The 72089-nt window shown below is 32.8% G+C and overlaps 2 protein-coding genes and 1 long non-coding RNA gene across 3 annotated transcripts in view; all 3 read right to left on the bottom strand.

The window, feature by feature from the left end:
* Positions 1 to 13313: 13313 nt before the first annotated feature.
* LOC134719203 (uncharacterized) lies at positions 13314 to 39813 on the bottom strand. The gene is made up of 10 exons (XM_063582212.1): positions 39341 to 39813; positions 33802 to 33908; positions 31953 to 32406; positions 30559 to 31331; positions 29843 to 29873; positions 27881 to 28152; positions 22824 to 22851; positions 18861 to 19187; positions 14633 to 14923; positions 13314 to 13785 (listed from the first exon to the last, which is right to left on the bottom strand). Exons 1-10 carry the CDS (start codon positions 39777 to 39779, stop codon positions 13451 to 13453), a joined length of 3057 nt encoding a protein of 1018 aa, XP_063438282.1. The 5' UTR covers positions 39780 to 39813; the 3' UTR covers positions 13314 to 13450.
* A 388-nt stretch (positions 39814 to 40201) lies between these two features.
* On the bottom strand, positions 40202 to 50665 carry LOC134718371 (uncharacterized). Its single transcript, XM_063580869.1, has 3 exons — positions 50654 to 50665; positions 48069 to 48144; positions 40202 to 40545 (listed from the first exon to the last, which is right to left on the bottom strand). The coding sequence occupies exons 1-3, from the start codon at positions 50663 to 50665 to the stop codon at positions 40202 to 40204; spliced, it is 432 nt and encodes a 143-aa protein (XP_063436939.1).
* A 19977-nt stretch (positions 50666 to 70642) lies between these two features.
* The window catches only part of LOC134717505 (uncharacterized), a 10983-nt gene continuing 9536 nt past the window's right edge, over positions 70643 to 72089 (bottom strand). Inside the window, exons 3-4 of the long non-coding RNA XR_010107353.1 lie at positions 71846 to 71869; positions 70643 to 70730 (exon numbers count right to left, since the gene is read on the bottom strand). This is a non-coding gene — a long non-coding RNA (uncharacterized LOC134717505). The remainder of the gene's footprint in view (positions 70731 to 71845; positions 71870 to 72089) is intronic.

A 72089-nucleotide genomic window follows, 5' to 3' on the forward strand; every position in this document is an offset into this window, starting at 1 on the left:
AAGTTTAACACTTCAAGAAAAAAACAAAACTTTTATTTTTTAAATAATTTTTTCTTGCTTAAAGAAAAATATTCTAAAAACTAAATTGTGACTTTTTGTCCTGTGACTTTTTGTCCGTGACTTTTTGTCTGTGACTTTTTGTCCTGTGACTTTCTGTCCTACATTCAAATTATCAGGGTCAGACGGGTTACCCTTGTTTTTAAAAACAGGTTTTATAATTCCACTGGTCCAGCTTTCTGGAATAATACCAGTATCTAACACTAAATTAAAAAGCTCACAGTATATAGAAATTAACAATGGAGTTGAATATTTCAAATATTCATTTAAAATTTTATCTGTACCTGGAGCTTTGTTATTTTTCAGCTCCTTTATTGCATCAGATATTTCTAATTCTGTTATTTTTCCATTTAATTTTCAGTGGCGGATCCAGGAATTTTCATAAGTGGGGGCCCACTGACTGACCTAAGACGGGGTCCGTTCCAGTCCGCTTCAGTGATTCCCTATATAAGCAACCAAAATTTTTCCCAAAAATCGACATCGTAAAACATACACTTTTCCTCGTCATTTCTCCGTTGAATGCTAAATTACCGATACCCATGTCTACTTTTACAAGAAATTCTGTAAAAAAAACACAAACGCAAATCGATCAAGTATATTCAAACATATAGCTGGCGAAAAATACTACTTAAAACAGTTTAATTTCAAGACAAATTCGGTCAAACCTCGATTTAAAAAAGGAAATTTTCCGAGATTTTTCAAAATGGCGGCTGATGTACATGTATCATATGGAAATGTTGCATCAAATCAATGATTTCTATAGTAAGACTTTCCTAGATTATATCTAATTTTTCATAAAGAATCTCTGATGTTTCTGTTATTTTCCTTTAGTGACATTTCGATATCATTGATTTCAAAATTTCTTAATAATTTATTTTTTTACATTAAAGTGTGACACAGGATAATTTATTTTGACAGATATTCGTCAAGGCGGTACTTTTACCAGAAAATAGTTTACAATATCTATAATAAAAAAAAATCTCTTCATTTTTTTAAATTTTTTTTTAAAGTTTTCTGTATGTTTAATTTTTCTTTAGAAATATATAAAACATTTCTTTTAGAACAAAAAAAAAAAATCATCCTAAGAGAAAATTAAACGATGTCCAATTATAATAGATAAATATTCTATACCTTTACATTCCTTGGCCGAACAGGTGAAATCTAACTTTGGTTAAATGTTATATCATAATATATTGTCAGGAAGACGTGCAAACCAAAAGCAACCAGGTGACATTCAACATCCTGTCAGTGTGTATACATGTATTGCCAGAGTTTAAATTTTGTGATATACAAAAGTTTTCATAAATGTACAAATAAATATATTCTCCTTCCCGTGTCAAATCAGAAGAAGTATGGTTCATAGTAAACTTTAGGAGAATATTAATATTATGAAAATTTCTTTAAAAAAATATTTTTTGCTTAAAAGGCATTCAAATATTTATATGTTTCCATAATTATTTCAAAGAAATATTCTGATTCAAATTGTAATCCAAATGAATTTCGATCATTGAATATGATTTTATTGTTATTTATTTTTTAATTCAATATTTAAAGCTAAATCTAGGCAATGATTCGATATGAAGTTTAAATTGTGCCGAAAAAAAAGATTTATTGTATGCATTCCAGCAGAGACGTATGATACGATTGATCTGGTTTTAACAATATTGTATACCCTATAATATCTATCGACAGAGTTATCGGTCCTGAATAGGACTGATATAGTTGGGTATGATTCGTTTGTGGTGTAGATTAAATAACATGAGCTCAAATCGGTTAAATGCAAAAGTTCACAAGTGGGCTGATAGTGTGAGTATTAAGCATAAGTGTGTGAAAAACTGGATTTTCTTAGAAAAAAACCTTCTAGCTAAATTCAATTCATTTATCGTGTCCTGAAAATATGGACACTAACTTTGTTGTAATTTTTTTTTATGTCAAAATTGTTCCTGTAACAAATACCATGTACATGTACATATATGAGGCTATGAAAGTAAATAAATGGAGTTTACACAAATAAAGATGATAATGGGATAAACACTTTAAATTACAGAATATAGAGATGAAATATAAAGAATAGATTAAATGATTCAATGGTTGCTTAACGACCAGTTACAAATATGACACTCTACCCCTCCATGATTTTGTCTATCTGATGAGTTAAGCCTATTTAAACTGATTCTTATAGTTCGTTTTTTTATGTTGTACATGTACTTTATACCACTGACCGAGACTAGGGGGAGGATAGAGAGCCCGCTAACAATTTTAACCCCGCCACATTATTTGTGTATGTGCCTGTCACAAGTCATGAGCCTGCAATTCAGTAGTTGTCGTTTGTTTATGTGTTACATATTTATTTTTCGTATATTTTTTTGTTGTTATATAAATAAGGCGGTTAGTTTTCTTGTTTGAATTGTTTTACATTGTCAAGTCGGGGCCTATTAAAGCTGACCATGCGGATTTGGCATTGCTCATTGTTGAAGGCCGTACGGTGACCTATATTTGTTAATGTCTCTGTCATTTTGGTCTCTTGTGGACTATTGTCTAATTGGAAATCATACCACATCTTCTTTTTTTATATTCCTGTGCTTTTAAAATGTCCATTATAGACATATCGTGATACATTAAGCTTAACATTTTGATTTATAAATATCAAATAGCGAACAATTTATATATTTATTCAATAACGACAATGTTGCTGCAACAGGTGCCATCAGCAATATTTTATTGAAAAGAAACGACATTTTATTTCACTTGTTCTTAAAAGAAAAAGATGTTTCATTTCATTTAGTATACGGACACTGTAAATTTTGAATGTAAATGAGTAAATTTTTTTTATATTTATATATTGTGTCTTATACGGCTCTCATTTATCTTTTTAAATAATTGTTTAGTTCTGGGACTAAGTTATGTTTGTATGTGGTGAGACTTTGAAATAATAATAATGATAAAATATTGAATCTAAAAATATTCAGAAACTATAAACTTTTTTAAAATTTATACTTGAGTCAGAAAATTAAAACCAGCAGTGTCAAACATATTTTTTTAAGCTGACAAATATTTTACACTCAGCGGCATTCAATATCATTGACATACTATATAGCACTAATCGCAATATACATGTACATATATTTTGGACATCTTATCAGTAATCTCTCTATTGAATATGTTGAAATCTATGTATTATAATTATTCGCTTAATAGGCAAATTCATATTCTACAAAGATATTTTCAATCATTTTAGTTTTGATAAATACCTTTACGAATAACATATTTGTCTCAGTCTCCTGTGTGAGGATATTCGATTGAGAAAAAAACAATAAACAATTTAAGGTCGTCAGGTAAATGTGGATTACGGATTAAGATGTTAGATGTCAAACTTGAATTAACAATATAGTCTTGTATTATTTTAATTTTGGTTACTTGTGTACAATTTGGAAATTAGTATGGCGTTTATTATCACTGGACTATATATATAGTATATATTTCTTTAGGGGCCAGTGGAAGGACGCCTCCGGGTGCGGAAATGTCACGGTACATTGAAGACCTGTTGGTGACCTTCTGCTCAGTGTTGGTTTTTTTTCTTTGGTCGGGTTGTTGTCTCTTTGACACATTCCCCATTTCCATTCTGAATTTTATAATGGTACGTAAATTAAGATTTTATCCGAAAAGGCGGATTTTTCTACATGTTCTACAAAAATTTTGTACAACTATTGAATATTGTAAATGTTTAATGCATAAATGTCCAGATCTAGATCGAACTTGCTTTGCTTCGTCGAAAGTACGAATATAGAAAAATCACAGATTTATATTACAACTAAAAATTCCTAGAACAGTGGCAGAAATCATCAAAATTTGCTTATTATTAGTTATTTGTACATGTATAACAGTAATACTATAATGCGAACCTGAAGTTGTGAAATAGCAACTAAGCGTGAAATCTTTGGAAAAGCGACGGTTCTATGAAAACATATTGTCAATTTCAAGTTCTGTTTCGACATCATTGTAATATATGTCACTGGACGTTAAAATCTAATCCTTTATTTCGTCTTCGTCTTCGTCAAATAGTGCTGTTGGTTTCTGCCGAAAAAAAACTTTCAAAAAGTTGTAACCTTTGGAACTTTTTCAGATAAATTGACCACATGACAAGAAATTATACAATAAACATTGGTCACGCACGATAGATTCTGATGTAAGACACGTACCGTTACAATACCAAGTTTACACGCATCAGCGCACACAGGTTTGTCGAATAGGCCAGTTGATTGGAGGAAAGTTACCAAAACCACGCCTACCTTTAACTATTATCCAATCAAACGCATTTGACATAAACATAAATTATACATGGGTAATATTACAGAGATTTTGAAAAAAGTTGAGACTCTAAATTCTAACTTAAAAGTTTAGATCAATGCTCGTAATGCATTTTCGCAATTTACATTAAATTGTATACATACTTTCACCTATCTAGTGAGGAAAAATACAAATTTAAAACAATTGCAAATTACAACTATTTTGAATTATAATGCACAGCAAGGACGTTTATTAGTTATCCGTCCTCAGTGTGCACAGTTTGTGATAAATGGGTGTCAAAATGTATTAAACAAAAACCCAAAGACCAGTTTCAAGAAGAATTCTTTGCTTTTATTGCAGAATCGCATAAAACATAATATCGTATTTTCAAAAAGAATTATCAATTTGAAAACTACTTTTCCTTTTTACCTTTCTAAATCCATATAATACGGCGCAGAGGCAAAATGCCGAGATATAGATGTGGTAGTTGCCGATTGAGTCTAGAAGGTGTCAGGATTTACACAGAGAAGACAGAATATGCCGTCTCTGTGACACAAACAACATTGATGACGAGTACCATTACATTATGAATTGTAAAATATTTAAACTATAGAAAAAGAAGGAAATGTTTAAGGAACTACTGTTAGTCAAACCCTTATATCTTTAAAGCTGTTCAACAGTTAAACTTATCAAATATTGTAATATTAGAAAGACTATGTCAAAGTTATAAATGTGAAAGTCAGTCCTCCAAGTTAATTTAATTGTATCGTTTACACATGCATGTAATAATTTTACCTTATAGTTATGTTTATGTATGTTCTTGATAACTAGCAATTGAAGTTTTATGAGAAATAAAGTATTTGTATTCCGTTAAACCATAAATTACAGTACACGAAGACAGCCTACGGGTAAAGTACAAGTGAATATATCACAAAGATCATCCGTACGCGTCCTTGTAAATGCAAAACTCTGGATTTTCTTTGATAATTACCCGAGATCTAGAAAAGACTTCCGAGGTGTTTGCCAAACATGAACTGAAATAAAAGATTTTCGTGTAGACGAGTTACAACATTGCATAAGCATGATACGAAAGTTGAACAAAAAATGTAAGTGCACATCTTTCTAGTGGCGAAAAACACGCATATCGAGTTACGTAGACGAAAAAGAATAAGTACATTCATAATGATTATTTCACGAAAATATAAGGTTATAACTAGAAAACAATCTAAAATACGATTCGTCATTCCCCATGTATATAGATTAAAACAGAATTATAATTTTAATTCTTAAATTAAATTCTGAAATTCAAAAGACATGTTTCTGATACTTGACAGTTCAGCGAACACTATTACATGAAATTCACGATGATATTGACCGAAAACCAAGGTGAAAGATTCAAATTGTAAAATCAGCCTCTGAACGGTAGAATTTCTATCAATCATTCAACGATAAAAAAAAAATGACTATTGAGTGTAAAAGTATGACAGAAATACTTTTAATTTATTGAAATGCGTGTTAAATTGTTCCAGTCATTGGTTACTAGTGATCGTCAGTCCATGTCGATATTTCATAGCACTTTTACAAATTCTGAAAAAATAAAAGAAAAAACTAATATTCCCATGGGAAAAATATATCTTCCCATGAGAAGAAATTTGTCACGCACAGTGTTCAACTCCCAAAAAAGGGAGTCTACCAACAAAGAAATGCTTTATCATCTATAGATTGATTTTTATATATGAAACGTTGTGTATTGATTTTACTTGGTTCAATGTTCAGTGGCAAGTATTTTATATATGCGCAGGTCCTGAGACAGAAAATCAAATTATTCATTATCAGATCCTTTCTTGCTATTGTCGTTTTGTTCTTCCCGTAAACAAGTGATTCTTTCATTGTTGAAGACCCTCTAGCGACTATAAAGATGAACAGGAATAAAACGCTGACCATTGATAATTTGTATTTTTGTTAAGCTCTGACTTTGTGTTCGATATTAAAGGTCCCGTGTACTTTTACTCCATATTCCTTTATTTTCTATAAAGGCGTCTGTCTTGACAGTTAGTCGACACGACTTAATACAAGTTAAATCCTTAAATGTAAGACACCAGATGAAAATTCTAAAAAAGGAGAGCCAGTTTGGTATTCTGTAATGTTAGAGTTCAATTCTTCATGAAGAAACGACAATATGTTTTCTGTATTCAGCATAGAACCATATCTTCTAAACTATATTTTTTCGCACAATGTCTGTATATTGGTGGACATTGCGAAACCAGACATTTACAAATGAAAATTAACACTTATACTATAGTCATTTTGTAGGAAAGTAAATGCACAAAAGACAAGTAATTCAGAGACATGCATGGATCACGCATGGAGACTATTATGATCCTTTTTTTCAATTTCAGTTAAACACAATTTCTGATTTGCTTTTAAATAAATTTTAACATGTTTAAATGTCTTTTTCTTTTTCTTCATCTTTTTGAAACCCTGGTTTTATATTACCACTGACCAGGTCAGTAAAGAAACCGCTGCTTCATGTTTGCATAAATGTGTTTGTAACCAATCTAACATGCTATTATTTCCTTATTTTTTATTCCGTGTCTATAGATAGTCTTCATCGAGGAGGCAAGATTTATCTTGTCTGTTGGTTGCTTGGCTAGCGTAAGCTAATCGATTTACCTCACATTTTGAAGTTGGATGGAGATTGTTTTTAAATAAATGCCGTACCTTTGTACTTTGGTTTCCTGTCGGATTTTTCTAAATTTTAAATTGGGAAGTTTTATCATTTGTTTTGCATAATTATTATTTTTGACTTGCAAATGAACGATTAATAACTATAGTCCCATGTGTGCTAGCGAAATGTCTTTAGTGTAATCTAGGAGTGTAATTTTTATTTCAACTTTTACGTTTGCATCAGGACGACCTAAAACACGAAAACTTTCTTTTTCTGTAAGAATGACATTCGTTACTTCAGGAAGATCAAGGATTATAACATATTTTTCGTAATTCTGAAAAATTCAATGGTCGAATTGAAGCTTAATACCTACAAAAAAATCTCAATGAAATTAAGACTTTCATTTTAGTAATCTCTGGTGTATTAATGATGGCTTGGTTTGAAGCGAAAACAGACGAACTATGCTTACTAGTGCTGCATAAAAAAACACGAGGATATGGTTTGTCCTTTATTACAAATTTGACTCCAAAAAGGATAATTTTTGTCTCATAGAAAAATCGGTATTTTTACCGATAATTTGTTTTTCGATTTTTATCGGATATAATAGTTATTTTGAAAAATACAAACCGGATAATTATTTATTAAAGTTTCGCATGCATCATAAATCAAGCTCCGGCAACTTTTGACTTGTTCTAATATAAAAAGTAATGATTTTTATCGGAGAAAAAGATAGATATTTTTGTCGTGATTGGAAGAATCGTAAAAATGTTATTTTTCTACATTCTGTTTGTTTAATCGGATTTCGTAGAGTCTTAATTTGATTTCTTTTTGCCGAACTGGACTTCTTATTGTGTATTGATTTGAAACATGAACACGGACCTCGTTGAGAACACCTGGATTGAAAGTTTGCAAACGTTCCGACCAATGGAATTCATTTTAATATGTAACGAGAGAACTTCAACGAGAGCACCTAGATGAAATATTTTATCTATACTACAATCAGTTTTAACTTAGAAATTTCCGCTCAAATATATAGGAAATGAAATTATATGAAAGCAACAATGCAGAATGTTTCTTTTCAATTTTTTTTTTAACAATGTTTATGTTCATTTCAATTTAGTAAGACTACTTATATTAAATGCCCAAAACGTAAATGTATGTTTTCTTTAAAACATTAAAAAACGTAAGAGTATGCCGCCAAATAGCCTGTCAATATGCAAGGTCGTTAAACTTAAATCAACTTACCCATCTTTATCGCAGACTAAAATTTATCTCATATATACAGAATACATGTTCATTTATTACAAGTACGCCAGGGTGCATGACAGCACAATAATCTTTTTACAGAATCGTAAGAACAATATTTTTGTTTGATATTTGTTTCTCTTCAACAATTAACGCCCGATTTGGCCAGTGACCGGTATTGCAATTTAACACAGTTTTAAAAGTTCAGTGGGCTGCTACTTCATTTAGAATTTTGAGCATGCCTTTCTGTTTATCATATTCAACGTCAAAATTATCTTCGTCAATTTTATTATTCAACAATAACTTGTTTTTCATTACAAGCTTTTCCAAATATCAATATACAGCAAGAGAATGAATATATCATGTTGCTTCCCGGAAATATAAGACACATCGATTTAAATTATGTACACAATAAATAATTTCTGTGTAGTTTTCCGTGTCTACATTTGATATACGAGTACAATATAGTAAACAGAAAAAAAGAGAAACGGTAAATAAACAGGAATACATAAAGTTTCGTAAATAGTTGCAAAGGATCACACGTTACTTACGATAGATACATCGAGGTCGTTTTGCTTGAGTGATTTACCTGTAAAAAGCCCGGGTCTCATCCATGTTTAAAACCAATTAATGCATGTTTGAAATAGCTTAACAGGGGCGTGGCCTATTAGTTTGACGCAACTAACCACTAACTTGATTTCAATTGATCGACTGCAGAGAAATCTATTTGACTGGCGTTAAAATGAATTGATATGAATTGAAATGAATTAAATATAATTTTTAATTTTTGTCAATCTTTATCAAATAACGATCAATCTCATTTAAATAGCGTTAACACGTTTTTGTCCGATCAAGTTAAATTCGGGTTACTAGTGATGAATGTTTCTACTGATAAACAGTATATTCCTTTCATTGTGCTGCTCAGTTATAGTTTTTTATGTTGCATTTTGTAAACTGTTGTTTGTCTTTTGGTTACATTTTTTTTTGACATGGCGTTGTCAGCTTATGAGTTTGAATATGACTTTGGTATCGTTTACCTCGGTTCTGATTTTGTGAATGGTTGGACTGTCAAACTCACCGTGTTGATGCTGCTTTGATTTATTGCACAATAAACTGCTTCGCCAAGCGCAGCTGCATACAACCGCAGAGGTCCAACCCTGAACAGTTCGGCCAAAAATGGACACAATATTCAAGCTTGATACACGTCTGAATTTGGATTGTCATTTCATATTTGACACAGAATAAATGTAGTCGAAGAACTTAAAAGTGGTTATATGATTTGAATTTATATTCAATTGAAGATTTCTTGCTATTTTGCAATACACTGTGCACTGTGATGTTGCCAATTACTTAGTAAATCTGTTTTCAGAATATATACAAGGAATTAGCAATTGTGACCCCCAAATTTTGCTTGGAAAATTGACAACTTCTTAAATCTTGCAGATTTTTTTTCTTTTTTGTAAAATGTGGGGCAGTTTAAGAAATGTCAATACACTTAAACACGAGTAATTGTCTGAAAACTAGAAAAATGCTTGTTTTAGACCCTTTTTGGCCCCAAATTCCTTCACGGTTTGGGCAATTACCCCCCAAAATGAATCCCAACCTTTAACTTGTGGTATTAAACCTTATGGTACAATTTCAGAGCAATCAAAATACTTATACACAAGTTATTGTCCTGAAACTAAAAACATGCTTGTTTTGGGCCCCTTTTTGGCCCCTTATTCCTAAATAGTTTAGACCATCACCCCAAAAACAATCCCAACCTTCATTTTGTGGTATTGAACCTTTTGCTTAAATTTCAAAGAGATCCATTCACTGAAACTTAAGATATTGTCCGGAAACCAAATGTCTTCGGACGACACCGACGCAGACATGATAGCATTTTACGATCCCCAAAATTTTATTGCGGTCGTATAATGAATAAGAACAAGAACGTGTATGTAGTATTGTTTTTACCTTCAAGGAAGGTAGACTGCATTAATAGTTTATACATATATACAAGTAGAAGATACAACTAAAACACAAATAATGCTACAATAATCACATCAACAACAAACACAACGGTTTCATAACATATTTAATTTGTAAATTACAAAGTCACTAGGTATTTACAATAAAACAGTTGTGCTAATGCAAACAGTTTGAAGGCAAAATGTATAAGCATTGAAAAAGGTTGAAAATTATGACAAATCAGGCTTAAGATTTTTTTATACACGTATGGAGTGATTACAAGGAGAAAATTATCAGGCATGAAATCGGACTATGATAGTTGCAAAATAATTTCTGACAAAATATAATCAATATTCAATATTATAGAATATATAAACATGTTCACATAAAATCAAAAGAAATAGTTAATAATGGAATAAAGGAATAAGTTGAAGACAATGAAATAACTATGAAACACTGTTCCAGGTTAGGGGAGGGTTGAGGGTTCATAAATATGTTTAACCCCGCTAGATTCTGTATGTGCCTGTCCCAAGTCAGGAGCCTGTAGTTCAGTGGTTGTCGTTGGTTTAAGTCTGTCAAATTTGTTTTTCATAAATTGTTTTTTCATAAATTAGGTCGTAAGTTTTCTCAATTGAGTTGTTTCATATTTGTCATGTTGGGGCCTTTTATAGCCGACTTTACGGTATGGCTTTTTCTCACTGTTGAAGCCTGTACAGTTGCATATACTTGCTCACCTCCACTTTATTTGAACTTTGGTGGATATAATTATATAGTTGTCTAATTTGCAATCATATCCTATCTCCTTATTTTTATATACACATTTTGATATTGGCGATGAAAGGAAAAAGGGGGTTAAATTTGGTAAAACTGACAATTAATATTGAAATTTAAATTTTATACACTCAACTCCTTCAAATTAAACAGATGTATAACATAAAAAAAACTCATAAAAGATTCCAGGCTTATCATTGTGAGCGTCATTGTATTTTTCGTTTACACAAAAGTAAAATATCAGAAATACAAGGAAAATCAAAACGAAAAATTCCCTATTCAAATGGCAAAATCAAAATCTCAAACACATCAAACAAATGGAAAAAAAGTAAAATCACAAAATACTAAACTCAATTCGGAAAGTCCATAATCACATGGCAAAATCAAATAACAAAACGCATCAAAAACGAATGGACAAAAACTGTCATATTCCTGACTTGGTACATGCATTCACCACTGTCATATTCCTGACTTGGTTCAGGCATTTCCTTATGTAGAAAATGGTGAAGTAAACCTGGTTTTATAGCTAGCTCAACCTCTCACTTGTATGACAGTCACATAATATTGACAGCAATGTGTGATTAAAACAAACAGACATAATAGATACAATATTTAAATGTCAAAAATAGGGGTACAGCAGTCAACATTGTGTTATAATCTTAATCTCTATAAAACAAAAAGACAAATATGTCAACAAGGAAAAATAAAATGACATATAGACCAAAGCATATACTAGGCAAAAATATACAAGAATACAAAAATGACCATAGCACAATAACACAATGGCGGGATGTTTAAGTACTGAGTCACACCAAAAGATCCCAAAAGGGTATTACCAAAAAGGGCTAAACAGTAAAAGTAATTTACAAAGAGATATATAAGAACACTACAACACGTAATTAGGATGACAAACAACGTCAGTGACTAAAATCTTTACTTCCAGACCATCATGTATTATTTATGCAGTGGAACATGTATCAACAAGGTCTTGGTATCTTCTGAAGAACTTGAGCAAAAGACTCATCAGTGACGATAAAAAAAAATGTTAAAAAGGCAAATCAAGCAGAAAGTTGTATAGCATTGCGCTAAAACACCACCAAACAACACATAGTGCAGAGATTCTTACTTGAAAGACGCCAAACATTTGCTTGGTAGTAGGTTTTCAAATGTTTTTTTAACATTTGATATGTTCTCAACTATTTGAAAATGTAATATAACCAAACAGTTATCACTGATCTGTTTAGATTTAAAATCCTTTTTTCTGATGGATGAAAGATAAGTTCATTTAACAGAACAGATGCTTTATGTCAAAAACATTCCTGTGAAATACCATGTTATTTTCTGTTCAAAACTATATATATGAATAGGCTTATTTATTTACAAATGTACATATAAAAGCAGCTGTTTGATAAACAAAATATACAACAAGTTAATGACAAAAAAATCAGAAACACCTTAAGGACAAGATTCGGTCACTGAATTAGTTATTTCATGTGTGCAAACTTTATTATTCATTAGACTTTAAATTTAGACCTAAATTGACTATTAAGGTAACATTGAACAGCTTTAAGAGATAAACATACACAATTATGACTGAAGAGAAATTGATAATAACCTAAATGCAGCTATGTAGGTTATTCAAAATTTATCAAAATAGTACATATAGTATATTGTATAAAGTTATGACATGTCCTTTAGGTTGCACTTTGTAAATACAGCTGTTTCACAAACCTCTTTTGGGATATATACTATTGATAGATGTTATGTTTACCTACTGGTTCCCAGATATGATATCTATGTTTCATCTCAAAGAGACACATCTTGGGAACTTTACCAGTATGAATTCACATGGATAGTGGCCAAATTAAATTCTGAGAAGGACCAAATGTTAAGTGAGAGGAAGTACATAATTTTAGTATACATGTAGGTTTAAATTCTTGGAAGTTTGAGGCATATAAATGTTGAAAATATGCCGCACAGCCATATGTTTTGACCTTTGAAAAAACAGTAGTGCATATGAACTTTCCAATTATTGGTTCCCAATAATTATATTAAGATACATTAAAATTATTTTATATGAATATAGAATATGTCATGACTGCTTCATAATTATCGTATCTGTTTTGGAACGAACACTCGTAGGGGATTTGTGTTTACAGGAATGAATACTCGTAAAAGGGGTACATATTTTATCTTTTTCCTTGCCAAGCATGACACTCACACATGACATATGTTCAATATAAAATATTGTTATCAATAATATATTGTTATTCATTCACTTTGATGGTTTAAGTGACTAAATCATTGATCATAGGATTGACAATACCTCCTTCTATTCATTGTTTACATGTGTTTGTCTTAGCGGTTTAAGTGACCAAATCATTGAACATTGGATTGACAATACCTCCTTCTATTCATTGTTTACATGTGTGTGTCTTAGCTGTCTTTAACTTGTTGTATAAAGTTTTTCTTTTATTTTGAGCATTTATGAAGGGTTGCCATATCTGTGCTAGTAACTTCTGTCTTCTCTATTTGATCTGCTAAATCTGCATAAATTGAGTCTTTTCGTAGGGCTTTGAGAAATTCATTAAATCCCTGTTCATTTTTACGCAACAGCATGTCCATTAAATTCCTGTTCTTTTCCTGTGGGGTTTTACCAGATTCTATCTTCTTCCCATCATCAACTGACAATACCTCTTTTGATATTAGATGATCTACTATGTTCTCGTGTTGTATATCAGTGATGACCTTGAGGTAGTTCTTTTGTAGACGAACTTTATAAAATGGAAAATTCCAAACTGATAAGCCTACAAAATACAAAAAAAAATTCTGAAGATAGTGCTATTGACCTTTTATGACTAAAGACGAGGTTAAATTCAGAAAAGCGATTTGGACCTTTGGCATTGGATGGATTTGGCCATTTTTTAGTACTTTTCAGGTGTGTGGCCCTTCTACTGTTTTGGTTTTATTCACCCTTTTTATTAAATGAAATGTCTCATGAATAAATTGAATACCCAAAGAGAATGTAGTATTGATAGATCTTACATTTCCTCAAACAAATTGAGATGTATGCTCTGAATTTATCGAACACATATGATAAGCGTTTGACATTTTAAACAAAGCTGGTAAACATACACATTCACAATTTATAGTTAATTGTCAATTCGTTTGTTATTCTATTTTATCTCACTTTGATTTTTTTCATAGTTGACCAAAACTAATGCCTTTGCATTAAATATGTTCACTATTCTTTTCTAAAGTTGGATCTGAGAAGCGAAATTCATCTGAGGTCATATTTGCCTGATTCGTAACAGGTACTTAATGAACTGTGACTTCATTATAACTGTAGAAAAGAATCTTGATCTCAATGCCTGAGATCATAATTACTCAATGGTACAATGTCTAAGATCATAGTTACTTAACACAAACTGAAATTCGTCCTGAAAGACTCATCATATATACCAGTGACCTACTTTGGTATGCAAGAAAAGTAGTATACTTATGATAAATTAAATACGACGCAAATGATCTGGTAAATAGTCTTTAGAATCAAATACATTATATCTATTTTGAATGAATATATAACAAGATTTAAAAATGTTTTCAGTAAAAATCCTTCTTTGTTTGTGTTTATAATAAACCCTTCAGACATACCTTCATTTTCCGCTGATGCTGATGTTGGACTTGGACTGAAATCACATTTCAAATCATTAGCGATATCTTCGTATCCATAAATACGTAATCCATCAACAAACACACTGTAAACAGGTTCTCTCATTTTGGTCACAATATCCAGCAATGCTTTGTTCTGATCATCTTGTCCAGCATGTTGTTCAATACGACGTCTGTCATCTACTGATATCACCAGATGTGTCATCATATGATCTAAAATTTGGCTGGTTTGTATGTCCTGTATGATTCTGTTTTCGTTTTCTCTGATTCTATCTGTAAATGAGCAGATCGGTTTATTAGCCAAAATGAAGTTTAGAGGATCATCAAATAAAACAATGCTTTCAATTATCTTACATTATTTTGGTTATAAAATGTTGTTGCCAAAAACATATTATTTTATATAAGAAAACTGCCATGAAATGTATACAAAGATTAAATCAATTTGAATTTCATTCGAAATTTAAAGTAATTAGGTATATATATGTTACAGTAAATAGGTGAAATTAGGAATTACTCGTCAATACTAAAATTTAGGAATTATATGTAATTACTGATGCACTTGTAAATACAAGTAATTCCTGAAAATGTCCAGTTATTACCAGAAATCACTAAATTTCAAATGAAATTTTACATCTATTTACTAACTGTTAAAATAATGTTGTAGTATGAAAAAGTGACCATTCTATAATATACCTTGATGTTAAGGCCAACTGAAATTAATAAGATTTTCATCCAAAGTTTTGAAAAAAAATGAGGCGGGTGGGAGGATTTTATTTTTTTAGTTTTATTTAATATGAAACCATCTTGTGACGTGAACTTAATATATATGCAAGTGTTATAATTAGCTTATATCATGTACATGTATATACATGTATAAAGAATGGTACATAATTTTTCAAATTCTTAAATATATATCTCTGATTGGCAACCACTGTTGTACATGTAATTTGCCTTTTCAGAATCTAAAGGACTCTTGGTAATCTTGTTGTTCGTACACCAAAATGAAAATAACTTTACGCCATTGGTTGAATTTCAATTGTTTAGGAGGTTTTTAACCAATCACAACGTTTTGGTGTACGCTTTTGAAAATAATACCCAGAATTCTTAAGATTCTGAAACGGTGAATTGCTACTTTAGAAACCTATTTTTAATAAACAGTAAAATGATGAAGAAATTCTCTCTTTGAATACCAAATCCAAATTTATTTTGCTGTCTAAGCAATGATTTGTAGTCCACATAAAATGATGCAAATGCCTTGGTATGCAACACAAGTATTATGCATGAAATGAAAACTAAACACTGTTGAAAATAGTAGGGTTGGTACTTTTCAGATTCTAATGCAAGAAGCCAATATAATTATTCATGTAAACCATGAAGTTGTTTAACAGGTTGGTGATTATACCTGTATAAATGGATAATCCATCTTTAGAGAGATAAAGATAAAAGTATCCCTCTATAGAGTTTTTTTTTGTTTACACTGGATTCATTTGGGCAAATTAGGGCAGAATGGTATTTTCTAGTTATATTAGCTATAATCTATAGCATTATATGCATCAACATATGCACTTTACTAAAAATTGAGATAACCAGTTTTCTGCTAAAGTAACAGAACTTGCAATCAATTGTATACCTATCTGAACACCTGATTTACAAAAAAAGGAATAGTTGACCTTTAAATTTTATGTTAAATCTAACAATAGAAATTCTGTACAGTGAGACATAAGTGAGTGGCATTTACCTGATCATCACAGCTTTCAATCATGGTGAACAATAGATTGTATATTTAGTCAGATAAGCAGCAAACTGGGCATTTGTATATTAAATTAAGTACATCAATTGGTGCATCAACTGTTACAGGTTACTGCCATAATAAGTAGAAAATGCCATTCTGCCCTATTTTTTTTATTTAAATCCAGTCTAAACAAAAATACCCCTATCTAAAGAAGGATTATCCCTCTTTACAGGTATAATAATCATATAGAGGGTTTGTTCTCAACCGGTTCTTTTATTGGTATTGGGACAGAGGGTGTTTGGTGTTTTTCAACAACTACAATAACCATGGGTAAATTTAAGGGCTTTCTATAACACAATGTGTATGTTTGCCGACTTTTTGAACTCAAATTACGGTCATAGATCTAACAAGTTCGTGCTTGTGTCAATTTCTTTAATCCAGTTTAGTTTTTGTACCAATGTGTTCCACGATTCTTTCGCTTTATAAATCATTCACAGCCCAAAATTGATGACACAAAGTCAATAAATTATAAAAAAAATCCACGGTTTTCTAATGACAGAAAATTCCTATTTGTGACATATCGCAATTTGCGTTCTTCGACACAGCGTATTACTCGTAACCCAAATATGTCATGCTCTTCTGGTAAATTATCTCTATTCTCAGTTGATGATATTGTCATCATTGAGCAGCAGAATATATCAACATAATCGTTTTAAAGTACTCGAAACAAGAAATATGAAAACCGAAATTTGAAACAGGAAGTTTTGAATTGAAAGAAATTATTGACGGTTACCGGTAACAGAAATTAACAAAATTCGGAAATCGTAAATTTTACAAAAAATAAAAAAAATCGGGGCGGGACGATTCCAGAGGGGCGGGCGGGGATGAAAATCTATCAATTAATTGTTGAAAATGGTAGATGAAAAAAACATATTTACAGAAGAGTTTTTGTAGAATGAAAAATGTGATCGAGTCTTAAACCAAAGGAGATGCTGAACAATATAATCAGCAGATTAAGCATTTTTGTTTGAAAATAAAAAAATAAATTAAAAAAAGACAACAGATGATTATAATCAAATCTCTGAAGTAGAAGCCTCATTACATGAGATCTTGATACCAAAAGCTCAAAGTTACTCCTTATAAGATCACTATCCATATGAGTTGCAAAGCTTACAATATGAACACGAATGCATTAAATGTTTTGTATATAATCAGACAAACTCAACATTACAGTCCTGTTGTGACATTTGTATCCGTTCAGAATGCATCAACGGGGATACCATGCAAGTGCCTCAAACTTATCAAAGAAAGCGGAAAAGATGCTTGTCCGGAGCATCTAAATTTTGCGCCCTGTTTATGTCAGGTATAACGTAACTTTTCCCATTCCTAGTATTGATAGAGGACGTGGGAATCCAAGAAGTCTTTTCTGTTTAGTTTTGGAACATGAACAGACAAATGAATAATTTAAGCTTTGCTCAAACGATGGAATTTTAAATGGATCTGTCTCTAGGAATTTATTCACGTTCTCAGCAATAGTTGGAGTTAAAAGTTAGGAAAGCAGGGTGTCTACAGTCAGTCGGAGATTGGCAGGGATTTGCAACGTGTGCACGCAAAACAGGTTGTGAACCAAAGACATGCAACTGTGTCAAGTCTAATGTAATTGATTAGTAATTACAGGTATTTACTGAATTGTTTAGTAATTACATTTAATTCTTAATTTCACCTATTTACTGTAATATATATAAAGTAGACATTGCATAATTGAAAGTCACATGGTAATTAACTGTTTACCTCTTAACCAATACTTTTGTATTGCAATGAACATGCATTTTGTATTGGTCATTCCGATATACCAAAAAACCAATACCTGAGAGATATATTATCAATTTTAACAATTATAACACCGCAAAGTAAAACCGAGTGGTTGCCTATCTGAAGTTTTCAGAGGATAAGAGGAAATACAAAACATGTCAGTATATTATATTGATGTCAATAAGTTCAGAAAGAATCATCATGTAAAATTATCAGTATGGAATGGACGGTTGACAACATATACCCTTCCAGTTTATGAATCTTTCTGTTTTTGTTTTTTTTTCTACTTTTTCCTGCAGCAAGTGTTTTCGAAGCTGTCATCACTTTACGTTATTGAGCAAAGTATTAGGCAATTAGTGACCAAGGTCTGGTTGGACAATAACTTAATAGGTCAGACAATGGCGGTAGAGAAGAGATTTTTGCTTAACCATATGGTGATGTACAAAAGACCAGCTGTGTTTTAGATATTTGCCTGATTGTATGTAATTTCATTGAACAAACATAACGACAGGGGCATTGTAAAATAAAAGGCAAACCTATTTTTGCACTGACTTTATATATTTCTGTTATAAACATGATCAACCTAGGAAATACATATTTCCTGTACTGAATAACTGATTTACACAGTAGTTTTTTTATTAACTCACACCCTTCATATAGTATTACCTGTAACAATTTCTACTGCTTTAAGTGTATTGGGATCAACGTCCTTTACAACCTCCTTTAAACACCTTGCTCCTTTACCAATATCTACAAAAACTTGCTCAAGTACCCGTATTGTAGGTTTCACTGTTCTGTCTTTCCTCCATGCAAACAAGACTTCCTTATTCTGTGCTGTCAAATCACGATCACGTTTCTCTTTAATACTCTCTATCTCTTCTACAGAAAGTCCAAGTTCTATTCCTAGTTGAAGAACTATATTGCCAACCAGCGGTGTTAATCTATCTAAAATTTCGTCTGATGGAATACAGTCTAGAACATCGTCAGGAATACCTAAATGGAATAAGAAATAAAATATATCTACAGAGAATTTGTCAAAACTAATTAAAAACTCAAATTGCAGTGTTCCCCTAAACATGCTAAATGCTTTTCAAAAATAATGGAATATTGTTTAACCTCGACAGTTAAATGTGTGTTAATCTTGTGAGAACTAAAGGTTAAAACTTTGCATTTATTTTCCAGCTGGTGCTACAAATCAAATATTTTTATTGTATTAACATGATTAAGCATTTGCATTCAATTCATGCTCTCTTGAAAGGAGACCATAGCTGAAACTGGAAAGAGGACCCTTTTATTCCATCTATAATTATTCAAGGGTATGTTCTTTATTCCCTATATTTGACCTCAAACTTATAATTATTTTCTCATCCCAATTCTCATTAGGGTCTACTGGGTAATTCTTGAAGGGTATTGTTCAGCATTTAAGAGAGCATTAAAAATCAATGGTTATTATTTTGTTTTTTGTCCATGGATTTATGATTTTTGAACAGCGGTATACTACTGTTGCCTTTATTACTGGCATTTCATTCACTTGCTAAGTTTATATGTTTGTGTTTAAATGACTAAGCTTCTAAGTTTCGGAAAATTGGTAAAAACCTTTCCCACATGTTACAGTTTTTTTTCTATCTACTATAATTTAATAATCTAATAGGGCTATAAGACAAAACAAATCATTGTAATCGTATGTTCTATGTCTACCCATAACAGCCATGTTTGTTGACAGAACAACATTTATGCTGCATTCTCAGAGGAATATTCACTCCTAAGTTTTGTTGAAATTGGTTCAATACTTTCTGACGAGCTGACGATCGTGATAAAAGTAGACGACTGGCAAAGTAATTAGTCAATGACACAGATAAAGTTCATCGTAGTTAATTTCCACAGGTAAAACAATATAAAACCTGATGCTCTGCAGGGAGCAGCTTTATATAGCCGCAGAGGTCGAACACTGAACAGTTGGGGCAAGTATGGACACAACATTCAAGCATGATACAGCTCTGAATTTGGATTGTGATCAAATAGTTGACACAGCAAAGGTTTCTGACACATAATGAATGTGGTCTGATGAACTTTGAGCAATACACTAAGCTGTTGAATATAAATCCCCTCAAAAATAAATATTTGAAGAACAATTCTTATTAATTTCGGAAATCTGAAATGAGAAAATTTTTACCACAACCCCTCCCCATTTTTTATCACCTCCCTAAATCCCTTATTCCAAAAAAAACTCTCAATTCCAATTTCTAATTATGTTTGCAACAATAACTACTCATTTAAATACATCATAAAGTATTAAAATATAAAATAACTTAGTCATGGTTAAAATTAATATTAATTAACAATAACTTCTAAAAATAAATTTACAGTTACGCATCTCAAGACAATTCTATTCAAAATCTATTCATTTAACATAATGTTCAAGCATCGAAGGGAGGTAATCAAGTAATCAAACATATATATAACAGTATTTGTTAAATTTCCTCCTTTACACTGCTTTAAGATTGTCTAAATTGTCCTTTAACAAGAAAAGACCCTTGCTTCACCCCTGTTTGTCCCTAATTGCTTAATGATTTGATACATTACCCTCTATAACCATCCCTTTGTAGTATGGAAACTTATGGTATAGTTTCAGAGAGATTTATACACTTAAACACTGGTTATTGACTTAAAACTACAAAATGCTTATTTAGGCCCCTTTTTGGCCCCTCACTAATTGAAACCCTACTTGGAGTAAGAACCCCAAAACTCAATTCCAGTCTTTCCTTTGTAGTAAGAAACTTTGTAGTATAATATGAGAGAGATGCATACACTTTACCACAAGTTATTGTCAGTAAACTAGAAAAAATGCTTCATGTCTGCTCTTTTTGGCCCCTTTTTCCTAAATGATCAGGGATATTAACTCCAAACTGACACCAAACCTGCCCTTCATTACAAGGAAACTTGTGGTACAATGTCAGAGAGATTCATACAGTAAAACATAAGTTATTGTCCCCGAATTCCTAGACTGTTTGCCTAATAACCCTTAAAAGAAATCCCAACCTTCTACTTTATGGTATGAACATTGTGGTACAATTTCAGAGTAATTGAAATACTTATACAAAACTTATTGTCCTGAAACTAGATAAATGTATGTGTTGGGCACTTTTTGGCCCCCAATTCCTAAACCGATATGACCATAACCCCTGAATCAATCCCAACCTTCCTTTTGTTGTTATAAACATTGTGTTAAAATTTTATGGATTTCTATATACTTATATAAAAGTTATTATCCGGAAACCATCCTTTTTCGGACGACGATGACGTGATACCAATATACGACCGTACATTTTTTGGCGGTCGAAATAAAAAAGTTTATGTTCACGTTGTTTGGTGTCAACTGTAAAAGTAGATTCTGAAGATGAGGTTAAAAAAAACCCCAGCAATATATATATTGCTGATTAGGATGACCGACTGGCAAATGGCACAAACTGTAACAATTGCTCACATCGGCTATATGAAAGTATAAGGATATGAAAGAGGGACTACAGAAAAAAGGCATTTAATCATTGCACTTAGTGCCCCTCTAAAAATTGCAATATACTAATTGGAATAAATTCAGGGAGGCAGTCATGACTTTTCATTTTGAAAACCAAATCCCGCATGAAAGATAAACATCTGTAAAGAGAGTGATTGAATTTTGAAAGAATGCTCTTATACTGCTTTGTTATTACACAAACAGGAAAACATCTCCAAAGGGATTAATTATAATTCGAAGGTATGTGCTTACTGCTTTGTAATAAAACAAGATACATAACAATATGATAAATGTCCTATACCAAGTCAGGAATATGGCAGTTCTGATCTCATAGTTCGTTTCTGTGTATGTTGCATTGTCTTTTGTTTTTTGTTGCACTTCAGTGTTTTGTTGTTTCGTTGTTTTCCTCTTATAGTTAATGCTTTTCCCTCGGTTTTAGTTTTTAATCCGGATTTGTTTTCCTCTTACAGTTGATGCTTTTCCCTCGGTTTTAGTTTTTAATCCGGATTTGTTTTCCTCTTATAGTAGATGCTTTTCCCTCGGTTTTAGTTTTTAATCCGGATTTGTTTTCCTCTTATAGTTGATGCGTTTCCCTCGGTTTTAGTTTTTAATCCGGATTTGTTTTCCTCTTATAGTTGATGCTTTTCCCTCGGTTTTAGTTTTTAATCCGGATTTGTTTTCTCTAAATTTATTAATGACTTTTGAACAGCGGTCTACTACTGTTACCTTTATTTATAAAGATAATAACATTATAATTACTGGTCAATCGCATGAAATGTGAAAAATCCAAGCTGCACAGTTATGTAAAAAGGAATCAAGATGACAAATTGTTAAATAATCTACCCTTAATTATAAGGTAAGCATAATATTTATGATTGATACGATACATATAAAACCAGGTTTAATCCACCATTTTCTACATTTGAAAATGCCTGTACCAAGTCAGGAATATGACAGTTCTTGTCCATTCGTTTTTGACGCGTTTTGTTATTTGATTTTGCCATGTGATTATTTTTTTTTCTTCTCTAAGTTCAGTATTTTTGTGATTTTACTTTTTAAGACAAAAGCCTTTTTTATTATGTCATATTAAGACCTTTAGATATCAAAATACTTACCAGATTTCACTTGTTTTCTTCGACGTACCTGAAAATATGATAATTGTTAACATCAATTTATTTCAGAGTGGTAAGTTAAATCTATCATTTATCCATGTTATCTGAAAACAAGCTCATACAGTTATTACAGAAGTAAAAGGGCTCAGACCAGATTCAAAATAAATGTTCAAATTATTCATTGTTAATTGCATTAGCTATGATCAATACCCACATTCAATACGTTAAACTAATTGCCAATTGGATGGTTACACATGTATTAAATGTGTTCAGCTTTAAAAAGTAAAAAAAGTGGAGAATGTGTCCCCATCGATACAGATGATGCCCCCGCTTGCATACAATATTATAAAGGGACATAACTAAAGAACAATAAAAGTGACACTACCTAAATTTGTACTTTATCTGAGTTTTTTGGTAAAAAGTATTGTGTGAGGGTTTCATAATGTTTAGTTGGGGCAAACTGAAGTTAAAAAGCATTTTGTATAAGTTTCAAAACATTTGGTTGAGGCAAACTTAAGTTAGAGAATGGAAACTTCAAATTTTGTATTTTTTTCCATTGATAATGGGGCATAACTCTAGAACGGTTAGAGTGACGCTATCAAAGTAAACTTGATCTGTATTTTGTGGTAATAAGCATTGTGTATAAGTTTCATAACATTTGGTTGAGGCAAACTCAAGTAAGAGAACTGAAACCAATTTTGGGACGTAAGGACGTACGTACATACGGACAAGGGTAAAAATTAATTCCCCCTTTGCGGGGGCATACAAATTGTAAACATTGGAAAAGAAACAAGGGTGAAACATTTGGTATATGGATTGGATCCATTACAAAATATTATTATACAGTTAACAAAAACTATATTTAACATTTTTTTTAAACCTATAATATGAAATCAAGCAGACCTACAAAAATCCAATAGCACATGGTCAATATCTATTTATATTTATACATAGATATAAAAAGATGTGGTATGAGGGCCAAAGAGACAATTCTCCATCCAAATTTGTAAAAGTAAATAAAGGCAACAGTAGTATACCGCTATTCAAAACTCATAAATCCATGGACAAAAAACAAAATCGGGGTAACAAACCAAAACCGAGCGAAACGCATTAAATATAAGAGGACAACAACGACACAACACCGAAACGCAACACATACAGAAACGGACCAAGCATCAGACAAAACACCACGAGACTAACCAATATAACATGAAAACCAAATACATGAATTTGGGATAGACAAGTACCGTGCCACGTCTTATCTCAATATCTCAAAAATAAGAGGAAACACAAACAACTCAACGTTAAAATGCAACACACAGAGAAACAAACAATAATATAACAATGACCATCTTCCTGACTTGGTACAGGACACTTTTAAAGGGGAATAAAAGTGGTGGGTTGAACCTGGTTTTATGGCATGCCAAACCTCGCACTTTAATGGCAAAGTTAAATATAACATTGAAATGACAACATAATATTACAGGACTACAATACAAATAAATAGGAGAACATATTAGACAAAGAAAAACATGATTAATAGATAACAAAAAGCATCATGTTTAAAATTCAATACGCCAAAAACACGCCTTGTCCACACAAGACTCACCAGTGACGCCCAGATATAAAAGATCGAAAGTGAAAAAAGTACAAAGTTGTACAGCACTGAAGATCAAAAGTTGAAAAGGTTTCGCCAAATACGGCATTGTTTTTATGCCCGGGATAAGAACATTCTTATTATATAGAACAATTCATGCTATTGCAAACAGTAAATTTTATCAAATGAATATGAAAGAGATATACACAAAGAAACTGAAGTATTAACTAATTACAGAAAACTAAACCTGAATACATAACGCCTAGATATAAAAGGAGGTCATCTCAATGGTTAATTAGACTAGAATATACACGAAAAGCTAATACATATTATCAAGTCTATGCATTGTTAATTGTTTATGTAAAGTTTTTGTAATTTGGATATACGTGTTTGTAAATTTAATTCAAATATGAGAATTTGAGTCAAATTGGTGAACATAAATTTGACAGCTAATGTCCGTTTAAAAACTTAACTATCTCATCCTTTCCAAGCATAACACAACAAGCTGAAATGTCTCGCCTGCTTTACTTATCTTGATTGCATTTATGTTGACCATGTTGTGAGTCTGTAATTTGAAGGTTTTACTCAAAGATTGATATCATATTATCTTAATCTTATCAAAGATCAATGTAGAAATCACAAAAGTACCGTACTCCAAAACAAATTTAATAAAAAGCTGCGCCACGAGCGCATGATACGCTCGTTGTCTTGTGTGTGAAGTATTATGCAATAATCATAATAGTTTCTGAGATACGGCGTGACACGTGAAAACCCCTTTTTTTTTTTACAAAACTCATTCACTCTAAATTTTGAATCATCACCAACATGTATACAGATCTTTAGATTAATATAACTAAGAAGTGTGTAAAGTTTTAAGCAATAATCATTAATGGTTTTTGAGATACGGTGCGACATGGATAACCCCCTATTTTTCACCAAAAAGTATACAGATCGTTTGACCATCATACGAAACAACTATGTTAAGTTTCATGAAATTTGGATAAGTGGTTCTCAAGTTACGGTGCTACATGTGGACGCCGAACATTTGTATAAAATTTTGACGGGCGTATAAAACGGGACGTTCATCAAAGTTGACAAATTTAAACGATATCAATCAACTGAAAAACTAGAGGCCACATTCATGACTCATGTACAGGCATTTTTCCAAAGACGAATTTTTTATATCCTGTGTATAGCCAGTTAAACCTCCCACTTGTATGACAGTAGTGTATAGTTCCGGTAAATTGAGTAACTCAAACAGAAGTAAAAAGGTCAATGTGACAATAATTAAGATCTAGCAGCCAAAACTATATAAATATTCATCACAGACATACAACACAACTAACTGAAATATTCAAATAAAAATACTAATTAATGTAGCAAAGACGCAAAAAAAAAGAAAAAATAGTAGATACTAAATTACAAATTCCACAATTACATAAATAAAAGTGTTTGGTTATATAACATGTATAGTATAATAACTTTCTCGATAAGTAAACACTTAAGAAATATAGTTACAAGGGTAAACAAAATAGAATGACACTGCAGGATAACAAATGTCTTAAGTTGATGAAAAGTAGGAAGTTAAATAGAAGTTTTTTTTGTCAAAGTAATATTCTGTAGCGTTGATTTTTAAATCTCAAACATGTCAAATAGGTCAAAACAGATAAGTAAACACTAGGGAAATATAGTTAAACAAGGGTAAACAAAATAGACACTGCAGGATAACAAATGTAATTATAATCATGGTACCTTTGATAACTATTTACACCACTGGGTCGATGCCACTGCTCTTCAACTTTGTACTTGTTTGGCTTTATAAATATTGTGATATGAGCGTCACTGATGAGTCTTATGTAGACGAACGCGCGTCTGGCGTACTTAATTATAATCCTTGTACAATTTTGTACCTTTGATAACTATTTACACAACTGGGTCGATGCCACTGCTGGTGGACCTTTCGTCCCCGAGGGTATCACCAGCCCAGTATTCAACATTTCGGTGTTGACATGAATATCAATAATATGGTAATTTTTATAAATTTCCTGTTTATAAAACTTTAAAATTTTGGAAAAACTAAGGATTTTCTCATGCCAGGCATAGATTACCTTAGCCGATTTGGCACAACTTTTGGGAAATCTGGATCCTCAATGCTCTTCAACTTTGTACTTGTTTGGCTTTATAAATATTAAGGATTTTGTCATGCCAGGCATAGATTACCGTAGCCGATTTGGCACAACTTTTGGGAATTTTGGATCCTCAATGCTCTTCAACTTTGTACTTGTTTGGCTTTATAAATATTTTGATATGCGCGTCACTGATGAGTCTTTTGTAGATGAAACGCGCGTCTGGCGTACTAAATTATAATCCTGGTACCTTTGATAACTATTTTCAGTTGATGAAAAGTAGGAAGTTAAATAGAAGTATTTTGTCAAAGTAGTATTCTGAAGCGTTAATTTTCAAATCTCAATTAGGCCAGAAACAGAGACTTTTGCAAAATTTGACAAAATCGTATTGATTTTAACCAAATTAATGCCTAGGAAACACAGAGTGCTGGCGTCGACAAACTAAATATGTGTGTCAGATATGTAAAATGCCGTGACAAAGATTAAGCTAAAATATTTTTTTTCGACGCCTAGGATCTTATAAAAAAGAAGATGTGGTATGATTGTCAATGAGACAACTGTCCTTAAGAGACCAAAATGACACAAACATTAACAACTATAGGTCACCGTAAGGCCTTCAACAATGAGCAAAGCCCATACTGCATAGTTAGCTATAAAAGCCTTATCCATTTTCAATGAGTTACCGTAGAAAATCAAAACGATTGCTATTTGTGACGTCATGAACAGAGCGCTAGTACGTAATTAAAAAAAAAAGTTATATTTTCGATATTGTCATTGTATAAGCTATGATTCATTTTTGTATTGGTCAATTAATCCTAATTATAAATTTTAGCCAGAAATAGGGGCCATTTAAGGACCTTATCAATTTGCTTTTGATACAATATTTTGGCTTCTGTCCAAATTCAATAAAATTCCAAGAAGATTTGAAAAAGTCTAATAAAACTACAGACTCAACCCAAATGCTGATGCCGCCGACGCCAACACCGGATTCTATGATCGCTATGTTTCGCTTTCGCAGGATCGACAAAATCCTGATGGCAGTATGTAATGATAGAGAATCATATCAAAATTCATAAGATCATAAGAAGCAAATAAAGTGAAAACTGAAGTTAAATTGAAAAATTCACAACTTCAAAACAAAATAGAATCTTTAACTTAATATGATATTGCATATATGTCTCTATTAAGTCTTGGTACTTTCCCATGATATTTTAGGTCCAGGTCAGAAGAACACTACAGAACAGACAAGTTCACAATAAAACCACACCATATGCCAGTTAAAGAAATATATGAAAAGATAAATACAATTGCATCAGTCCATTGCAGTAATTACTTACCACACATAGTTTATGTGTTGTTACTTCCATTTCTCTCAATCCGTTGTCCAATTCTGTGAAACTGATTTCATTATTATCTTTCAAATGAATAAGCGTCAAAAATTTAACCATCTGTGTATTTGTTGGGTAATTCTCTACCATATCACTCCATACCATCTCGTCCATTCCAAGATGGAGAGCCAATTCATGTAGCATATGTGCCTCACAATGATTAGACAGACGAAGCAACTCTGTGTTACTTGGGATCTGAGATAATGCATCTTCACTCAAACCTAAAACGAATTTCAAAACACATACATGTATGAATTGTAAACAAGAATGTGTCCAAAGTACACGAATGCCCCACTCCATGTTCAATGAACCATTTAATTGGATAAAAAATATAATAAGGCATTAAAATTAGAAAGATAATATCATAAGGATCATGTGTACTAAGTTTCAAGTTGATTGGACTTCAACTTCATCAAAAACTACCTTGACCAAAAACTTTAACCTGATCATACACTTTCATTTTCTATGTTCAGTGGACCATGAAATTGGAGTCAAAAGTTTAATTTCGTTTGAAAATTAGAAAGATCATATCATAAGGAACATGTGTACTTAGTTTCAAGTTGATTGGACTTCAACTTCATCAAAAACTACCGTGACCAAAAACTTTAACCTGAAGCGGGACAGATGGACGAACGGACAGACAGACAGACGGATGAACAGACAGACGGAAGAACAGACGCACAGACCAGAAAACATAATGCCCCTCTACTATCGTAGGTGGGGCATAAAAAAGTACGTTAATATACTGAGATAAGATGAGATAACTATTCAGCATTGGAAGTTAATGTGTACACAATATAATCAACATATGCAGTAATCTAATTCTAATTTCTTCGAACCTATGTTCACTAAATACACCTAAATGTATTATCTTAAATATAGCACATATTTTATCTGTTGACAGCAATCCTAGACAATTTACTCATAAGACATATAGGATACATTTTAGTAATTTACAGCAATTAATCTTAACCAAAATTGCAAATCATATATTTTTAAAAAATTAAAAGTTTCTAATACATGTATCTTTGGTAATTGTAAACTCAGATGGTAAAAATTTATTACTTTTCCACGGTTGTTCCAATCTGAAATATGTGAAAAATCATTATTTATTGTTTAAGCTTTATCACAATTATGGCATATCAGTAGCATGGTTTTATGTCATGAGATTGTAATTAAATTGGATATTTTAATAAGTTAAATGTTAACTCTGGTCTGGGAAGTGCAGAGAGAAAAACGATACATATACAGTCAGAGCTCAGACATAAATAAGTCTGAATCTGCTTTTGACTTATAGAGGTCTAAATTTGTAAGTTTTAGGATTTGTCTCCCTTTAATGCAAGACAAAATACGACTTAGATAAGTCGAATATTGTTAAGCAAGAAATGATTGACCAGAATAAAAAAATTGCAAATATCGACTCATACAAGTCGATAAGTTACCAAAATTGATTAACTTCAAGACCCATGCATACTTATAAAAAGGCCATGCATCTAAATCAAATAATGACAACATTGAAAGCCAATGCCTTGTCTTCTAAAGAAAAATATGAATGAGAGTCTAAAAAATCGGGGATCATGTTAATTAACCTTACAATGCAACCACCTGGATCCACACTTAATGAGGTAAAACATCTGTGTCTAGTAAGGATGTTCAATAAGATAATTAAATATAGATAGATCAAGTCCTTGTGAACTCTCAGACAGGTTTTTACTGTCATAGGTGGGGTAGTGTGGCCACCAAGTCAAGTTAAGATTTTTCATCAACATAAATAGACCTAAACAAGTCTGTCATTTTGTGACTTAGATAAGTCTAAAATTGAAAACACATTTTTATAAAAATACATGTTTTGACTTCTTTAAGTCAAAAACAGAAATAGACTTGTTTATGTCTGAGCTCTGACTGATATACCTGGACAATTAGCATCACACTGCTTTTGTTCCTGTAAAATAGAAAATAACTCTACAATCCAAGTATTTGTATAATTCCATGTAAACAACCTACTTGCTTGTCGGTCCACAAAAAACATTTCATTTTGTAAAATGTGTGAAACTAATGACAAAAAATTAATGACACATAATAAAAAAATACAATATTGACAAATACTGATAGTTACTACAACCAAAGTCAGGTAAATATTATAAATATTAATCCACTCCTCTACCTTACAAAAAAAAGGTTTAAACAAAGAGATGTCATAGCAACATTAGCATCCATTTGCTTCTCTGTCTAATACATTTGTCCTTTGCTGTTTAGTTTACTATCATACCAACATCAACAAGTTGGTACAGATATAAATTTGTCTCTGAATGTATGAACATTTTAACATAACAACATGAACAACTTTAAGAGCTTGATATGTGGCATATATTTTGTTCATTGTTGAAGGACTCACAGCGACCTATAGGTGCTGAATTTTACGTCATGTGGTTTATGGTGGAGAGTTGTTACATTGACAATCATATATCATATCTTTTTTTTTATATAGAGTTGCAAGATTGAATGTCTAACATATAATGCAAATATAGTACCTATCTTATGCAATAAGGGAACTTGGCGACATTTGTTCAGGCTTAGAAATCAATTTTAAATTTCTCGCAATGATGTACCTAAAATTATTTACATACCCTTTTCTTGTTCCAAATACTCCAGTTATTTTTAATGTTTTCTCCGTGTTCACAAAGAGATTCCTCAGTTTCGGAAGCCATCTTATTTTCTGAAGTGAAACAGTTTAATTTCGAGCATGAATACTCGGTGTGGAAGGGTAACTTGCTGCTGGCTTTACAATGGATGGAGAACTGATAAAATTCGGAGATTCTCTCTAAATTAACAAACAAACAATCCCGGACACTGGTGGCTATATCAGGTATAATCAAACCCTTGGAGCGCTTGTGGACTAGGTGCAATAAGATCTTATTTCCTTCTACACAGACAACGATATCATGCTCTTTATCAACTGATAACCCCACAAACCCAGAAAACATAAGTTTCCTTCCACGGTATTGCTTCAATGTCCACATACTGACACATGCGCATATGAGACGATTCGGTAAAGCTGGAGGAACAACGGTTCCGTTAAAAACAAAGGCCAAACTAACAGTCCTCTCTGGTGTACATTCTTGTGACAAGAAATCTGTATCATTTCTTTGGGTAAGCATACAGGGTACAAAGAAGTGTTCTACTGGTAGCCGACTTCCTGTTTTTGTATCATATCTACGCTGTTCAGATACGATATCAAGGTGTATCAGCATATCAAATATGTACTCTTTAAAGAGTAATATCTGACAAAATTCTTCTTGCTCCCAAATCTGGTAGAGGTCTAATTTTTGTATCATTCCATTTTCAGACATCTTTTTGAAGGTTTTTCTTGTGTTATCTTCTTTTGGCCAGAATTCAACATCTATAAAAAGAAATAAAATCAATCATAAGACTTGAAATTAAAGTCAAAAATATACTTATATTAAAATGTATCTATGGAAGCTATGTTGCTCACCTTGATCAGCACAGGAAAATAATCTTATCTTAATAATTCTATAACATGTTCTATTTTAGAACAAATTATCTTTCCTTAATCAAGGCATTTGATGATCAAAATTGAATCGTTTCTCATTGTGGAAAAATGTTACACTTTAAAATTTATTCTATATTTATAAACCATGAAGTTTTATAGTTATACCTATACCTGTTAAGCTATTACGTTTCAGTTTCAGTTTAAAAAAAATGTTTTTTTATCATAATTTTCCATTATGATTTTACAAAACATAAGTTAAAACTGTTATTCTCTCCAAAATTTCACAGCATAATAAAATAATTAGCTATAATTTAACAAGTATTGAAACTGTGAATACTAAAATTTATAATTTTTTACTAATTGTTCAATAAAAAGTTCTGAAAAACCAACTTAAAGATTAGTTAAGGGCACCATTTAACAGTCCCTAGTGCTATTATTGGCTGGTAAACAATATTTTGGTATGTTTTTTACCAGCAATTTAATTATTACTCAATGAAAATATTTACACACCAGTAATAAAAGATCTCATAACTTCCACCATAAGAAGGGGACTGATGATAACATTATCTCTTAGCTGTGGTGTGTCAAAATAGACAATTTTCCCTAGAGAATGTTGATAATGTAGAAAATCGGTCAACTGCTCAGGAGACAGGACAGACACCTCGCTGATAGCATTTAATTCTTTAATTTCAGCCAATGACATTATTTGCTTTCCTTCTGCCACTAGTTCAGCGATCTCAAGCTCCAGTGGAACACATGCATTCGGCATCCTTTCACCCCAGCATGGGTGGTCGAATGTTAGTTCTGTTATTGTTTTCTTCAGAACTTCTATTTCTGGGTCGGCTTGATCTTTGGCATTGACAAATATTAGAGGTCTAAGGACCAGATGATGTTTTCCCTCGTGGTCTTTAAACAATTCCTCAATTCCTCTGTAAAGCTCTTCACGTCTGGTGGCAATATTCTCCTGTTAAACATAAAAAGTTGACAAAATAATACACTGATACTGCATCGCACACCTGGTGATTTATATGCATCTTCAATGGTAGAATACTCCAACACGTACTACAATCTCAAATTTTCAAATGACATACATCTTCTCTTATAGGTCAATTTTACACTTTTAACCTAGATCTTATACTTTCAAAGATAACAGACTGAAACTGTTATCAGTTGTTAAATCTTACATTCCAAGGGGAATAAAATGAAAAGGGTCTTTTGAAAGAAACACTAGCTATTTATATTTGTGTTTGGTAATTCACTTTACCTACCTAGTATAGAAACACAAGTAAACAAATAAGTCACATTTAATAAGTTGGCAATACATCTAAAACAGGTCAAGAGGGTATTTGCATGAACATATGGATATTGTTATAGTTCAATTTTTTGTTGATAAAAATTATAATTATTTGAAAACAAAGCATGAATCGTCCTCATGCATTCCCTGTCCAGATTTTTGATTTCATCAACTCATCAACATTTGTATTACGTTTTGGAATTTCAAATATTTTGGGGACTTACATCACTGAAAATACAGTTAAGACGTATATCTTGTGCAGTACCACTAAATGCTTAACTTTCACTTTGTCAAAATATTTGTTGAAATAAAACTGACTTAAATACAACTTTAACAATCAAACTGAGCAATTGTTATAGTCAATAGACAATGCCCGAGAGCGACACGGCAAATAAAAAACAAATTTTAACATTTAAACTGAGCAATTGTTTAAAGTCAATAGACCATGCCCGAGAGTGACACGGCTAAGAAAATTCAAACTTTAACATTTAAACTGAGCAATTGTTTAAAGTCAATAGACTATGCCCGAGAGTGACACGGCCAAGAAAATACAAACTTTAACAATTTAAACTGAGCAATTGTTTAAAGTGAAAAGACCATGACCGAGAGTGACACGGCAAAGAATCTTCATGAAAATCTTCTACATTTGAAAATGCCTGTACCAAGTCAGGAATATGACAGTTCTTGTCCATTCGTTTTTGATGCGTTTTGTTTTTTGATTTTGCCATGTGATTATGGACTTTCCAAATTGATTTTCCTCTGAGTTCAGTATTTTTGTGATTTTACTTTTCAATATTAAAACAAACGCAAACCGAATATCATTTTTCTTATCTATAAGTGGTTCTTCATATAGTCTACTCTAGTTATAGGCCCTGTAATCTGATCTTAAGTCTATTACCCACCAATCAATAAAATCGTGTTCTTTCAAAAGTGTAGCTTTACACGAAGTTTGGTCAAGTTAAGACATATCGGCATATTATCATTATGTAAGCAGTTTTTACATATTATTCAAGTGTTTTAAATGGCAATGACTAACTACTATATTTCTAACATAAGATCACTCACCATTGGTACTTTGTCTTTGTGAGTGGCAACAAACAAAATCTTTGGAATGCCTGCATATACAACCTTACAATAGGTCAGGATGGAATTGACCCAATACTGCAAGAATACTGCAAAATAAAATCAAAATCTGTCATAAAAAAAAGTATAAACAAGTATATACATTCTGCATTTTTCATATTTGTGATACTACACTTTTACAATCTCATTGTCTTTTGTCTTGTTAACCCCTTATTTAAAAAAAAAACTGGCTGAATTGCTGTTTAAATAAATGAGGTTGATAAAGTATTAATACTTTATGAACCTAATATTTAAACAGCTGCATGGTAATAGTCTTCCTTTAAATTGGATTCTCTGTCAAAAAGTGACAACTGCTTCAGAATATATGTTCATTCTAAATTGTTGTATTTGTTCTTCGGACTATTTCATTAACACAGGATAGTTAAAGGAAGGCATATTACAAGGTAACAATGCTTTAGGCCTGCATACAATTAAAACGTATACAAACTAATATTTCACACCACTAAAATGATGGCAAGTTCAAGTTGCGGTCCTGTGCAAGATTTTATGGAATAGCCCTTGGATTGTGTGTTTGTTCTAATCGCTGTCTTGTTTTTTTTTAATTATCATTTATGGCCGAGAACACAGTTATTCCGTGGTGCATTTCTTTTAAACAAAAAAATGCAAATTAAAAAAATCACACCTGCTCTATCCAAAAAAGATTTATATAGTATAATGTACCACTTTTGGGACAAATTATGGTAAATTATAGAAATATCCACCAGCTCTAACTCAATATGTGGACAATTTAAGGTTAAGAGGGTCTATAATTCAGTGTAACAGCCTCAGATATACTAATTATTGGCCTTTTCAAAATGGACAAAATCCCTTCATTACCAAATTAAATGCTTACTGAGCGCAGTCTAATACGACCGCAGAGGTCGAACCGTGAACAGTTGAGGCAAATGAGGACCTCTTTAAGCTTGATGCTGTCTGAATTTCGATTGAGTTCAAATTTTTGAAATAAATATAGGTTTCTGACACAAAATAATTGCGGTAAAAGACCTAAAAAATTTTCAATTTTTTTTTAAATAAAAATAGATATGAACCCTTAAAAAAATTGGGGAAAAAAATCCCCCCTCCAAATATTTCCCCCCCCCCACTTTGAAACAATACCCCCAAACTCAATCCCAGCCTTCCCTTATTGTCTTGAAACTACAAACATTGCTTGTTTTTGTCCCCCTTTTTTGCAGCTAATTCCTGCATGATTTGGGCAATTACCACCAAACTCAATCCCTTTGTGATATGGAACCTTGTGGTACAATGCCACATCGATCCGTACACTGACACACAAGTTATTCTCCTGAAACTACAAACATGCTTGTTTGTTGGTCCCTTTTTGGCCCCTATATCCTAAACTGTTGGTACTATAAACCCCAAATCATCCTTCCTTTTGTAATATTGAATATAATTGTAAAATTTCATAGTGATACATTCACTTAAAACTAAATTTATTGTCTGGAAACTAAAAGAGGGACGAAAGATACCAAAGAGACAGTCAAACTCGTAAATGTGTCGACGGACGACGACATAATAGCATTATATGATCCCAACAAATGTGTGCGGTTGTATGCAAATTCATGTCCCAATTTGACAAGTAATTCCAACTGTATTTACTTTTTTAGGCATAAAATATAAGGAAATAAATCTCGATGGTGTAAGAAAAAAAAATTGCAAGTTATACATTGTCACATGAGGGACTCTATTTGTAGAGAAGGAAAATCAAAGGATGATGACTGTGTCCCCGGACTGTACAACAGACATTTAAAGCCAGGTAGTATTGTTGAAAAGTAGACCACATTTCCTAAGATTTATTTTCAAAATTAGTTTTTTTAAGAAGTCAAAACTGAAAGCTAAAAAATATCTTATTTTTCCGGAATAATTTCAATCAGTTCTAAGAAGGTTGCATTACATAGAAAAGTTTAACTTAATGCAATAAATGGAGATGTTGATAAGTGGGTTTCTAACGATGCATGTCCTTTAATACAGATTCAATCATACTAAAGTATGTAGTGAACAAAGTTCTGTAACTCTGGAATTGCATTATTTGAAAATAATATAAATCAACCAGATGCTCCGCAGGGCGCAGCTTTATACGACCGCAGAGCTTGAACCCTGAACGGTTGGGGCAAGTATGGACACATCATTCAAGCTGGATTCTGCTCTAAATTTGGATTGTGGTTAAATAGTTGACACAGCATAGGATTCTGACACAGAATGAATGTGGTCTAACGAACTTAAAATCTTTTTTTGCCTTTGAGCAATTTTAAACTATGCTGTTGAATATTAATCCTCTCAAAAAAGTGTTTGAAGAAATTTTCTTTTTATTTATGAAATCTGAAATGAGAAAAATTGACCCCCCCCCCCCCCCCCCCCCCAATTCTTTTTTCACATACACCCCCTTTCCCTTATTCCAAAACTGATCTCAAGTAAAAATTTTAATGGAGTTTGCAACAATAACTACTCATTTAAATACATCATAGAATATTAAAATCTAAGAAAAGTGCTTGTTATCCATTGTTATCAATGAATGGTAAAGATTGTTTTTATTTATCAGTTGGTAGTAAAAGTGAATATACATTGTATATAACAATTGTGTTTAAATTTCATAAATTTCTATTTACTTATACTAAAGTTATGGTGGGAAAACCAAGATAAATGCTTATTTGGGCCCCTTTTTGGCCACTTATTCCTTTACTGTTGAAACCAACACTCCCAAAATCAATCCCAACTTTCCTTTTGTGGTCATAAACCTTGTGTCAAAATTTCATAGATTTCTATTAACTAAAACTGAAGTTATAGTGCGAAAACCAAATGTCTTCGGACTACGACGACGACGACCCCAACGTGATACCAATATACGACCAAATTTTTTTCAATTTTTGCGGTCGTATAAAAAGAAGCTTTATTCCTTCAATTAAAACGTGCGTTAAAGTAAGAACTGATTAAAAAAATATTTTATTTTTATCTGAAATGATAATGGATGGACAGACAAACTACAATATATCAAATGCTATGTTTTGTCTTTATAAATGTGTTTAGTTTTAGTTCAAGCAAAGCAACACCTTGAAAATACCAACGTGATAAATCCTCCTCATCAAAACTACTATTTTTAGTCTGTGGGTAGATATTTTGAGAAATCAGTATGTAAACATTCTAACATTAAATATGTTTTGTGGTTTACTCATTTAAAACAATAAGAATCTCTATAGGAAAACATTTTTTTTAACATTGCTTAATGACTAGGCCATTAATTGTGAATTTGACAATACATTGCTAAACTTAATTTTACAACAAATAAACATATTTTGACACAATTAAGGCATGTAAGGATAACATTTGTTTTGCTGCTATTTAATACGAAGTTTTAACAAAAATAGATTTAAGGAATAACAACAATAGTGCACACACTGAAATATCTCGCCTTCTTTACTAACCATTTATATTATGTTGACAGTCCGAAATATAAAGTTTTACTACAACTATCACATAAACTTAGCATGATCCAAGAAAATGAGGTCAAGGTCAGATAAAGTAAACAGAAATACATGTAGACCTAACAATCATTCAATACACTAAATGTAGTTGACCTATTGCTTATAGTTTCTAAGAAACAGACTTAAATAAAATCATCATAGATACTTTTATTAAGTTTTGTATTTACGCCAGACCGCATTCCGTCTACAAAAGACTCATCAGTGACGCTAGAATCCAAAAATGTTAAAAAGTCTAAATAAAGTACGAAGTTGAAGAGCATTTAGGACTAAAATTCCTAAAAGTTTTGCCAAATACAGCTAAGGTAATCTATTCCTGGGTAGAAAAGACTTATAATTTCAAAAATTCAAAAGTTTTGTAAACAGTTAATTTATAGATATGACCAAGAAAACTAAACATTGACCAATGAACCATGAAAAGGAGGTCAAGGTAAGATAAACCATACCAGGCAGACATGTACACCGTACAATCAATCTATGCATTAAATATAGTCGAACTATTGCTTATAGTATCTAACAAACAAACTTAACCATGAAAACTTAGCATTGATCAATGATCCATGAAAATAAGGTCAAGGTCAGATGATACATGGAGACTGACATGTACATCATAAAATATTTCCATACACCAAATATAGTTGACCTATTACATATAGTATTAGAAAAAATACTAAAACTCAATGAATTGAAATGAGGTTAAGGTCAGATCACACCTACAATACTGTGCAATTGAAGATTTCTTGCTAGTGTGCATTACTGTGCAATTGAAAATTTCTTGCTATAGCGCAATACTGTGCAATTGAAAATTCCTTGCTATTGCACAATACTTAATGTAATAATTCAGATATCCTGTTTGGTGTGTATCTCCTGCCATATCATTATTATTTGCTTTTATATATTATATCAGAAATAAACAAATAAAAATAAAAAAAAATTAAAGAAAAAAAAAAAAAAAAAAAAAAAAAACCAAATTTTTTGAACCCCTTATGATTCATCACCCCAAACTCAATCCCAGCCTTCCCTTTGTGGTATAACACCTTGTAGTACAATTTCAGAGAGATCCATACACTTGAACGCAAGTTATTGTCTGGAAACTAGAAAAAAAGTTTTTTTGTGTCCTTTTTGGTCCCAAATTCCTAAACATTTAGGGCAATTGCCCCAAAACTCAAACCCAGCCTTCCCTTTGTGATATGGAACCTTGTAGTATAATTTCAGAAAGATCCATACACTTACACAAAAGTTATTGTCCTGAAACTAGAAAAATGCATGTTTTTTTACCCTTTTTGGCCGCTAATTCCAAAACTTTTGAGGCAATTACCCCCAACACCAATCCCAGCATTTCCTTTGTGATATGGAACCTTGTGGTACAATGTCAGAGAGATCCATACGCTAACACACAAGTTATTGTCTGGAAGTTACAAAAATGCTTATTTTTGGCCCCTTTTTCCTTAAATGTTGGTACCATAGCCCCCAAATTCAAACCCAACCTTCCTTTTGTGGTATTGAATCTTATGGTAATATTTCATAGAGATCCATTTCTTAAACTTAAGTTATTGTGCAAAAACCAATATGTCTTCGGACGATGACAACAACGCCAACTTCATACCAATATATGACCGCACAAATATAATGTTGTCTGTCAATAAATGCAACACTCTGTTCATGCTTATGATAAAATCATCAGCTCCTTTTTTGTGAGAATTTACTCATTCAAAATCTAAAGCACTTTCCAACGTACAAAAATTTAAACCTGGTATCTTTGATAAATATTATTGTCTTACCTCATATCAATGTTTCAAAATGTGAGACATATTGAGGTTAAAATTGTAGTTTGTGACAAGCTCAAAGTGGCAATGTAAACAAGTTACGTAAACCTTTAGATTGGCTTAAATATTTAGACAAATTTAATTGTTTTTTTAATTATCACCTTGCTGTCATAGAAATGTATCTTGTTTGCATTATCTGAGTGTAAATAACATGCATATTACCTGCTGGAGTTGGCGTCATGTGCTGCCCTGGAAAACACATCACATCAGGGACCTGTTCATGCAAATCTTTGCTCCCATCAAATACTACAAGAAATAATGCCCGGAATGTCATGAAGGTCTGATGTGTTGTTAGATAAACATATTGTCCACCAAAATCCCAGAAGATAAGACGTCCAACTTTCATCTTATACTTCCCACTTTTGAGGACCTTTTCCATTTTCTTTCTTATTTCTTCTTTAGTCATTCTTGTTCTCATTTTCTTTTCCATCTGTTTTACCGTGTGAGGCACATTGGAGGATTTCGTAGATGGTAGAGATTGTGCTGCTGCAGACTGTTCTGAGTGCAAAGAGGAAAGTGTAGCTTTGGCATAACCAGTTGGGCTTGTATCTGAAGCTTTGTTGGTAAGTTCACTCTCCTCCTCTTCTTCCAGAGAGGTCATTAAAACCTTATGGTACACAACATCCAGTGCGTTATAAGAGTCTGAAATTATATTTAATACATCAGGCAAATCAAACCCAAAACAGCTGCAGGCTGTCAAAACCAAGTGAAGAATGTAAAAAAAATCAGAATTAAGATAAGAATCATATCTTATCAGGTGTAACATTTAGATAATGCTATTAACATATTTTAAAGAGAGTCATAGTTTAACTGATTGATTGATGACATTATTGATTATGGAAAATAAATGTTAATTCATTGCATAATTTTAACATTTAAATTCAATTTCAAAATATAAAAACCTTAACATCCTTCTAATGAGATTAGTAATGATGTTAAGATTTTCATACACAAATAAGATTTGATATTGAATTAATATGGTGCGTGAATAGAAGGCACAAAAAAGATGGCTACAATGTAAAACTAATTTAAATCAGTGCTATAACATCTCTGCTGATAGCGCAGTCCATGCAATAGAGTTTTTATTAATGTGGTCAGATGTTTGTACTTATGCCCTTTCTCACCTGGATCAACAATAATCCACTCTTTTGTAAGAATATCTAGGCCACAGCGACCTTCTACCAGAGAAATCCCATCTGTCGGGTGTCGACCATCAGGTATAATTTCTCCAGCTAACAGCTTAACAAGAGTCGACTTCCCAACAGAAAATTGGCCAGTTACCATGCATCTCATATCAAATGATTCATAGCTGCCCTTCCCTAATAAACGATTTAACATGGCAGACTGTTGCCCTTTTCCGATGGAATCTAAAAAAAATTAAAAAAAATTGGAAAGTTTTGATTTGTTCATGTTGTGAAAAAAAAATGTATCCATACAAACACTCATAGATAATTTCTCCTCATTTGTTGGTTAATATGTTGATATGTCATCTTTTCGATATGTCAATGCGTTAAATATGTCACAATGTCTTTATGTCTATGTTTTTATGTATTAGCCTGTTTATGTATTGAATTATTGGTGTAATGATGTAGAAGTCTGTTAATGTGTTAATTTGTTAGTGTTTTAATATGTTAATGTGTTGATATATGAATATTTTAATGTGTTGAAATTTCAGTGTGTCAATATGTCTGTGTCGATGTATGAGTCTGCATGATAATGTGTTAAAATGTCAGTTTGTCGATATCTCTGTGTGGATGAACTTATCTGTTAATGTGTTAATTTATAAGTGTGTTGATATGTTTACATGTTGATGTACAAGTCTGTTAATTTGTTGATCTGTTAGTGTGCCAATATGTAAAGGTGTATGTATGAGTCTGAAATTTTAGTTAATATGTCAGTGTGTCAATATGTTTATGTGTCGATGTATGATTGTTAATGTATTGATATATCAGTGTGTTAATGCATTGATGTTTGAATCTGTTAATGTGTTAATCTGTCAGTGTGTTTATATTCTAATGCATTTATTTTTAAGTCTCTCAAGGTATCAATATGTCGTTGTGTTGATGTATGAGTCTTGTTCTATGTAGATCTGTCAGTGTTTTGATGTATGAGTGTTAATGGGTTGATTTGTCAGTGTGTCGATGTATCAATGTGTAGATGTTTTAGTATGTTTATGTGTTGATATGTTGATGTGTTGATATGTCATGTGTAGATTTATGAATCTGTAATAGTGTTCATCTGTCAGTGTGTCAATATCCAAATGTGTTGCTGTGTGAGTCTGTTAATGTGTCGTAATGTCAACTTGTGGATGTTAGAGACAGTTAATGTGTCGTAATGTCAACTTGTGGATGTTAGAGACTGTTAATGTGTTGATTTGACAGTGTGTCAATATGTTAATGTGTTAATGTATGAGTTGTTCAATATGTTTGTGGTTCAATATGTTCAAGAGTGTCTATATGTCTATATATGTATTGATGTATGATCCTGTCAATGTGCCAATATGTCGACGTGTGTATATTTTAGTTTGTTAATGTGTTGATTTGTCAGTGTGTCAATTTGTCAATATGCAAATGTTTCAGTCTGTTAATGTGTAGATCTGTCAATGTGTCAATGTATGAGTCTGTTAATGTGTTCATCTGTCAATGTGTTTATGTTTGAGTCAGGGAATGTGTTGATATGTCAGTGTGTCATTATGTCAATGTGTTGATGTTTGAGTCAGGAAATGTGTTGATATGTCAGTGTGTCAATATGTCAATTTGTTGATGTTTGAGTCTGGTAATATGTTGATATGTCATTGTGTCAATATCCAATGTGCTGATGCATGAGTCTATCAATGTGTTGATCTATTAGCGTGATGATGTATGTGTGCTTAAGTGTTGATCTGTCAATGTTTCAATATGTCAAGGTGTTGATGTATGAATCTGGTTATATGTTGATATGTAAGTGTGTCAATATGTCAATGTGTTGATGTATGAATCTGGTTATATGTTGTTATGTAAGTGTGTCAATATGTCAATGTGTTGATGTATGAATCTGGTTATATGTTGATATGTAAGTGTGTCAATATGTCAATGTGTTGATGTATGAATCTGGTTATATGTTGATATGTAAGTGTGTCAATATGTCAATGTGTTGATGTATGAATCTGGTTATATGTTGATATGTAAGTGTGTCAATATGTCAATGGGTTGATGTATGAATCTGGTTATATGTTGATATGTAAGTGTGTCAATATGTCAATGTGTTGATGTATGAGCCTGTCAATGTGTTGATCTATCAGCGTGATGAAAAATGTGTGTTAAAGTGTTGATTTGTCAGTGGGTGGATATGTTAAATTGTTGAAGTGAGAGTCTGGTAATATGTTGATATGTCAGTGTGTCAATATGTCAATGTGTCTGTTCAATATGTCATTGTGTTGATGTACGAGTCTTTTAATATGTTGATCTATCAGTGTGAATCTGTTAATGTGTTAAGTTTGTCAATGTGTCAATATGTATATGTGCTGATGTATGGCATGTATGGGTCTGTTTATTTTTTGATTTGTCAGTGTGTCAATATGTCAACTTGTTAATGTTTGAGTGCGTTTATATGTTGATTTGTCAGTGTGTCAAAATGTCAATGTGTTGATGTACCAGTCTGTTAATATGTTGATCTGTCAGTGTATCAATATGTCAATGTGTTGATGTGTTAAATCTGTTAGTGTGTCAATATGTTTATGTGTCGATGTATAAGTGTTAATGTATTGATATATCAGTGTATTAATGTTTCATGTTTGAATCTGTTAATGTGTTAATCTGTCAGTGTGTTTATATGGCAATGCATTGATTTTTAGGTCTCTCAAGGTATCAATATTTCATTGTGTAGATGTATGAGTCTTGTTATATGTAGATCTGTCAGTGTTTTGATGTATGAGTGTTTATGGGTTGCTTTGTCAGTGTGTCGATGTATCAATGTGTAGATGTTTTAGTATGTTAATGTGTTGATATGTTGATGTGTCAATATGTATATGTGTTGATGTGTGAGTCTGTTAATGTGTTGATCTGTCAATGTGTTGATATATCAAATGTTGATGTATGAATCAGTTGATGTGTTGATCTGTCAGTGTTTCAATATAACAATGAGTCAATATATGAGTCTTGTTATTTTTTCTAATCTGTCAGTGTATCAATATGACAATGTGTTGATGTATGAATATGTTTATGTGTTGATTTGTCAGTGTAGCAATATGCCAATTGATGAGTCTGTTTCGTGTTTATCTGTCAGTTTGTCGATATGTCAATGTGCAGATGAATGAATCTGTAAAAGTGTTAATCTGTCAGTGTGTCAATATAGCAATGTGCAGACCTCGACAATAACGCTTGTCCAATTGTCCGGTACCAGAGGGAAAAAAGGTCGGACAAGTAAAAGCTGTATCAAGCTTGTCCGTTGGGACAAGTACAATTATTCTGCAGAAAATAAACTTCATAAACTTTAATGAACAGAGTATAATTATAAACAACAAACAAACAAAACAAATATTAATTTGACATGTATCTGTCACGTGGTTTCTGTAATCTGTCTATTCAAATGCAAAACCTTTTTCTTCGACTTGCAATCGATAATTTAAACTGGTTCTTTGTCAGGTACTTTTTAACAGGTCAAAAGTATACTATCCTCGGAAACCAGTCTTACTGATCCGAATCAATGCTGCGCTTTATAGATAAGGTAACTTTATAGTACAGTTCGTCACCTGGACAGGTTTAGCTCGAAGTTTAAGACAGTCTGGCACCCTAGGACACATATTTAGTAGACATGATTGATAGACAGTTTGGCAAGACAGGAGACAATTTGGGACCAAGACAAATCAGTATCTCATTTTCTTACCTTATTATGTTCTTTTTAATAAATACCATATGAGTTTTCTCATTGGCAATCATACCTCATCTTCTTTTTATTGATTGCATTTGAATAGATTCTGATGAGACTGGCATTGGTGAAAACTAGAACCTAAGTCCTGTGACATGACTAGATTCAGTTGTACTTGACTCATATTTTTGAAAAGTATTTCAAAAGAAATTCATCAAATTCAATTCTATTATTTAAATTCGTTTTGTTCCTTTAATCAACTTAAAATGTAACCAGATGCTCCGCAGGGCGTAGCTTTATACGACCGCAGAGGTTGAACCCTGAACGGTTGGGGCAAGTATGGACACAACATTCAAGCTGGATTCCGCTCTAAATTTGGATTGTGATTAAATAGTTGACACAGCATAGGTTTCTGACACAGAATGAATGTATTCAAATGAACTTAAAATTTTTGTTTTCTCTTAGAGCAATTCACTATGCTGTTGAATATTAATCCTCTCAAAAAAATGTTTGAAGAAATTTTCTTTTTATTTATGAAATTTCAAATGAGAAAAATTGAACCCAATTTTTTAATCACATCCCCCTTTCCCTTATTCCAAAACTAATTTCAATTAAAACATACTAATGGAGTTTGCAACAATTACTACTCATTTAAATACATCATAAAATATTAAGATGTAAAAAAACTGCTTGTTATCACTGAATGGTAAAGATTATTTAAATTTATCAGTTGGTAGTAAAAAGTGAATATACATTGTATATTGCTCGTCTAAACATCAACCCAACAATGTTAGATCTGTAAATTTGCTTTCGCAAATTTTTGGTTCTTCCCTCGCCGGGATTCGAACCCATGCTACTGTGATATTGTGACACCAAATCGCCTGCACTGCAGCCGTCCCGCTAGACCACACGACCACCTGGGCTCTCAAAAAAGAGCTTTCGGTGGCCATATGTTACCTTTCCACGTCAGTTTTAATCTAGCGGCGTACTACAGTACATGATATATAAGGCATGAAGATGTTATTGTTACAGATCAGCTAAATTATCTATAGTAAAGGATCCTACAAATTAATGTAAGATACAGTCACAGAAAATAATTATATTCATAAGTACGTCTGAGTCAGACATTGTATATTGTATATAACAAAGATTTAAGTTGATTCTGGACAAAGAAAGATAACTCCAATTAAAAAAATTCTTGCAGATATTTCTTGCTTACTATACTGGACAAAGAAAGATAACTCTTATTTAAAAAAAAAATTGCTATTTCACAATATTGTGAAATTAGATATTTCTTGCCATTGCACAATACTGTGCAATTGAAAAGACTTGCTATTGCACAATACTTAATATAATAATTTTAGATCCTGATTTGGACCAACTTGAAAACTGGGCCCATAATAAAAAATCTAAGTACATGTTTAGATTCAGAATATCAAAGAGGCCCAAGAATTTAATTATTGTTAAAATCAAACTTAGTTTAATTTTGGACCCTTTGCACTTTAATTTACACCAATTTTAAAACTGGACCATATATTAAGAATCTACATACACAGTTAGATTTGGCATATATCAAAGAACCCCAATTATTCAATTTTTGATGAAATCAAACAATGTTTAATTTTTTACCTCGATTTGGGCCAACTTGAAAACTGGGCCAATAATCAAAAATCTAAGTACATTTTTAGATTCATCATATCAAAGAACCCCTAGGTTTCAATTTTTGTTAAAATCAAAATAAGTTTAATTTTGGACCCTTTGGGCCCCTTTTTCCTTAACTGTTAAGACCAAAACTCCCAAAATCAATACCAACCTTCCTTTTATAGTCATAAACCTTGTGTTTAAATTTCATAGATTTCTATTTACTTATACTAACGCTATGGTGCGAAAACCAAGAAAAATGCTTATTTGGGTCCCTTTTTGGCCCCTAATTCCTTAACTGTTGGGACCGAAACTCCAAAAATCAATACCAACCTTCCTTTTGTGGTCATAAACATTGTGTTTAAATTTCATTGATTTCTATTTACTTTAACTAAAGTTATTGTGCGAAAACCAAGAATAATGCTTATTTGGGCCCTTTTTTGGCCCCTAATTCCTAAACTGTTGAAACCAAAACTCCCAAAATCAATCCCAACCTTTCTTTTGTGGTCATAAACCTTGTGTCAAAATTTCATAGATTTCTATTAACTTAAACTAAAGTTATAGTGTGAAAACCAAGAAAATGCTTATTTGGGCCCTTTTTGGCCCCTAATTCCTAAAATATTGGGACCAAAACTCCCAAAATCAATACCAGCCTTCCTTTTATGGTCATAAACCTTGTGTTAAAATTTCATGGATTTCTATTCACTTTTACTAAAGTTAGAGTGCGAAAACTAAAAGTATTCGGACGACGACGACAACGACGACAACGACGACGACAACGACGACGCAGACGACGACGCCAACGTGATAGCAATATACGACGAAATTTTTTTCAAAATTTGCGGTCGTATAAAAAGGTTATTTTGGGTTAAAAAAAAATTGGACAAGTAACAATTTCATTCGGACAAGTAAGTTTTGGTATGTACTTGTCCTACTGGACAAGTTGAAAAAAAGTTATTGTAGACATGGAAGAGGCCTGATGTGTCGATGCATATATGAGTCTGTTATTGTGTTGATCTGTCTAAGTGTGGATACATCAATGTGTCAGTATATGAGTCTGTTTAAGTGTTGATCTGTCAATGTGTCAATATGTCAATGTGAAGATCTCTCAAGGCGTTGATGTGTAAAAAGCTTTCGAACTGTCAATGTAAAAATATGTCAATTTGTTAATTTGTCAACTGGTCAATGTGTCCATATGTCTTTGTGTCAATGTTTGAATTTGATCCTCTTTTGATACCTCAATTTTGAGATGATGATCTGTCAGTGTTTTAATATGGCAATTGATTAATATGTCGATTTTTTAATAGGTAAACTGGTCAATGTGTCTATCCGTCTATGTGTCAATGTATTAATATGCCAAAAACTACTTATTTATTAATCCAGTTGAGCCAATGGCTGGTTTTCAGCATTTCAACTTCCCCTTATTAGCATTAGAGCCAACATGAAAAGACAGACACAAGTCCCTTAAAAAAATTAGACATAAAATTGCAGATAGAGCACAAATCTCAACAAACGTCCATGAGAACAATTATTGATCCACCAGTGGCGTCCATCAGTTTGTACTTGCAAAGAAACCCTTCAATACGTAATTGCATGATATCCTGTCCATTTATTTAATTTATTTTATTATTCCACACTTTGTAAATACTAATAGTTTATTTTAATGAGACATCCATCTTCACTGAACTTAAAATTGAGAATGGAATGGGGAATGTGTCAAAGAGACAACAACCACCATAGAAAAAACAACAGCAGAAGGTCACCAATAGGTCTTCAATGTAGCGAGAAATTCCCACACCCGGAGGCGTCTTTCAGCTGGCTCCTTAACAAATATATACTAGTTCAGTGATAATGAACGCCATACTAATTTTCAAATTGTACACAAGAAACTAAAATTAAAATAATACAATACTAACAAAGGCCAGAGGCTCCTGACTTGGGACAGGCGCAAACATGCTTGTATACATTAAACTTTAGGGGCCAGCTGAAGCAGCCTCTAGGTGTGGGATTTTCTCGCTGTGTTAGAGACCAATGGGAGGCCTTGGGCTGTTTTATGCTTTTTGATCTGGTTAAAGTTTCTTTGAAGCATTCCCCGTTTCCATTCGTAATTTTTATCAAATATTCAATTGCTTGAGTTATATATACTAACTAAGTTTCAAGTTGATGTGATCACAAACTACATGTTTATTTCAAATAACTGGGAGAGATGCACAAACAAGAAACATCATGACCCTCTACAAAAAAACATCCATGTACTTGTCTTAAGCAGATCAGCTATATCTCACTGTGGCAATACTCTCAGAAAAGTATGGATGTACTTGGGACAACAAATATCCGTTTATTAGAAACAAGTAATTATAAATCATTTCAGCCGGTATCTGAATGATTAACATTATATAATTACCTTCAACTACTGGTGCTGCAGGTTCCTGTAAATGGGTGTCAGGAGTTACTTCTGGGGATGTCTTTGACATGACAGTCTACAAAAGAAAAATATGCTATAGACTATCATGTCCTATGTGAAAACTTGTCAAATAGTTTAATACCCCTACAGAAAAAAAAAGTTGAGGGCCAGTTGAGGGCTAGCTGTTTTACGCAAAATAGATGAGGGCTAGGTGTTGAGCAGCTTTCTTTGGTAACATCTTCTGACATCCGACTCGAACTTCTCTTGAACTGAATTTTAATAAGTATTGTTATGCGTTTACCTTTCTGCATTGACTAGAGGTATAGGGGGAGGATTGAGATATCACAAACATGTTTAACCCCGCCACATGTTTGCGCCTGTCCAAAGTCAGGAGCCTCTGGCCTTTGTTAGTCTTGTATTATTTTAACTTTTAGTTTCTTGTGTACAATTTGGAGTTTAGTATGGTGTTCATTATCACTGAACTAGTATATATTTGTTTAGGGGCCAGCTGAAGAACGCCTCCTGGTGCGAGAATTTCTCATTGCATTGAAGACCTGTTGGTGACCTTCTGCTGTTGTTGTCTCTTTGACACATTCCCCATTTCCATTCTCAATTTTATAGCTCAACTCAAACCTTGCCAAGCACTGTATGTTTGATAGATGTCGCTCAACTGGCCCTCAACTGAACCTGGCCATTAAGTTGAGGAAGAGTTGAGCAATTGATCTTTGGTTTTCATATAGTTGAGCAAAAGTTGAGCATTCAGACTTTGATTTTTTTTTTTGTAGTTGAAGAAAAGTTGAGCAATTGATCTTTGATTTAACTTTTCATGTAGTTGAGCAAAAGTTGAGCAAAAGTTGAGCAATTAGAAATATGAGCTGGTGATATCAATGTTATGTGGTCCATCTGTTTTCAATTTATCTCTGTGTACATGTGTAAAGTACAAGAAGACAGGAAATTGTATTGTAAATGTACACAGAGTTTGAGGCAAAATTAAGGGAAGCACATGTTTTTATACATTTTTTTTCAGGTATTTACTTAACTATAACTCATAACATAAAAATAAAAAAACAAACAGTATTTTTTTATTATAAGATCAAATATTCAAGATTTTGGTAATTAAAATAGTTATTATTTAATAGGAGCAAATGTTAAAGGGATCACACTGTCACAATACCCTAAAAAACCTCAATCAAAGTTAAAATTTGAACTGGGCTTGAGCATGCACATGGCAAGCAAAGATGTCTTCTAGCTATCATGAATAAAATAAGAATTTTACAATGAATGTTTACTAATAACTGTATAGACATTGAATAGTGCAGTGTATTCTTCTGATGGCATGACTTTTGGATTTAGGAAGATTGATGTTTTAACAAATATTTATGGAAACATCTTTTGGTAAGTACATTGCATTAGAATTTCCACCATTTTGAATAAGTGTGTATGCACATTTAGTTCAAAATAGTGATATTTAAAGTGTCTTCTTAACTTTTTACAGTGAAGAAAAAATTTAGACAATATATTTATGCATTAATTTATATATTATCAAGTGTGTAAGACAGGAGACATATTTATTTTATAATTAAGAGAATTTGTTTTATAAAGTATTACTAATATACTAATAAGAATATTCTAATACCGGTACATATATAATGAATATGGTATAAAACTATAGATATCTGGGGTAAGACTGCCAATAAGACATCTATCCACAAATGACAGATATATATATATATACAAAAATTTGCGAAAGCAAATTTACAGATCTAACATTGTTGGGTTGATGTTTAGACGAGTTGTATATATATTACTTATATTGGGTGAATGCCCCCCAGACTAGGCAAGTTAGTCTGGGTCAACAGACCCTTTGTCTATACGCGGCAAAAGAACGTCATAAAAGTTATTATAACGTAATGTATCCAAGTGATGTAATTGTTGTTTCAATGTTGTAATTTATTCCAATGAAGAAGGCCGTAATGGCCGAAACGTATGGGAATTTGTTTTATAGTTTTTATTATATATATATATATATATATATATCTTTTTTTTTCTTGTTGAACATGTTGAACAACTCTTTCTGTTTTGAGAATTTCAGTATATATCTAAATACTTCTCCTTCCATAAAAATTAATATGGCTGCAGGATTAACTAGATTTATTTACTAGATAACTTTTAACTAAAGTCTCTAAAGAGCCTGTGTCGCTCACCTTGGTCTATGTGCATATTCAACAACTGACACTCTCCAACATTGTAGACAAGAATAGAATTCACGACAAAAATCAGTTTAGATGATCTTGTATTGCTTATCATTTAGCCTGTTTACTTTCTATCTAACTTCTTTAGTTTTTGCTCAAAACACAAATGAAGATAAACAAAATTCTCATTTAAGGGCAATCACTCCTATAAAGAGTCAGTCTACTTAACTATATCGGCAACATTTAAATTGTAAGTAGATCTTGACTTGCTGATCATTTTGTGATTTAAAGTGTATCTTTATCTATTATAATTTTCTATCATTTATGACAAAACGCAAAAAAAGGTGAAAATCATCTTTTAAGGGCAATAACTCCAAAAAGGAGTCGTCTGACCATTTCCTCCATATTGTCTTCATTGTAGATTTTGCTTTGCTGATCGTTTTTGTCTAGCTAATTTTCTATCTGTCTAATATAGTTTTAAGATAGAAGGCAAACAAGAATGTGTTCAAAGTACACGGATGCCCCACTTGCAATATCATTTTCCATGTTCCATGGACTGTAAAAATTGGGTAATAATCTAATTTGGCATTAAAATTAGAAAGATTATACTATAGGGAACATATGTACTAAGTTTCAAGTTGATTGGACTTCAATTTCATCAAAAACTACCTTGACCAAAAACTTTAACCTGAAACTCCCTCTTTCATTTTCTATGTTCAGTGGACCGTGAAATTGGGTCAAAAGACTAACTTGGCTTTAAAATTAGAATGATCATATCATAAGCAACAAGTGTACTAAGTTTCAAGTTGATTGGACTTCAGCTTCATCAAAAACTACGTTGACCAAAAACCTTAACCTGAAACTCCCCCATTCATTTTCTATGTTCAGTGGACCGTGAAATTGGGGTGAAAGTCTAATTTGGCCTTAAAATAAGAAAGATCGTATCATAAGCAACAAGTGTACTAAGTTTCAAGTTGATTGGACTTCAGCTTCATCAAAAACTACCTTGACCAAAAACTTTAACATGAAACTCCCCCTTTCATTTTCTATGTTCAGTGGACCGTGAAATTGGGGTCAAAAGTCTATTTTGGCTTTAAAATTAGAAAGGTCATATCATAAGCAACAAGTGTACTAAGTTTCAAGTTGATTGGACTTCAGCTTCATCAAAAACTACCTTGACCAAAAACTTTAACCTGAACAGACGCACAGACGAATGGACGCACAGACGAACAGACGAAGGGAGCCACAGACCAGAAAACATAATGCCCCTCTACTATTGTAGGTGGGGCATAAAAACGGAAAGATTGGTCAGCGAAGGGCAATAACTCTAACAAGGAGTCTATAGACAATTTTGACCATGTTGACCTATCTGTAGAACTTGTCTTGTTCATCATCTTCACCGCTGTATCTATTATAGTTTTCAAGATAGTAGGCAAAAATAAAAAAAAATGGTTAAATTTGTCATTTGAGGGCAATAAATCCTACAAGAAGTCATCTGACGGTTTTGACAAGTATAGACAATTGGCAGAGCTCAACATCCTGAACATTTTAGCTCTTGTCAGATTTTCTCTTTATAATGGATTTCAAAATTATAGACAAAGGGTCTGATGACCCAGACTAACTTGCCTAGTCTGGGGGGCATTCACCCAATATAAGTATATATGGTTTTTAGAAAAGTAAAACGGAATAATTCTGACAAGAGTGCACCTCTGAAATGTCTCGCCTGCTTTACTAACCATGATTGGTTTTATGTTGATAGTCTTAAAGATAAAGTTTCACTACAAGTATCACATAAACTTAAAATTATTAATGATCCATTAAAATGAGGTCAAGGTCATATAAACCAAGTCAGACAGACATGTACACCTTACAATCATTCCATGCATCAAATAAAGTTGACCTTTTTGCTTATAATATCTAAGAAGCAGACTTAAACAGAAAAACTAAACACTGACCAACGAACCATGAAAATGAGGTCAAGGTCAGATGAACCCTGCCAGACAGACATATACACCTTACAATCATTCCATACACCAAACATAGACCTATTGTTTATAGTATTAGAAAAACAGACCAAAACACTAAAACTTAACATTGACCAATGAACCATGAAAATGAGGTCAAGGACAAATGACACCTGCCAGTCAGACATGTACACCTTACAATCATTAATCCATACATCAAGTATTGTTGACTTAACATTGATCAATGAACCGTGAAAATGAGGTCAAGGTCAGATGTACCCCTTACAATCATTCTATACACCATACATAGCTGACCTACTGCTTATAGTATCCGAGAAATGGACCTAATCACATAACTTTAACCTTGATTACTGATCTATGAAATGAGGTGGAGGTCAGGTGACCCCTATCTGACGGACATGTAGACGTTGCAAGGAACCCATATACCAAATATAGTTATCCTTTTACTCATAAGTGAGAAATTCACATAACAAAAAATTCAACTTTTTTTCACACAGTCGCTGAACCATGAACATGAGGACAAGGACAATGGACATATGACAGAGGGAAACTTCCTAACATAAGGTATCTGCATACAAAGTATGAAGCATCCAGGTCTTCTACCTTCTGAAATATAAAGTTTTATACAAATAGTTTACACCGCCAACGGATAGTTATACCCATGTCTCACTCTACGACTTTCGTCACAGGCGAGACAAAAATGGAACATATATCCGGAGTCAAGAGTCAGTAATATGAAAATAGTCTATTTACAACAGAACCTTTTTACAAAATACTCAATAACTCAAAATAAAATTTTGAGTCATCACCAAAAAGTATACAGATCTTTAGATAAATATAACAAAGAGGTGTGTAAAGTTTTACGCAATAATCATAAATTAATTTTGAGATACGGCGCAACATGTAAAAAAAACCCTCCCCCTTTTTTACAAAATACTATGAAATTTTGAATCATCACCAAAAAGTGATAAACAGATATTAAGATTAATGTAACTAAGACGTGTGTAAAGTTTTAAGCAATAATCAAGCAAAAATCAAGAATCGTTTTTGAGATACGGTGCTACATGTGAAAAAGAATCACACCACTGTTTTAGTTACAAAGTGCCATAACTCATAAAGTTTAAATCTTATTTGCACCAAAAAGTATACAGATCATTTGACCATCATAAGAAACAACTATTATAAGTTTCATGAAATTTAAATAAGGTGTTCTCAAGTTATGGTGCGACATGTTTACGCCGGACAGACACCGGTCATTTGTATCCCATAATATGTCCCGTCAAAATGTTGACTTGCATATAAAACTAGAGGCTCTCAAGAGCCTGTGTCGCTCACCTTGGTCTATGTGCATATTACACAATGGACACAGATAAATTCATGACAAAATTGTGTTTTGGTGATCATGATGTGTTTGTAGATCTAACTTTACTGGACATTCTTCTTGCTACAATTATCTCTATCTATAATGAACTTGGCCCCGTAATTACAGTGGAAAATATATTCTAAAAATTACAAAAATTTATGAAAATTGTTAAAAAATGACTATAAAGGGCAATAACTTCTTAAGGGGTAAACTGAAATTTTGGTCATGTTGACTTATTTGTAGATCTTACTTTGCCGAACATAATTGCTGTTTACAGTTTATCTCTAGCTATTATAATATTCAAGATAATAACCAAAAACTACAAAATGTCCTTAAAATTACTAATTCTGGGGCAGCAACCCAACAACAGGTTTTCTGTTTTGTCTGAAAATTTCAGGCCAGATAGATCTTGACCTAATAGATTATTTTACCTCAAGTCAGATTTGCTCTAAATGCTTTGGTTTAAGAGTAACAAGCCAAAATCTACATTTTACCCCTATGTTCTATTTTTAGCCATGGCTGTCATCTTGGTTGGTTGGCAAGGTCACGCCACACATTTTTGTTAACTAGATACCACAAAGATGATTGTTGCCAAGTTTGGTTAAATTTGGCCTAGTAGTCTCAGAGGAGAAAAGTTTTGTAAAAGAATACTAAAATTTACGAAAAATTATTAAAAATTGACTATAAAGGGCAATAACTCCTAAAGAGGTAAACTGACCATTTCGGTCATGTTGACTTATTTGTAAATCTTACTCTGTTGAAAATTATTTAGGTTTACAGTTTATCTCTATCTATAATAATATTCAAGATAACAACCAAAAACAGTAAAATTTCCTTAAAATTACCAATTTAGGGGCAGCAAACCAACAATGGGTTGTCCGATTCATCTGAAAATTTCAGGGCAGATAGATCTTAACCTGATAAACCCACGTCAGATTTGCTCTAAATGCTTTGGTTTTTGAGTTATAAGCCAAAAACTGCATTTTGCCCCGATGTTCCATTTTTAGCCATGGCGGCCATCTTGGTTGGTTTGGCAGGTCACCGGACACAATTTTTAAACTAGATACCCCAATGATGATTGTGGCCAAGTTTGGTGAAATTTAGCCCATTAATTTCAGAGGAGAAGATTTTTGTAAAAGTTAACGACGCCGGATGACGCCGGACGCCAAGTGATGGGAAAAACCTGAGACATCCAACAGATGAGAACACAGATTTTAAACATTTGTCTTTCACGTATGCCAACATTTATATCAGGCAACAAGCTTGGAATTGTCAAAAAAAGAGGGACGAAAGATACCAAAGGGACAGTCAAACTCATAAATCTAACTTACATTGTTAACTGACAAAAATTACTACAATGACATTGAAAACTACAGGCAAATGTTTAATTGTAATTTCTTTGTACCAAGTCTGTTTTGTCTCTCATAATCTGTAAATATCTTTTAAAGTAAGACAAGACTATTTACCTTAAGGAAGTCTATCACTTCTTTCTTCTCTTCAGAACCATACCCTGATATTGCCAGATCATAAGGAGTCTTACCCTGAAATACAATCAAATAATCTTTCATTAATTATACCCATATATATCTTTTATTTCAAAAACTGTAAAACGATAAATAATAGGTAATTGTTGCATTAATGTTACCTGTATAATTCAAAACGATGAATAATAGGTAAAATATTGCACTAATGTTACCTTTATAACATGTATAATGCAATAAAGTAATAGGTAACTGTTGCATCAATTTTATTTATACAATGCAGAATAGTCTTTTTTATACTTGACATAAAGAACAGTGAACCTAAACCAACAACAAATATGAAGTAACATTATAAAGAAATCAATGAATAGTATTTGAGATTTTACTGTTAAAGAAATTATTGCAGTATGTAAAATATCACATTAAAACCCAAAAAAATACGAGAAATCAATCTATCTTTATGATAATTCAACAATCTGTCTGGAAACTACACTTAATTTTGTCTGTGTCATTAACTTGTAATAAGTAACAACAGAGTGTAAGGGATTTTACTAACTCTACATATTTGGAACATATGAAAAATCTCATATTACTGGTACAACTGTTATATTAAAATACATTCTGCAAAATACAGCTGGGATTGTTTCTTTACTCACATGATTTTTGTTTGATTCACATTGACAATGACAGTAATATTATTCTAGTAAGTGCTTTATTTACAACTATGACACATGAGTAAAAAGTTTACATATGTTACTGTGGAGTGTTATTATTCGTGATTTTTGTTCGATTCACATTGACAATGAGAGTATTATTATTCTACTACTAGCTTTATGACAACCACTATGACACATGAGTAAAAGGCTGACACATGTTACTGCAGAGTATCATTTTTCGTGCTTTGTGTTCGATTCACATGAATAATAATATCATTATTCTATAATGTGCTTCATTGAAAACCACTATGACACACAAGTAAAAGGCTAACATATTATGTTACTGTGGAGTGTCACTTTTCTTGTTTGTGCTCTTTTCAATATAATATTAATGACACATGAAGAAAACTGTAATATATGTCATTTTTCTTGTTTGTGCTGTATCTGCATTATAAAAGGCTGAAATATGTGGGCAACACTGTTTTTGTTTTATACTTTTTATATATATATTGGCTAATTGATTAATTAGTGAATGCTTGGTATCAAGTGTGTTGGTAAAGTATAAGATTGTAGTTGTGTTGGTAGTGTATGATGTGTAGCTGGAGTAGGATTAGATCATAGCTTTGTTAGTAGTATATAATTGGTGTAAGGTATGTTGGTTGAATGTGATTAGATAGTAGTTATGATGGTAAGGTTTGATTGGATGGTTGATATGCTGGTAGTGTAGAATTTGTGTTAGAAGTGTAATTGAACTATGATTAGATGGTTGATGTGCTGGTAGTGTATGATTGGTGTTAGATGTGTAATTGGATTGATGTAGGGTGTGTTGGTACAGTATGATGAGATGGTAGTTGTGTCAGTAGTATATGATTGATGTAGGGTGTGTTGGTGGAGTATGATGGGATGGTAGTTGTGTCAGTAGTTTAGGATTGGTGTCGGGTGTGTTGGTGGAGTATGAGGAGATGGTAGTTGTGTCAGTAGTGTAGGATTGGTGTAGGGTGTGTTGGTGGAGTATGATGAGATGTTAGTTGTGTCAGTAGTTTAGGATTGATGTAGGGTGTGTTGGTGGAGTATGATGAGATGGAAGTTGTGTCAGTAGTATATGATTGATGTTAGGTGTGTTGGTGGAGTATGAAGAGATGGTAGTTGTGTCAGTAGTTTAGGATTGGTGTAGGGTATGTTGGTGGAGTATGAGGAGATGGTAGTTGTGTCAGTAGTGTAGGATTGGTGTAGGGTGTGTTGGTGGAGTATGATGAGATGTTAGTTGTGTCAGTAGTTTAGGATTGATGTAGGGTGTTGTGGTGGAGTATGATGAGATGGTAGTTGTGTCAGTAGTATATGATTGATGTTAGGTGTGTTGGTAGAGTATGATGAGATGGTTGTTGTGTCAGTAGTTTAGGTTTGATGTAGGGTGTATTTAGTAGAGTATGATGATATGGTAGTTGTGTCAGTAGTTAAGGATTGATGTAGGGTGTGTTGGTGGAGTATGATGACATGATTGATGTGCTGGTAGTGTATTATTGGTGTTAGATGTGTAATTGGAGTATAATTAGATGGTTGATGTGCTGGTAGTGTTTTATTGGACTTAGATGTGTAATTGGAGTATAATTAGATGTTTTGATGAGCTGGTAGTGTATTATTGGAGTTAGTTATCAAAGGTACCAGGATTATAATTAACTACATCATATGCTACTGACACACCTACCACCAATCCTACACTACTGATACAATTACATGTGTAATTGGAGTATAATTAGATGGTTGATGAGCTGGTAGTGTATTATTGGTGTCAGTAGTGTAGGATTGGTGTTAGATGTGTTGGTGGAGTATGATGAGATGGTAGTTGTGTCGGTAATGTACAATTGGTGTTAGGTGTGTTGGTGGAGTATAATGAGATGGTAGTTGTGTCAGTAGTGTATGATTTGTGTTAGGTGTGTTGGTGGAGTATGATGAGATGGTAGTTGTTTCAGTAGTGTACGATTGGTGTTAGGTTTGTTGGTGGAGTATGATGAGATGGTAGCTGTGTCAGTAGTATTTTATTGGTGTTAGGTGTGTTGGTGGAGTATGATGAGATGGTAGTTGTCAGTAGTATATGATTGATATAGGGTGTGTTGGTGGAGTATGATGAGATGGTAGCTGTGTCAGTAGTATATGATTGATGTAGGATGTGTTGGTGAAGCATGGTGAGATGGTATTTGTGTCAATAGTATATGATAGGTGTTAGGTGTGTTAGTAGAGTATGATGAGATGGTAGTTGTGTCAGTAGTATATGACTGATGTAGGGTGTGTTGGTGGAGTATGATGAGATGGTAGTTGTGTCAGTAGTATATGATTGATGTAGGGTGTGTTGGTGGAGTATAATGAGATGGTAGTTGTGTCAGTAGTATATGACTGATGTAGGGTGTGTTGGTGGAGTATGAGGAGATGGTAGTTGTGTCAGTAGTATATGATTGATGTAGGGTGTGTTGGTGGAGTATAATGAGATGGTAGTTGTGTCAGTAGTGTAGGATTGGTGTAGGGTGTGTTGGTGGAGTATGATGAGATGGTTGTTGTGTCAGTAGTTTAGGATTGATGTAGGGTGTGTTGTTGGAGTATGAGGAGATTGTAGTTGTGTCAGTAGTTTAGGATTGATGTAGGGTGTATTGGTGGAGTATAATTAGATGGTTGATTTAAGGTTAGTGGTAGAAGTGTAATTGAACTATGATTAGATGGTTGATGTGCTGGTAGTGTATAATTGGTGTTAGATGTGTAATTGAATTGATGTAGGGTGTGTTGTTGGAGTATGATGAGATGGTAGTTGTGTCAGTAGTTTATGATTGATGTAGGGTGTGTTGGTGGAGTATGATGAGATGGTAGTTGTGTCAGTAGTTTATGATTGATGTAGGGTGTGTTGGTACAGTATGATGAGATGGTAGTTGTGTCAGTAGTGTAGGATTGGTGTTAGTTGTGTTGGTGGAGTATGAGGAGATGGTAGTTGTGTCAGTAGTTTAGGATTGGTGTAGGGTGAGTTGGTAGAGTATGAGGAGATGGTAGTTGTGTCAGTAGTGTATGATTGATGTAGGGTGTGTTTGTAGAGTATGATGAGATGGTAGTTGTGTCATTAATTTAGGATTGGTGTAAGGTTAGTGGTAGAAGTGTAATTGAACTATGATTAGATGGTTGATGTGCTGGTAGTGTATTTTTTGAGTTAGATGTGTAATTGGAGTATGATTAGATGGTTGTTGTGTTGGTAGTGTATAATTGGTGTTAGATGTGTAATTGAATTGATGTAGGGTGTGTTGGTACAGTATGATGAGATGGTTGTTGTGTCAGTATTTATGATTGGTGTAGGGTGTGTTGTTGGAGTATGATGAGATGGTAGTTGTGTCAGTAGTTTATGATTGATGTAGGGTGTGTTGGTGGAGTATGATGAGATGGTAGTTGTGTCAGTAGTTTATGATTGATGTAGGGTGTGTTGGTGGAGTATGATGAGATGGTAGTTGTGTCAGTAGATTATGATTGATGTGAGTTGTGTTGGTAGAGTATGATGAGATGTGAGTTGTGTCATTAATTTATGATTGATGTAGGGTGTGTTGTTGGAGTATGATGAGATGGTAGTTGTGTCAGTAGTTTAGGATTGGTGTAGGGTGTGTTCTTCCATACAGCAAATATGGTTGACATATTGCTTATAGTTTAAGAAAAACAGACCATAACCCAAAAACTTAACACTGAGCAATGAACCCTGAAAATAAGGTCAAGGTCAAATAAAACCTACGCGCCTGACATATTGATCATAAAACATTTCCATACACCAATTAAAGAACCTTAGTGAGCACGCTCACATACCCCATGTCCCCACATTGTCATTGGAGAAATTAAATAAGTATAAGAAAAAAAATTGTATAAGAAAAAATATTGAATAACAATTTCAATATACATAGTATGTCCTGATTATCTACAAAATTTCATGAAATTCTGTTGTGTGTTTTCAGAGGAGTTGCGATGACAAACTGTTGCAGAAGTACATTGAAGCAAATAAGTTCAAAGGGGCATAACTTGTAGAAAAAAAATTAAACCGTAATTTCCTGTCGATATGTCCTTATTATCTGAAAAGGTTTCGTGGAATTCTATTGTGTGGTTTGAGAGGAGTTGCGATGACAAACTGTTGAAGTAGTACATTAAAGTAAATAAGTTCAAAGGGGCGTAACTCCTAGAAAAAAAATTGAATAGCAAATTCCTGTCGATATGCACAACTACATAGTATGTCCTTATTATCTGAAAAGGTTTCGTGAAATTCTGTTGTGTGGTTTGAGAGGAGTTGCGATGACAAGAAACAGGACTGACGGACGGACGGACGGACGGGTCAAAAACATTATACCCTCCGCAACTTCGTTGCATGGGGTATAAATATAGTTGACCTATTGTATATACATTGTGTAGTATTAGAAAAAAGACCAAAACTCAAAAACTTAACTTTTCGTTCATTTTTTTATATAAATAAGGCAGTTAGTTTTCTCGTTTGAATTGTTTTACATTGTCTTATCGGGGCCTTTTATAGCTGACTATGCAGTATGGGCTTTTGCTCATTGTTGAAGGCCGTACGGTTAATGTCTGTGTCATTTTGGTCTGTTGTGGACAGTTGTTTCATTGGCAATCATACCACATCTTCTTTTTTATATTTGACTATTCAACCATGAAAATGTGGTCAAGGTCAATTGACACCTGTCAGCTAGACATGTACACTTTACAATCATTCCATACACCAAATATAGTAGACCTATTGCATACAGTATAAGAAAAACAGACCAAAACACAAACACTTAACTATAACCACTGAACCATGAAAATGAGGTCAAGGTCAGATGACACCTGCCAGTTGGACATGTACACCTTACAGTCCTTCCAATAGTATCTGAGATATGGACTTGTCCACCAAAACTTAACCTTGTTGAATGTTCACTGATCCATGAAATGAGGTCGAGGTCAAGTGAAAACTGTCTGACGGGCATGAGGACCTTGCAAGGTACGCACATAACAAATATAGTTATACTCTTACTTATAAAAGAGAATTTAAATTACAAAATAAGTTTTTTTCAAGTAGTCACTGAATCGTGAAAATGAGGTCAAGGACATTGGAAATGTGACTGGCGGAAACTTCGTAAAATGAGGCATCCATATACAAAATATGAAGCATCCAGGTATACCACCTTCTAAAATATAAAGCTTTTAAGAAGTTAGCTAACGCCGCAGGCACTGCTTGATCACTATTCCTTTGCCGAGCTTTCTGAGATTAAAGTCAAAAGCTCGACAAAAACAATCAGTTTTAAGGGGGGTCGCGGGTCTGAATCATTTGTTTAATTTTAAAAAAAAATGTGGTCACCATTCATTTATGCTCACAATCTGCCTTCGAAAGAAACATACATTTTTCTTAATGTCCTTTTTTCTGTTGACCTAATAGGGGAAATAGTTGTAATATCGAAATAAAAAAAGAACTAAATTACAGAAATCGCTTAAATTTTACAGTTAATTAGTTTATGTACAGCTTTTTCAAAAACAAAGAAAAATTATAGGTCACCGATGAGTTAAAAAAGATATTTCAAATTTAATGCCAAAAATGGCATTTTTGCACAAAAAAGAGATGATTTTGAGCTTTTCCAATGATATCTACATTTTAAAAGTCACCTGAGGCCAACACCAATTGATTTATTGGAATGATTCTTGTACCATAATGATAAAGTAATAACTACTTAAAGTAATAAATGAAATTTGTAATGAAAAATTATTGTTTAATTTTTTTCTGAAAATCTTATACCCGTGAGCCTCCTTAAGAAAACTGTGTTCATTCATTAGGTGTATTAATAAAAAGGTTAGTCCCTCCATGTAAAAGTTAAGCACAGACTGATTTCTTCATATTTAGTTTAACCTGTTTATTATACAGGTATTTCATCATAAAGTTGTACTTTATTATATTTTATCTGCAGCTGTTTATCCTCAACTATTGTATTTGTATTTATATTGTAATTGTACTTTCTATGTTGACCTGTATTTAGTTTTTAGAGAATGAAATAACTATCTATCTAATAGGAATAAAACTGAATGTTACCTGTTTTGATTTCACCCAAGGACTGCATCCTTGATCTATTAAACATTTTGTTACATCAATCTGTCCATACTGAGCAGCATGATGTAAAGCTGTTTCTCCATACTATAACAATATAAAAATATAAACATGTTTATGGTGTGTGATAACAAAATCATGAGAGGAGTCAAACAATTTACCAAATGTAAGAAAAATAACATTGCGTAAGAAAATAAACAATTATATTTGTGTATAAACTATTAAATGGTAGATTAAGATATATAAATTCAATGTATATTTTCTGACTCAGTGAAACAAAACAGGTAAAAAACTAGTAAACTGTTAATTATATAAGTGTAACAAGTCAAATAATAGCAACCCTCACTTTATATAATTCACAAGTATTTGTTGTCCATTTAACATGTATGATTAACAACATGATTTTATGTTGATTCAGTAGAATGATCAAAGTTGAAAAAAAAAACTTTCTTCAAGAAACATTAAAACGAGTTATATTTTCTGATTCAGTACGAAGAGACAAAAAAAATAAGACCCCACTTTATATAATTCTGTCAAGTATTTGTTATTTTTAAAAGATGTTTTACATTAAATCTGTAGAATTAACATTATCTGACTAAAGATGTTAACGCAACTTTTTCTCATCAACTTCTCATTAAAATCAGATGTTTACAAAATAATTTTTTGTCAAGAAACAAAATAAAACCTTTACTATCTGATTCAGTTCTGTGTAACGAATAAAATGAGACCCCACTTTATATAATTCTAACAAATAGTTGGTGTCCATTAAATCTGTCTGATTAACAACATGATTTTGTGTAGATTCTGTATAAAGTGATGTTTAGTCAGAGTAAGGTGATTATATCTATCATTACCTCTGATGTAGCGTCTAACTGACTGCCGTGAGTGACCAGGTAAGTCACCACCTCCAGGTGTCTGAACCAAGCCGCCAACATTAATGGTGTCAATCCACTCTGTAATATCAACATATAACAGACATCAAAACTTGTGTCATAAACTGGACAATGTTGTGTAATAAATATAAACAAAATATATATCACATGAATCAGTGGTCTAAACTGAATAAAATGACCAGTCACACTTGTATTTATATTCTACATAAACAACAAATAAACAACATGTTTTATTGTGAGATGTCAGAACTTCCATCAGAACTGTTAGGTTAAAAAAATAACTTTTTTCTAGAAACATAAACAATATTTATATCAATGGACTCAGCTGGACAAGACAATTAAAATGAGACCCCACTTTATATAATTCTATCAAATATTTGTTGTCCATTAAATCTGTCTAATTAACAATGATTAAGAAGAATGACAAAAGTGAAGAAAAAAAACTTTTTTTCAAGAAACATTAAAACGAGTTATATTTTCTGATTCAGTACAAAGAGACAAGAAAAATAAGACCCCACTTTATATAATTCTGTCAAGTATTTGTTATTTTTAAAAGATGTTTTACATTAAATCTGTAGAATTAATATTATCTGACTAAAGAAGTTAACACAACTTTTTCTCATCAACTTCTCATTAAAATCAGATGTTTACAAAATAATTTTCTGATAGAAACAAAATAAAACCTTTACTATCTGATTCAGTTCTGTGTTACGAATAAAATGAGGCCCCACTTTATATAATTCTAACAAATATTTGTTGTCATTAAACCTGTCTTATTAACAACATGATTTTGTGTAGTTCCGTATTAAGTGATGTTTGGTCAGAGTAAGGTGATTATATCTATCATTACATGGTCTGTGGCCTCTAACTGACTGCTGTGAGTGACCAGGTAAGTCACCACCTCCAGGTGTCCTTCCACAGTGGCCCATATTAATATTATCTGACTAAAGAAGTTAACACAACTTTTTCTCATCAACTTCTCATTAAAATCAGATGTTAACAAAATATCTTTTATTCAAGAAACAAAATAAAACCTTAACTATCTGATTCAGTTCTTTGTTACGAATAAAATGAGGCCCCACTTTATATAATTCTAACAAATATTTGGTGTCCATTAAACCTGTCTGATTAACAACATGATTTTGTGTAGATTCTGTATAAAGTGATGTTTGGTCAGAGTAAGGTGATTATATCTATCATTACCGAGGATGTAGCGTCTAACTGACTGCCGTGAGTGACCAGGTAAGCCACAACCTCCAGGTGTCCGTACTTAGCTGCCAACATTAATGGTGTCATTCTCAACTGTAATATCAACATATAACAGACATCAAAACTTGTGTCATAAACTGGACAATGGTGTGTAATAAATATAAACAAAATATATATCACATGAATCAGTGGTCTAAACTGAATAAAATGACCAGTCACACTTTTATTTATATTCTACATAAACAACAAATAAACAACAAGTTTTATTGTGAGATGTCAGAACTTCCATCAGAACTGTTAGGTTAAAAAAAAACTTTTTTCTAGAAACATATACAAGATGTATATCAATGGACTCAGCTGGACAAGACAATTAAAATGAGACCCTACTTTATATAATTCTATCAAATATTTGTTGTCCATTAAATCTGTCTGATTAACAATGATTACGTAGAATGATCAAAGTTAAAAAAAAAAAAAATTCAAGAAACATTAAAACGAGTTATATTTTCTGATTCAGTGCGAAGAGACAAGAAAAATAAGACCTCACTGTATATAATTCTGTCAAATATTTGTTATTTTTAAAAGATGTTTTACATTAAATCTGTAGAATTAACATTATCTAACTAAAGAAGTTAACACAACTTGTTCTCATCAACTTCTCATTAAAATCAGATGTTTACAAAATAATTTTTCATCAGGAAACAAAATAAAACCTTAACGATCTGATTCAGTTCTGTGTTACGAATAAAATGAGACCCCCCTTTATATAATTCTAACAAATATGTGTTGTCCATTAAACCTGTCTGATTAACAGTATTTTGTGTCTTTTCAAAATAATGATCAAAGCTTAGAAAATATTTAGTGGTATTTCTGTGTTAAATGTTGGGTGTCTACCAGCTGCTTCATATCATATGAGTTGTTGTGTATAAGGGTAATATAGCAATGGTGTATGTTTGTGGTGAGTATAAGGGTAATATAGCAATGGTGTATGTTTGTGGTGAGTGTAAGGGTAATATAGCAATGGTGTATGTTTGTGGGGAGTATAAGGGTAATATAGCAATGGTGTATGTTTGTGGTGAGTATAAGGGTAATAAAGCAATGGTGTATGTTTGTGGTGAGTATAAGGGTAATATAGCAATGGTGTATGTTTGTGGTGAGTATAAGGGTAATATAGCAATGGTGTATGTTTGTGGTGAGTATAAGGCTAATATAGCAATGGTGTATGTTTGTTGTGAGTATAAGGGTAATATAGCAATGGTGTATGTTTGTGGTGAGTATAAGGCTAATATAGCAATGGTGTATGTTTGTGGTGAGTATAAGGGTAATATAGCAATGGTGTATGTGTGTGGTGAGTATAAGGGTAATATAGCAATGGTGTATGTTTGTGGTGAGTATAAGGGTAATATAGCAATGGTGTATGTGTGTGGTGAGTATAAGGGTAATAAAGCAATGGTGTATGTTTGTGGTGAGTATAAGGGTAATATAGCAATGGTGTATGTTTGTGGTGAGTATAAGGGTAATATAGCAATGGTGTATGTTTGTGGTGAGTATAAGGGTAATATAGCAATGGTGTATGTGTGTGGTGAGTATAAGGGTAATATAGCAATGGTGTATGTTTGTAGAGAGTATAAGGGTAATATAGCAATGGTGTATGTTTGTGGGGAGTATAAGGGTAATATAGCAATGGTGAATGTTTGTGGTGAGTATCAGGGTAATATAGCAATGGTGTATGTTTGTGGTGAGTATCAGGGTTTTATAGCAATGGTGTATGTTTGTGGTGAGTATAAGGGTAATCTAGCAATGGTGTATGTTTGTGGTCAGTATAAGGGTAATATAGCAATGGTGTATGTTTGTGGTGAGTATAAGGGTAATATAGCAATGGTGTATGTTTGTGGTGAGTATAAGGGTAATATAGCAATGGTGTATGTTTGTGGTGAGTATAAGGGTAATATAGCAATGGTGTATGTTTGTGGTCAGTATAAGGGTAATATAGCAATGGTGTATGTTTGTGGTCAGTATAAGGGTAATATAGCAATGGTGTATGTTTGTGGTGAGTATAAGGGTAATATAGCAATGGTGTATGTTTGTGGTGAGTATAAGGGATATATAGCAATGGTGTATGTTTGTGGTGAGTATAAGAGTAATATAGCAATGGTGTATGTGTGTTGTGAGTATAAGGGTAATATAGCAATGGTGTATGTTTGTGGTCAGTATAAGGGTAATATAGCAATGGTGTATGTTTGTGGTCAGTATAAGGGTAATATAGCAATGGTGTATGTTTGTGGTGAGTATAAGGGTAATATAGCAATGGTGTATGTTTGTGGTGAGTATAAGGGTAATATAGCAATGGTGTATGTTTGTGGGGAGTATAAGGGTGATATAGCAATGGTGTATGTTTGTGGGGAGTATAAGGGTAATATAGCAATGGTGTATGTTTGTGGTGAGTATAAGGGTGATATAGCAATGGTGTATGTTTGTGGTGAGTATAAGGGTGATATAGCAATGGTGTATGTTTGTGGTGAGTATAAAGGTAATATAGCAATGGTGTATGTTTGTGGGGAGTATAAGGGTGATATAGCAATGGTGTATGTTTGTGGGGAGTATAAGGGTAATATAGCAATGATGTATGTTTGTTGTGAGTATAAGGGCCATATGGCAATGGTGTATGTGTGTGGCGAGTATAAGGGTAATATAGCAATGGTGTATGTTTGTGGTGAGTATAAAGGTAATATAACAATGGTGTGTGTTTGTGGTGAGTATAAGGTTAATATAGCAATGGTGTATGTTTGTGGTGAGTATAAGGGTAATATAGCAATGGTGTATGTTTGTGGTGAGTATAAGGGTGATATAGCCATGGTGTATGATTGTGGTGAGTATAAGGGTGATATAGCAATGGTATATGTTTGTGGTGAGTATAAGGATAATATAGCAATGGTGTATGTTTGTGGTGAGTGTAAGGGTGATATAGCAATGGTGTATGATTGTGGTGAGTATAAGGGTGATATAGCAATGGTGTATATTTGTGGTGAGTGTAAGGGTAATATAGCAATGGTGTATGTTTGTGGTGAGTGTAAGGGTAATATAGCAATGGTGTATGTTTGTGGTGAGTATAAGGGTAATATAGCAATGGTGCATGTTTGTGTGAGTATAAGGGTAATATAGCAATGGTGTATGTTTGTGGTGAGTATAAAGGTAATATAGCAATGGTGTATGTTTGTGGTGAGTATAAAGGTAATATAGCAATGGTGTATGTTTGTGGTGAGTATAAAGGTAATATAGCAATGGTGTATGTTTGTGGTGAGTATAAGGGTAATATAGCAATGGTGTATGTTTGTGTGAGTATAAGGGTAATATAGCAATGGTGTATGTTTGTGGTGAGTATAAAGGTAATATAGCAATGGTGTATGATTGTGGTGAGTATAAGGGTAATATAGCAATGGTGTATGTTTGTGGTGAGTATAAGGGTAATATAGTAATGGTGTATGTTTGTGGTGAGAATAAGGGTAATATAGCAATGGTGAATGTTTGTGGTGAGTATAAGGGTAATATAGCAATGGTGTATGTTTGTGGTGAGTATAAGGGTAATATAGCAATGGTGAATGTTTGTGGTGAGTATAAGGGTAATATAGCAATGGTGAATGTTTGTGGTGAGTATAAGGGTAATATAGCAATGGTGTATGTTTGTGGTGAGTATAAAGTTAATATAGCAATGGTGTATGTTTGTGGTGAGTATAAGGGTAATATAGCAATGGTGAATGTTTGTGGTGAGTATAAGGGTATAAGGGTAATATAGCAATGGTGTATGTTTGTGGTGAGTATAAGGGTGATATAGCAATGGTGTATGTTTGTGGTGAGTATAAGGGTGATATAGCAATGGTATATGTTTTTGGTGAGTATAAAGGTGATATAGCAATGGTGTATGTTTGTGGTGAGTATAAGGGTAGTATAGCAATGGTGAATGTTTGTGGTGAGTATAAAGGTAATATAGCAATGGTGTATGTTTGTGGTGTGTATAAGGGTAATATAGCAATGGTGTATGTTTGTGGTGAGTATAAAGGTGATATAGCAATGGTATATGTTTTTGGTGAGTATAAAGGTGATATAGCAATGGTGTATGTTTGTGGTGAGTATAAGGGTAGTATAGCAATGGTGAATGTTTGTGGTGAGTATAAAGGTAATATAGCAATGGTGAATGTGTGTGGTGAGTATAAGGGTAATATAGCAATGGCGTATGTTTGTGTTGAGTATAAGGGTAATATAGCAATGGCGTATGTTTGTGTTGAGTATAAGGGTGATATAGCAATGGTGTATGTTTGTGGTGAGTATAAGGGTAATATAGCAATGGTGTATGTTTGTGGTGAGTATAAGGGTGATATAGCAATGGTGTATGTTTGTGGTGAGTATAAGGGTAATATAGCAATGGTGTATGTTTGTGGTGAGTATAAAGGTAATATAGCAATGGTGTATGTTTGTGGTGAGTATAAGGGTAATATAGCAATGGTGTATGTTTGTGGTGAGTATAAGGGTAATATAGCAATGGTGTATGTTTGTGGTGAGTATAAGGGTAATATAGCAATGGTGTATGTTTTTGGTGAGTATAAGTAAAGAACTGCAATAAGCCAAGTTTATTTTTTTCAAGTTTGCATTGCCTATAAGTGTGATCTGTCACTTGTTTGTGATGAGTGTAATAATGGCATTGCTATGTCACATGTTGCTGTTGAGTATAGGAGTGCCAATGCAACGTCACATGCTGGTGTTGAGTATAAGAGTGTCACTGCTATGTCACGTGCTGGTGTTGAGTATAAGAGTGTCATTGCTATGTCACATGCTGGTGTTGAGTATAAGAATGTCATTGTTATGTCACATGTTGGTGTTGAGGTAAAGAGTGTCATTGCTATGTCACATGTTGGTGTTGAGTATCAGAATGTCATTGCTATGTCATATGTTGGTGTTGACTATAAGATTGCCATTGCTATATCACATGTTGGTGTTGAGTATAAGAGTGTCATTGCTATGTCACATGTTGGTGTTGAGGTAAAGAGTTTCATTACTATGTCACATGTTGGTGTTGAGGTAAAAAGTGTCATTGATATGTCACATGCTGGTCTTGACTATAAGAGTGTCATTGCTATGTCACATAATTGTGATGAGTGTAATAATGTCATTGTTATGTCAACTGTTGGTGTTGACTATAAGTTGTATACAGTAAGAAAAGAGGGACGAAAGACACCAAAGGGACAGTCAAACTCGTAAATCTAAAACAAACTGACAACGCCATGGCTAAAAATGAAAAAGACAAACAGAAAAAACAATAGTACACATGACACAACATAGAAAACTAAAGAATAAACAACACGAACCCCACCAAAAACCAGGGGTGATCTCAGGTGCTCCGGCTGGGTAAGCAGATCCTGCTCCACATGCGGCACCCGTCGTGTTGAGTATCAGACAGCAACCATTTGACATACACACTGGATAGGTATTTATCAGTGTAATGAAATAAATCACAATATTTCAGTTGTATACAGTAAGAAAGTATCAGACAGCAACTCTTTGACATACAAATTGGAGTGGTATTCATAAGTGTAATGAAGTAAATCACAATATTTCAGTTGTATACAGTAAGAAAGTATCAGACAGCAACCCTTTGACATACACACTGGAGTGGTATTCATCAGTGTAATGAAGTAAATCACAATATTTCAGTTGTATACAGTAAGAAAGTATCCGACAGCAACCCTTTGACATACACACTGGAGTGGTATTCATCAGTGTAATGAAGTAAATCACAATATTTCAGTTGTATACAGTAAGAAAGTATCCTACAGCAACCCTTTGACATACAAACTGGAGTAGTATTCATCAGTGTAATGAAGTAAATCACAATATTTCAGTTGTATACAGTAAGAAAGTATCCGACAGCAACCCTTTGACATACATACTGGAGTGGTTTTCATCAGTGTAATGAAGTAAATCACAATATTTCAGTTGTATACAGTAAGAAAGTATCAGACAGCAACCCTTTGACATACAAACTGGAGTGGTATTCATCAGTGTAATGAAGTAAATCACAATATTTCAGTTGTATACAGTAAGAAAGTATCCGACAGCAACCCTTTGACATACAAACTGGAGTAGTATTCATCAGTGTAATGAAGTAATTCACAATATTTCAGTTGTATACAGTAAGAAAGTATCAGACAGCAACCCTTTGACATACAAACTGGAGTGGTATTCATCAGTGTAATGAAGTTAATCACAATATTTTAGTTGTATACAGTAAGGAAGTATCAAACAGCAACCTTTGACATACAAAATGGAGTGGTATTAAGTATTTCATGTTTGTTTGTGGCTGCTGTTTGTCTTTTTGTCTGGCCATGGCATTCTTCTTCTACTTCATGTACTTAATGTGGTTTTTCACTTTTTTACTTGGGTATTGGTGTTGAATACAGGAGCTGTATATTTTGGTGGTGTGTAATGATGTTTCACACTGTTTTTGTTGAATACAAGAGTTCTATATATACATTCAGGTTGCGTAATGATGTTTCTTAATATTTTGAGACTAGGGTATTTGCAATAACTAAAAATTAACATTCAACCTGGCATGGAAAATAAACAGGAGTAACATTTGACTGATTCAAATTGTGTGTTCTATATAATAAATAACTTTATATATGCAAAACATTTTACTTTACTTACACCTCCTCTACATTCCAAGTTAGCTCTGTTCTTTACACATAATTCTACCTCTTTTATATTCCCCTCCTTTGCAGCTGTAAGAAGTTTCTGTAAGCAAAACAAAGCTTTTACATTTTTCTCTAGAACATACAAATGTATTATAAATGTAATAATTGAATTTAACAAGCTACATTTTTTCAGTTTCAACAGTTTATACCAAATACAGTGATTACCAAGAAGGAGTGAAATTGTTGTCTATAATTTCTTTTTTAAGAAAAGTCTGTAGACAATTGTATTATGCATCAGTTTTGAGATCAGCCTAAGTTTTTGTTGAGGTTTGTGTTGCTCGGTCTTTAGTTTTCTATGTAATGTTTTGAATATAAAAAGAAAATGTGGTATGATTGCCAATGAGACAATTCTACAAAATAGACAAAATGACACAGAAAATAACAACTATAAGTCACCGTACAGCCTTCAACAATGATCAAAGCCCATATGGCATAGTCAGCTATAAATGGCCCTGAAATGACTAATGTAGACTGTTGAATTTTGATGGTTTCTCATTTTTTTCCATGGCGTTGTCAGATTCTCTTTGACTTAAAGAGTTGTGAATGTCCTACACTATCTTACGTTTCTTTTTTTTGGTCTCCTGGAATTTTGTATATTGAAATTCTGTTCACTGTAGTCATTTTGATTTCTCCTGTTCTCCCCCTGAGAATACTGCACGCCTGTATCTTTATGTACAAATTATAGACAACATAGGTCTTATGACATAGGTCACATGACAATGACTGACTCTGAGAATACTGCACGCCTGTATCTTTATGTAAAGTTTATAGACAACATTGGTCACATGATATAGGTCACATGACACTGACTGACTCTGAGAATAATACACGCCTGTATCTTTATGTACAGTTTGTAGACAACATAGATCACATGACATACATTTTGTAGGTCACATGACACTGACTGACTCTGAGAATACTACACGCCTGTAACTTTATGTAGAGTTTGTAGACAACATAGGTCACATGACATTGACTGACTCTGAGAATACTACAGGCCTGTAACTTTATGTACAGTTTATAGACAACATAGGTCACATGACACTGACTGACACTGAGAATACTACAAGCCTGTAACTTTATGTACAGTTTATAGACAACATAGGTCACATGACATAAGTCACATGACAATGACTTTTAAGAAGAAAAACTTACCTCATCCCAACTTGCCATTATATCCTGTAAAGGAAAATGAAATCATTGTGTATTTATAAAAATAAGGAGATATGATTACCAATGAGACAACTATCCACTTAAGTTCAAATGAAGTGGATGTAAGCAATTATAGGCAACGGTACGACCTTCAACAATAAGAACAAGAGGCTGTCAAGTGACAGCAAACTGGATTTTCCTGCATACAATGTAGGTCAAACCCTGAATAGTTGAACAAGTATGGACA

The sequence above is a fragment of the Mytilus trossulus genome, chromosome 5, assembly GCF_036588685.1.
Source record: "Mytilus trossulus isolate FHL-02 chromosome 5, PNRI_Mtr1.1.1.hap1, whole genome shotgun sequence".
NCBI classification, from domain to species: Eukaryota; Metazoa; Mollusca; class Bivalvia; order Mytilida; family Mytilidae; genus Mytilus; species Mytilus trossulus.

Excerpts from the sequence above, each read along its gene's own strand:
- LOC134718371 (XM_063580869.1), bottom strand. Across the intron at positions 40,546-48,068 it reads TGCAGCACCAGTAGTTGAAG|ATTCCATCGGAAAAGGGCAA; the intron begins GTAATTATATAA and ends AATTTTTTTTAG.
- LOC134719203 (XM_063582212.1), bottom strand. The coding sequence starts at position 39,779 with ATGACCTCTCTGGAAGAAGAGGAGGAGAGTGAACTTACCAACAAAGCT. Across the intron at positions 33,909-39,340 it reads CATGACGCCAACTCCAGCAG|TATTCTTGCAGTATTGGGTC; the intron begins GTAATATGCATG and ends TTTATTTTGCAG. Across the intron at positions 29,874-30,558 it reads GTATTTGGAACAAGAAAAGG|GAACAAAAGCAGTGTGATGC; the intron begins GTATGTAAATAA and ends TCTATTTTACAG.